The following is a 72089-nucleotide window of genomic DNA, read 5'->3' on the forward strand; positions in this document are numbered from 1 at the left end:
AGCCATTACAGTGACTAGTACAGATGATGGGAAGTCTCTTCATGAGGCTTGGCATAGGTCTAACAGGCTGTCACTAAACTTGATGCGCATGTCTATGGCAGAAAACGTAAAGCCTTCCATGCCCAAAACAGAAAGCGCAAAGGAATTCATGAGAATGATCAAGGAGTATTCACAATCAGACATAACTGACAAGTCTATTGTGGGAACCCTTATGAGTGAGCTGACTACCAAGAAGTTTGATTGGTCACAACCCATACATGAACATGTAACAGGAATGGCTAATATAGCAGCAAGGTTGAAGTCAATGGGAATGGAGGTGAATGATTCCTTTCTAGTACAATTCATCATGAACTCTCTTCCTCCTGAATTTGGCCAGATCCAAGTGAATTACAACACTATTAAGGACAAGTGGAACTTTCAAGAAATCAAAGCCATGTTGGTGCAAGAGGAAGGGAGATTAAAGAAAATGAGAGATCATTCTATCCATCTCACAACTCATGAAGGTCCTAGTTTCAGTAAAGTCAAACCAGGAAAGAAGAACAAGAAGGACAAAGCCCCAATGAAAGTGAATAAGGGCAATATCCAGAAGGACCAGAAATGTTTCTTTTGCAAGAAAGTAGGTCACTTCAAGAAAGATTGTCCGAAAAGAAAATCTTGGTTCGAAAAGAAAGGTACTTTTTATGTTTCTGTAAGTTTTGAAGCAAATATAATTGAAGTGCCTAATAATACCTGGTGGTTGGATTCTGGAGCTACCACTCATGTTTCTAATATTATGCAGGGATTCCTTTCGATCCAACCCATAAAAGGAACTGAAAAGTATTTATATATGGGGAACAGAATGAAGGCACGGATAGAAGGAATTGGGACTTACAAATTGATTCTAGACACTGGTTATTGTCTGAATCTTGAAAAGTGTCTCTATGTTCCTGGTTGTGCTAGGAATTTAATTTCTGTTGCAAAGTTGGATTGTTTAGGTTTTAACTTTAAGATTGAAAATGGTATTTTTCATTTGTATAAACTTTCGTACTATTATGGTTCTGGTACATTAATGGATGGTTTATATCGTTTAAATCTTGATGTTAATTTTTCTGAATCCCTGTTTAATGTTGAACATGTTGTTGATAGAAATTCTAGTGCAGGAAATGAATGTTCTGCTTTCTTATGGCATAAAAGATTAGGTCACATATCCAAAGAAGGGATGTTGAGGTTAGTGAAAAATGAAATTTTACCTCAATTGAATTTTGATGATTGGGATGTATGTATTGATTGTATTAAGGGTAAACAAACAAAACACATATCAAAAAATCCCGCCACAAGAAGCAATCAACTTCTTGAGTTGATACACACTGATATTTGTGGTCCTTTTGACACTAAATCTTGGAATGGTGAAAAATATTTTATCTCCTTTATTGATGATTTCTCACGTTATTGTTATATATATATATATATCTATTGCATAAAAAATATCAATCAGTGAAGGCCCTTGAGGTGTTCATAAATGAGGTGGAAAGACAATTAGATAGAAAAGTAAAAGTGGTGAGATCTGATAGAGGTGGTGAATATTATGGTAAAACTGATGAGAGTGGACAATGTCCAGGTCCATTTGCAAAGTATCTTGAAAGTCGGGGTATATGTGCACAGTATACAATGCCCGGTACACCACAACAAAATGGTGTAGCAGAAAGGCGGAATCGTACTCTTATAGATATGGTTAGAAGTATGTTAAGTCATAGTAATATTCCTTTATCTTTGTGGATGCATTCATTAAAGACTGCTGTATATCTGGTTAACAGGGTTCCTAGTAAAGCAGTTTCTAAAACTCCTTATGAACTATGGACCGGAAGGAAACCCAGTTTAAGACATCTTCATGTTTGGGGATGTCCAGCAGAAGTAAGGTTATATAATCCACATGAAAAGAAGCTCGATGCAAGAACCATTAGTGGTTACTTCATCGGTTATCCTGAAAACTCAAAGGGATATAGATTTTATTGCCCTAACCATAGTACAAGAATAGTTGAGTCTGGAAATGCTCGGTTCATTGAAAATGGTCAATTTAGTGGGAGTGAGGAATCACGAATAGTGGATATACAAAAGCATACTGATAGTGCTTCTACTTCTAATGTCTCTTCTGAAGTTGTTATCCCTCTTGTTGTATCACAGTCACACAACAAGTAGAGACAACAAGTTAATGTTCCAATCCCACAAAATGAACATATAAATGTTGAGCCAGTTGACAATGAGCAAGTCACAAATGAGCAACTCATAAATGAGGAATTGATAGAGGAACCACAAGAAGCAGCATTAAGAAGGTCTGTAAGGCAGAAAAGACCTGCTATTTCGAATGATTATGTGGTTTACTCTGTTGAACATGAATGTGACTTAAGCATTGATGTGGATCCAGTTTCTTTCAGACAAGCCATGGAAAGTAACAATTCAGAGAATTGGTTGAATGCTATGAAAGAAGAATTGAAATTAATGGACGACAATAAAGTATGGGATCTAGTTGAATTGCCTAAAGGTTTAAAAAGAGTCGGTTGTAATGGGTCTTTAAGACTAAACATGACTCAAAAGGCAATATTGAAAGGTATAAAGCTAGATTAGTCGCAAAAGGTTTCACTCAAAAGGATGGCATTGACTACAGAGAGACCTTCTCTCCTGTTTCTAAGAAGGACTCTTTGAGAATTGTTTTGGCTTTGGTGGCTCATTATGATTTAGAGCTTCACCAAATGGATGTAAAGACCGCCTTTCTGAATGGTGACTTAGAAGAGGAAGTTTATATGGACCAACCGGAAGGTTTCACAATGACAGGAAAAGAAAATCTGGTGTGTAAATTAAAGAAATCAATATATGAACTAAAACAAGCTTCCCGACAATGGTATCTAAAATTTAATGATACCATAACTTCGTATGGTTTTGTAGAGAACACCTTTGATCGGTGTATATACATAAAGGTCAGTGGGAGTAAGTTTGTTATTTTGGTCCTATATGTTGATGATATTCTTCTTGCTGCTAATGATATTGGTATGTTACATGATGTAAAGAAGTTTCTCTCTAACAACTTTGAAATGAAAGATATGAATGAGGCATCTTATGTGATAGGAATAGAAATATTCTGTGATAGATCACAAGGATTGTTAAGTTTGTCTTAGAAAGGTTATATTAACAAAGTGTTAGAGAGATTCAGAATGGAAAAATGTTCTCCTGGAATAGTTCCAATTCAAAAAGGGGACAAATTTAGTCAAATGCAATGTCCCAAGAATGATTTGGAACGAAAGGCCATGGAGTCCATTCCTTATGCGTCAGTGGTTGGAAGTTTGATGTATGCTCAAACCTGTACTCGGCCAAATATCAGTTTTGCTGTTGGAATGTTAGGCCGATATCAAAGTAATCCCGGAATGGATCACTGGAAAGTTGCAAAGAAAGTTCTTAGGTACTTACAAGGTACCAAAGAATACATGCTCACTTATAGAAAGTCAGATCATCTTGAAGTGATTGGCTACTCGGATTCAGACTATGCTGGATGTGTGGATTCAAGAAAATCCACATTTGGGTATGTCTATCTTTTGGCTGGAGGAGCAATTTCTTGGAAAAGTGCAAAACAATCAGTTATTGCTACTTCCACCATGGAGGCTGAATTTGTGGCATGCTTTGAGGCCACGGTTCATGCTTTGTGGTTGCGGAACTTTGTATCGAGGCTTGGCATTATTGACAGTATAGCTAGGCCGATAAGGATTTATTGTGATAATTCTGCAGCCGTCTTCTTCTCTAAAAATGACAAGTACTCAAAGGGTGCTAAACACATGGATTTGAAGCACTTGTCGGTCAAAGAAGAAGTGCAGAAACATAGAGTGTTGATTAAGCATATTGGTACGGATTTGATGATAGCAAATCCATTAACTAAAGGACTACCGCCCAAAACCTTTATTGGCCATGTTGAAAGTATGGGCATTATGGATAAGTCAATGTTAACATGATGATGTTATCTATCTGTATAGATTTGTATAGTTATATGCTTATACTGTCATGACACTTGTGAATTCAATTAAAGTTATGTTTCTTTTATTCTATTGTTATCCACATTAAGTTATATACATGTATTATTGATTGTGGTGACATGATAGATCTCTTTTAGAGATATGAAAGTTATAAGATTGATTAAAGTTATGTTGAGTTGTTTTGATTATGTGATACATGGAAGGAATCTTGTTAATCATGACTTTTGCCTGCCATGATCCGATCATTTCCATTCATATAAGGATGATGACTTGATAATTCTAATGAATGGTGCGCACTTAAAGTTTATTTTAGATCTTCAAGTCATCACATGAACCAAGTGGGAGAATGTTAAATTATATTAATAATTAACATTGGTTCATGTAATGTAAAGTATAACTTTGATGTAAAGATTCTAATGTGATGATTATTACAATACGAGGTATTAAAGTTATTGGGATTATTTTAGAGTTATTAAAATTAATCTCTCTCTTCTCACTTCAAAAGGACATTTTGGTATTTTTATTAAGATTAATTAAAATACCATAAAAGAGGGAAACAGTTTTACGACAGATGACAATGTTACGGTTCAAAAAAGTGTAAGAGAGAGAACGAACGTTCTCAGAAAAGATAATATATAGAAAGCGTAACTTTGACAGAGAAACTATCCTTACAACTTCTATATCATTAAGAAGGCATTAAAGAGGAGTAAGAGGAGAGAGAATAATTGACAGGAAGAAACAGGAAGAATTAGATCCAGATTAGTTCTCTTTTATTGTGAACGTGGAAATAGAGAGTATCATATTGTTTTCATTTAATTAAAAATCAAATATTTGCTTACAGGGTGATGAAGGATTTAAGAGAAAGAAAATTTGGACAAAAATATGGGGAAGAAATTGTTTGGGGTATTTAAAGAAAATGTGGAACAAGTGTTCCAAAACCATATTCGAAAATACCTTCTCGAACATTCATTTTGAAAATTCTTTTTTATTTTTAAAAATTGTCATTTTATAAGGTATTTCTCAAACTAAAACAAAATTTATTATTTATATAAATTTTACACTAATACTTTTATTAAAAATAAATTTTTAACATACATTATTGTATATTATTAAAAATAAAAAACTAATTTTCTTATTTGTATAAATAATATTAATTAATTTTTCATATAAAAGTACACATAAATTAATAATATATTAGTTTTAAATACTTGTTTTTTTTAAAATGGTTATACTTAATTAGTTTTAATCATATAAAAAATATATGAATTAACAAAACACAAATTAATAATATATAATAATATAATATATTAAAAAAATTTAATAAAAATATCAACATAACATTTATACAAATAATAAATTTTATCTTAATTTAAAAGAAACACTAATATAATAACTTATAAAATCATTTTTAATAAAAATATCAATATAATATTTACACAAATAATAATTTTTATTTTAATTTTGAAAAAACAATATTATTTCATTTTGAAAAAAATTATAATTAAATTAAATAATATATATATATATATATATATATATATAAATTAAAATAAAAAACAATAATTTTTGACACATCACATTGCTCTAACACGTGATCATGACAATATCAAAGCGTCACATTAGAAACCACGTAACAATAAAAATTTTACTCAAAAAGTTAAAAAAGTTTTCAAATAATTTTAAAAAATTACAAAAAAAACCACGTATTAACAAATGACATACCTTAAATGCATTAGTACTTTTTCAAAAAAAAGTAACCTAATTGAAACCTTTTTAAAATTGAAAACTAAAAGCAGGCCCATTTACCATATGACTAATTAAGTCTTTATAGCTATATATATAAATAATATACTGAACTACATTGTTCTAAAATATGTATTTGGAAAGATTATTTCCACAAAAAATAAGCTCAATAACATTATTTATTTCTATGCAATAATTAATACTGATTTTGTAAGCTCAAAAACTCTAGGTTGAACTTAATCCTTTATTTTTCTAAACTATAATTTCACAAAAAGGGCAAGCATCCAAAATAAAAGTATTATTCCACATAAATAAAAGTTAGCTAATTTATTACTTCTTTAACCAAATAATCAAATTTACTAATATCTTCTTCTCTTTTGAGAAGATGGCCCAAAAATTACAGTTATCCATCAATGACAATTAATCCACCCACCGAAAATTTTTGAGTAATTAAGAAATTCAACGTAGGTATCCTTCAAATTGTACATGCTTTGAACTCCATGGTCATGGGGTAGATGTCTTAGGAGCTGTGACATCCCAAAAATACAGTCAGCACTATAGATTCAGAAAAATCACATTTAATAATAATTCAGTACAGTTTTTCACTAAAAACAAAAGCCAAGCCGTACGCCTTACAACACGAATCACAATCTGAAGTCGAATGCACAAATAAAAACCTGATCGAACGGTTTACACAGTACAAATACCGAACGGTCGAACTTGAAAGAAAATGAGTGAGTAGGTCGAACGACCACTCATGCCAACCACTACTAGCCGAGCGCCTCACTGCTCGGTCTTCACTTCAACCTCAACCAGATTCTCTTCGTTCAGCGCCTCTTCCAAACGCTCGTCTCTCTCTGCTCACATCCACACGGATGATCATTGCAATGACAAGACGGACGTACAAATACAATGGACAACACAAGGAAACGAAAGGGTAAGCTTATGTAATTTAACTCATGCATCAACATACAATTTCAAGTAAATAATTCAACAAACATGCATATTTCAACGTTATTCATTCGTCACATATCAATACACTGTAAGGTAGGTACTAATTAAACTCAACACGACTGACTGTCCGAACTGTATAAATTCCCGTGTAGCTACGACGATCGTGCACCCGGGTGGTGTGGTGACTGGCATTCTCGGCAGCTGCCACCCGAGGTTAGTCCATTCCGTCCAAATTACAGTTATGTGACGGTTCCGTCCAAATTACAGTTATGTGACGGGGACCTCCTGCCATTCCCACGCATGACATACCCCCTCTATGTCAAGACGAGTAGTCACGGAATATCAGGATCGAATCGCCTGCTAAGTTTGGCCACGGTCATACTTTTACAACTTTCAACATTCATTCATGAGTCGTTCCTACCTGGAACGCTCGTTCAACATTCATAACTTTACTTTCATCTCATATACTGCTCATCATTCGCTTTTCATCATGTATTCATATTTTCATTTCATCTCATATACTGTTCATCACTCATTATTCATCATTCCATCATCATTTTCATCATTCATAAGAAAACCACCAAACCGAACGTTTTGTCCCCAAAGGCCGAGGACGAACGCTACAAGTGAGATAAAGAGACGCTCGTTCGTATTAGAGTACGAACGGCAGAGAAACAATTACATTCAGGATTGGCCGAATAAGGTACTGTTCATTGGACGAACGTTATTTACCTTGAGGATCAGTTTAAGGGACTGACGCTCGTAAATATTCCAGGAATAATTTAAGTGTAGAGGCCCTAGGCCGAATACATCAAACACGAACGTTTCAAGACTTCAAGGGAACGTTTATAAGACTTCTCAATCTGGAATTCTCTTCCAGTCAATGACCGAACGTACAAATACGAATTTGGATGTACGCTACTTCAATAAAACCGAACACCATTTTGAGCGAGCGCTCAGTCTAATACCGAGACCCATTTTAGGACGAGCGCTCAATATAACCGAGCACCATTACAGCGAACGCTCAATTTGAAACCGAGCATATTTAGGACGAACGCTCAGTTTAAAACCGAGCACCTTTAGACGAACGTTCGGTATGAGACCGAACACCAATTTTGAACGAACGTTCGGTGTAATACCGAACCCCAATTTGAACGAACGCTCATATTAAAGCCGAATACACGAAAGGACGAACGCTCATTTCAACGGAGCATCATTTGGACAAACGGTCAGATCAAAACCGAGCATCATTAGGACGAACGTTCAGCATAAGACTGAGCCTCATTTCCAACGTACGTTCAGCGTAAGACCGAACACATACCTGTACGAACGTCAGGTCTGAGACCGAACGTTCAATAACTTAAATTAACAGAACTAAGGAACTTTTGAAGAAGTGTTTACGAACGGTAAAAATACACTATTACACATATGCATATAATAGCAAGGAGTTTATCAAGAATACTAGTTACAACAGTGCTTGGCCGAACGCTCAAGCAAGGTGTCACAATACGAGGACGCTCGTCCTCAGCCAGAATTTCATTCAAATGGAAGATTTGAAATTTCAACCAAGTTACTAAGAAAAACCGAACGGTCAATGACCGTTCGTTCAGTACGAACGTACAATTTCATGGAGAATTCATTTTCAGTTACATTCCAGAATATTTCTCATCATAAACTTTTCATAGCTTCATTCGTTAATATCAAAATCAACTTCCACATTTCATACGGTCCAGATCATCAAATCTCATATATATTTCATACATCATACATACGCTTACTCACATGTCATTTTCATTCAACAAATAACGAACGTTCATATATCATACATCAAACCAGTTAAATTAAATAAGCTTCCCTTACCCGGAAATGAACGAACGTTCACAGGCGCGCACAGACGCTCTCTACTCAAATCCTTATCACCAACGCTCGTTAATCCACTATCTGAACGAACGCTCAGAAACCCACCTATATTTGGTCATATACTGTTAGGACGAACGTTCAGAATATTTAAGAACGAACGTCATTTTACGAAAAAGCCAAACACTGAGAATCGAAAACAACACTCGTTTGGACGAGCGCTCAAAGGAAGAACGAACGCTACGGGACGAACGCATGGGCGAACGCATGAGCGAACGCTCGTCAGGCTAAAGAAAACGAGTGTTCAAATCAACGTGGACGAACGTTCAATTCGTCTAGTTTTGGACGAACGTCCAATTTGAAACCAAATTGGACGAACGAGATTCTGCAGATTCTGCAGAATCGCAGGTTTTCCAGAAAACCAGAAAACCTCCATTTTTAACTCTAAAGCTTTTAGATTTCTTCAAAAACAGTAAGGTTAACTAATCAAAACGAAAAATCTGGCACCCCTTACCTCTAGAAGACTTCCTTTGTGAATTCTTTGAGTCTATCTCCTCCAAAACTTGCAGCTCCAAGCAATTCCACCAAGCTTTGAACTTCTCCTTCTCTTACAAAAATGGCAGCAAGGTAGCAAGGATTCTTCCCCTTCCAGTGCAGAAACTCTCCCAGTGCAGAACCCCTCAACTCCTTTTATCTTCCAAGCTTGCATGGTGCCAAACACATGAGGAAAATCACGGACGTTCTTTGCTCCCCACTTCCAAAAAAAAAACAAAACCCGTGACTTCCTAATTGCTTCCCCCACCCCTTCTAAAATAATATTAAAATAAAATTAAAAAAATAAAATACTAGGTCCTTACAGGAGCCAAACATGCCACTAGTGAAACCTTTTTGGGGGAACGAAAATATTAAGAACTGAAATGCTGGCAAATTACCCGCATTTACTGAAAATAATCTCAATATCTTCCTAAATTAAATTAATCCTTACTTACAAGTTACAGCAAAACTTAGAATGAAAGATAATACATATAGCAGAAATGGGGAAGGAGTAAAGGTAGGAGATCTAATACACAGAAAAAGAGAGGTGGGTAGAAAGATTCAATTGACATTATGTTGCAGGCTTGACCTTTGGGACATCATCAAGAATGAAAGGACCAAGCTTACCTGTCCTGAATAGAGCAAGTAACTTCTTGGATACCATTAACCGTGCTTCTGAAGCCTTGTGAGGTATCTTCATTGCCTTTTGGAGTGCACTAAATTGCAGGTCAATAAGGCACTCCAGGTCATTCTCGTCTTCCACATTCCCATTGAATTCTGTTAGAGTTGAATAGAGCGCATGCTGAACTCCCATTACAAGATCCTATTGTAGAATGAGAATAAATTAATTTCAAGAAACAAAAAAAAATATGGGAAACGTGGGTAATTTCCATCATCACAGATTGCAACATCAAATGCAAGAAACGTAGTTCAGAAACACCTTGGTAACTTCAGATGCAAGACAAAGTAGAACTACATATAGGAGAGAGTGAGTCCTTCCAAAAAAAAAGTGTGCTTGCAGAAAAATTCATGTGTCATCCAGGTTTTAACAAAACATCGTGAAAACATCCAAGGCAAAAAGATTTGTAATATAATGGGATTAAAACAACTGGGAAGTGTAATATAATTGGGACTTCGTCAGCCAAGGTGTGAAAATTTCCAGCATTGGTAGTTAAAAGCGTGATATTCCATTACACAGAAGAAAATCTACAGAAAATTGCTCCTTGTTACCTCAACATACACCAAATCAGATCTATTTGACGGATTTCTTCTCTTTGGCTTAAGATTTTTCAGACTATATTCATGATTCGTCTTCGCTTCGTATTCAATTTCATCCAGTCTCCTATTATTTAGATGCTTCCAGTGAACTGGAGTCTCTCAGATATCCAAAACTGCCAATAAGTACTAACAGTTTTCCAATTCAAGGACTTGCTAATAACTAACAGTTTTCCAAAATTACGTACCTGTAATAAATTCAAGGATTCTATTGAAAATAAAATTCAACCTAGTAAATACCAAGGTATCTACTTCAATTGATTAAATGCGATAAAATAATAAAGAGGCAATATAATTTCTAAGTAAAACATAAGAATATAAGAGACAACACGGACACAAATCATATAAAAGAAGACTACTGTTTATAAATTTAATAGCTCTCCTTATTTTACTTTAAAACAATTGGCTAACGATATCAGTAAAATAATAACAGCAATTACAGGTTTTGCAATCTTGCTTGTAGATACCATGAAAACTGACAGGAAAAAAGAAATCAAATTAAATCTTTTATTCATATTTCAGTAAACAAACATAGCTTCCTCTTTGAATAAATCCACAAAAATTATATTTTAGAAAAATAAAGGATTAAGTTCAAACTAGAGTTTTTGAGCTTACAAAATCAGTATTAATTATTGCATAGAAATAAATAATGTTATTGAGCTTATTTTGGTGGAAATAATCTTTCGAGATACATATTTTAGAACAATGTAGTTCAGTATATTATTTATATATAACTATTGTACTAACAGGTCCTCCCGGCATAAGACAGACGTTCAACCATTCAAGAAGTTGACGCCCGCCCAATAATCCGGACGTCCGCCAAATAGTCTGGACCGTCCGTCCTTAGGAACCGGACGATCGTCCAAGGACGTCCGCCCAGGAATCAGGGCCGAACGAGCGGTCAACCATCTGAGAGGTGGACGTCCGCCCAAGGTTGGCATGTCCGCCCAATAACCCGGACGTCCGACAGACAATCTTAAACGAGCGTTCTCAGGAACCAGACGTCCAAGGTATGTACTAATAAAACCTCCCGACATAGACCGAGCGCCATATGTACTAGGGAGTGTAGGACGCCATACGGAAGGACGCCCACATAGACGGCGCCTTGAGTAGAACAATCCGCCCAATGTGGAGCGTCCGCCCAATGTGGAACGTCCGCCCAAAGTGGAACGTCCGCCCAAAGTGGAACGTCCGCCCAGAGTGGAACGTCAGCCCAATGCGGAGCGTCCGTCCAATGTGGAACGTCCGCCCAAGGAGTGGATGTTCGCCCAAGAGCTGGACGTTCGCCCAAGAAGTAGGACGTTCGCCCGACTGGACGTCCGCCCAAGAGCTGGACGTCCGCCGCCCAAGGAGAGGACATCCGCCCAGAGGAGGACGTTCGCCCAAGAGCTGGACGTTCGCCCAAGGATTGGACGTCCGCCCAAGGATTTGACGTCCGCCCAAGAGTTGGACGCCCACCTAGGGTAACATCCCTGACCGACCATCATTCCCAACCGACGCACTTCGCTGATTACACGGTTAAATGTTAATGACACATTAAGTCCTTAATGAAGATTAATGTATTATTGGGCCGTTTCCAGGCCCCCAAAAGGTAAAAGCCCATTACGATCAGTGTAAATAAAGGTCTCAGGTATGATTTCAAGACAGATTGCTTAGAACGCAACACATGCATGCATTATTCAACGCCCTGTTATATTACTGACTTGAGCGTCGGAGTGCCTTTAGCAGGTACCCGGCCCCTCCCAACTGGGAGGGTGGAGCAGCGCTAAGGAAAGGGAAGACGCCCGCCCAGCTTGGAGCAGAAAGCGAAGGTTCATCCGCCAGGAGGGGAGGACGCCCGTCCAGCCGGATTCAGAGAGCGAGCGTCCGGATTGGAGGACGTCCGCCCGGTTTGGAGCACAGAGCGATCGTCCATCTTGGTGCCGCCCGCCAGTGAAGCTTGCTTCAGTTCGTGGGATTCAGCAGTGTTCGCCCGGCACTTGCATCTTCGTCGTCCGTCCGTCCGTCTTCGACAGTAAGTTTGTATGTTTTAACAGGGTCCGTCCGGATCCGGTCGAAACATTTGGCGCCCACCGTAGGGCCGTGTGACTTCGTTTACCCAAAGGTGACCACGAGAAATGAGCACGGACACCCCATCGACAGTACTTCACAGCCGCTCGACATATGTCCTCGGCCGTTCGGCCTTCACATTTTTAAGAACGTTCGACCTCAGCTTAGACTCAGCCGTTCGCCCTCAACCTATCCTCGGCCGTTCGGCCTCATCATGATTTCGGCCGTTCGGCCTCCACGTATTTAAGGTCGTTCGGTCTCAGCATTGCCTCGGTCGTTCGGCCTCAGCAGGATTTCGGCCATTCGACCTTCACGTTATTGGACCGTTCGGCCTCAGCATAGTCTCGGCCGTTCGGCCTCAACCTATTCTCGGCCATTTGGACACATATTTTCGACCTTAAAAGGTACGAACACACCCTTTAAGCCAGAAATACGATCATGTTTCCCTTATACTACAGGTGACCAACCTATCCGGACTTAAGCGTTCGTCCGCCCAGATTCAGAGAGCGCTCGTCCAATCCGGACTTAAGCGTTCGTCCGCCCGGATTTAGAGAGCGCTCGTCAATCCGGACTTAAGCGTTCGTCCCCCCGGATTCAGAGAGCGCTCGTCCAATCCGGACTTAAGCGCTCATCCGAGCATGATCAACCCACCAAACCGCCTTACAAGGTACGGACACATACTTTCTTTAAAATTCGCCATGTTCCCTTCATAATGCAGGTAACCCGCAACAATGGCACGAGCGCATATCCTCCCAGTAAGACCAAGCTGGTGAAAAAGAGTGTTCCAAAGAGAACAACTCTCAGCTTGGCCGGGCAAGAAAGCGAAGGACCGTCCCTCCCAGTAAGACCAAGCTGGTGAAAAAGAGTGTTCCAAAGAGAACAACTCTCAGCTTGGCCGGGCAAGAAAGCGAAGGACCGTCCCTCCCAGTAAGACCAAGCTGGTGAAAAAGAGTGTTCCAAAGAGAACAACTCTCAGCTTGGCCGGGCAAGAAAGCGAAGGACCGTCCCTCCCAGTAAGACCAAGCTGGTGAAAAAGAGTGTAACAACGAGAACAGCTCTCAGCTTGGCCGGGCAAAGAAGCGAAGGACCATCCGCCCTATCAAACCCAAGCTGGTGAAAAAGAGTGTTCCAACGAGAACAACTCTCAGCTTGGTTGGGCGACGAAGCGAAGAGCCGGCCATCCGTAACAGCCAAATCTGGCATTCAGCGATCAGCCGGCCATCCGTAACAGCCAAATCTGGCATTCAGCGATCAGCCGGCCATCTGTAACTTAGCCAAATCTGGCATTCAGCGATCAGCCGGCCATCCGTAACTTAGCCAAATCTGGCATTCAGCGATCAGCCGGCCATCCGTAACAGCCAAATCTAGCAGCGATCAGCCGGCCATCCGTAACAGCCAAATCTGGCCGTTTCCAGGCCCCCAAAAGGTAAAAGCCCATTACGATCAGTATAAATAAAGGTCTCAGGTATGATTTCAAGACAGATTGCTTAGAACGCAACACATGCATGCATTATTCAACGCCCTGTTATATTACTGACTTGAGCGTCGGAGTGCCTTTAGCAGGTACCCGGCCCCTCCCAACTGGGAGGGTGGAGCAGCGCTAAGGAAAGGGAAGACGCCCGCCCAGCTTGGAGCAGAAAGCGAAGGTTCATCCGCCAGGAGGGGAGGACGCCCGTCCAGCCGGATTCAGAGAGCGAGCGTCCGGATTGGAGGACGTCCGCCCGGTTTGGAGCACAGAGCGATCGTCCATCTTGGTGCCGCCCGCCAGTGAAGCTTGCTTCAGTTCGTGGGATTCAGCAGTGTTCGCCCGGCCCATGCATCTTCGCCGTCCGTCCGTCCGTCTTCGACAGTAAGTTTGTATATTTTAACAGGGTCCGTCCGGATCCGGTCGAAACAACTATAAAGACTTAATTAGTCACATGGTAAATGAGCCTGTTTTTACTTTTCGGTTTTAAAAGGTTTTCAAATAGTTTTTTTTTAAAAAGTACTAATGCATTTAAGGTATGTCATTTGTTAATACGTGGTTTTTTGTAATTTTTTAAAATTATTTGAAAACTTTTTTAACTTTTAGTGTAAAATTTTTATTGTTACATGTCAGGTTTCTAATGTGACACTTCATATTGTCATGACGACGATTTAGAGCAGTGTGATGTGTCCAAAATTATTGTTTTTTTTATTTGAATTTATATATATATATATATTATTTAATTTAATTATATTTTTTTCGAAATGAAATAATAGTTTTTTCAAAAAATTTAAATAAAATTTATTATTTGTATAAATATTATATAGATATTTTTATTAAAAATGATTTTATAAGTTATTATATTAGTGTTTCCTTTTAAATTAAGATAAAATTTATTATTTGTATAAATGTTATCTTGATATTTTTAATAAAAATGATTTTTTAATATATTATATTATTATATATTATTAATTTGTGTTTTGTTAATTTATATATTTTTTATATGATTCAAACTAATTAAGTATTACATTTTTTTAAAAAAACAAATATATAAAACTAATATATTTATTAATTTATGCGTACTTTTATATGAAAATTATTAATATTATTTATATAAATAATAAATTTTGTGACATCCCAAATATATTGCAGACATATATCCGAAGGCATCACCAATTTATAATATTAGAAAGCAGTTAAGAGATGTACTTGAAGTATTATAGTATTACAGTCTTCCAAAATTTACTAAGAAATTAAAACTTCAAGCACTAGACTATTCCAAAATATGTCCAGAATTTGAAACTTAAAACATAACAAGGTTTTTCAAAATGACATAAGAGAACAACATCATCTTCATTTCTCTCCAGTGTTGCCTCCAAAGAAACCTCATCTCCCTCTGTTCACATCCAAGTGGATGATTATTGTAAAAGAAAACACATACAACAAGCACACAACGAGCAAGGATGAGCTAATTATATAAAAGCATGCATCATATCAAGCACATAACATATAAGAGTTAACTTAAATCAGAGCAGTTTAAGGCATACATCCTAGCATGTTATCTTCTCGACTTGACTCGTCCGGACTTTAGAATGATAGTCGAGCTATGGCGGGTCCCGTACTCGTGGTGACTTATGAAACTTGGGTTCCCCACCCTGCCACACTCACGAGGTTAGCCTGTTCCGGGCCTTAAGGCATACTGGAAGCGTCCAAGACTAAGACTTCCTGCTACTCTTCACCACATGGATTAATCCCTTTACTTGAGTATGATTAGCCATTGGAGTTTCATAATGACCCCAAGACTGAGCTCCTACTTTCATTCTAAAACACTAAGGATCTCACCCAAGAGATCCTACTTTACAACTTAAATCATACTTTCATCACTTTGTAATCGTATACTTTCTGCCACAACCAACATATACACAATCTCAACAATATACATTACTCACCCCTCACAATTTATAAAAATAACATCTCCACAATTGAATCTAAGTTAATCAATTTCATAATCTTTTACAATTTATTTCCAATACCTAGACCCTGTACAGATATAAAACCATGTTTCCTTCAACTATATTATAATAGTTATATTAAACTATACTTCTATTATAAATTTTCTATTAAACCATTACAGAAACATTTTTAATTTATATATTAAACCACAATCATATTATAATATTATAAGATTTTATTATACAACCTGTTATTATATATATATATTACGTACATTAACTAAATTATATATATATATATATATATATATATATATATTACGTACATTAACTAAAATTACATATACATGTCTATTTAAACTAATTTGTTCATTTTAATTTTGTTCCTAGAGTAAAAATGAGTTGATCTAGTTGTGTTCTTGACTAGAATTTCCACATTCCTAAGGCTTAGGAAACTAAAGCCAGAATGGTCATTTTTAATGTGTTCTTGCTCAATTTTATGCCTCACGCAGGTTCCATTTCACTAATCTAAGTTAACTAAACAGCCCAAACACCCCCAATACCCCAGACATACAAATTCACTATGCTAGTTCCCTCTTCCCAAACTAAATAAAATCAAATTAAGCTACTTATCCTTTGCCTAAGAGTTCTACTCTCTCCGACCTTCTCATACCCCAATTGGTCAACGGAGTGGGAACAGAGGTCCACCGTAACGGACTCACCTTCATCACCAACACGTATGACTAGTCACAACGTACTGCATCAGGCCAGGGCTGCTTTATGATCAGTGACGTGCCAACTCTGGTTTTTAGGTTCCCTCTATCCTACCAGAGAAGGTATACTAACACTCTAAGTTTGGCTTTCTTAAGGTATTATGATTACTGTACTGTTTTCTAGACCTCCCTTCCCTTAAACCAGTACCTCACTTCCACTCACAGACTTAAATACTACATAGCCCAAGTCCCCTTCACCAAATCGACAACATAACTGGAATTCCCAGTAACACAAAATGTACCTCAGTATATCCAAAACCAATACTCGCCCATTAAATTTATATCACCAAATACAGGAAGTCAATTTTAAACCATTCCAAAACATACCATAATACTTAAGAGCACCACATATCCATATCAACACCCAATCCAAATCAAAACAAGTCCAAATATACATACTGTCATCTTCCCCAAATATGACCTTAACATTCGAAATCACGATACATCAGAATTTAGTATTTTCAGAATCTCATATCACCACTAATATATATATATATATATATATATATATATATATATATATATATATATATATATATATATATATATATATATATATATGCACCAAAAATTACTACAGTTACACCTCTCATGCGAAAGACAACAATAGATTCATTCATTCACAAAAATAGTTTAACATACCATAGTATAAACTCCAATCAAACCATAAAAATTCAAACAAACTATATTTATATAATTAAAGCTCCCCCTGGAAAGCTTAACAGTACCACTCCTAGGAACGCTCTAGCAGTACCTCCTCACAGAGGCGAGTTTGACAGCACCTATAAGCCACCAAAAAATTGGTGCAGAACACATTTCTTAGAGTTGGAAGGGACAGAGTAAAGGAAAAGCTACCAGTAACAGGAAACCAGTTGCATGGCTTAGGTTCAAAGAAAAGGAAAAAAAACACTTACTGGTCGGAATGGAAAAACGTTCGGTTCAAACTAAAGCCCTTGGTGCAGCAAACGCAGAAACACCTTCAAATCAAAATTTGATTGGTTCAGTGAAGAGAAAATCTAGAGAGAAGGCAGAGAGAATTTTAGGGCAAGGGTTTTAAGAGAGAAAGAAAGCTGGCAAAATGAAGGAATTCTGATTTTTAGAAAACCCCTTCCTAAGGTCATGGGTCCTTAGCTTATGGGCTGACTACCTCAACATAAGGCCCAATAGCTTTATTATTTTCGGCTCTTACAAATTTAGTATTTTTTTGATTAGAACCAAATTTATTTGTATAATTGTTATGTAAATATTTATATTAAAATCGTGACTAACAAAAAAAATGTTAATAATATATAATAATGTATGTTAAAAGTTTATTTTTTAAAAAAAATATCAGTATAAAATTTATATAAATAATAAAATTTGTTTTAATTTGAAGAAATATTTATCAAAATGAAAATTTAGAAAAAAAAATAGAATATTCAAAATGAGTGTTCGAGAGGTATTTTCGAATATGGTTTTGGAACACTTTTTCACATTTTGTTTTAAATACCCCAAACAACTTCTTCTTCATGTTCTTTTCCAAATTTTCTTTATTCTTCAATCCTTCACCACTCATCAAACAATTACCATTCATATTCTTCTTGTACCTCTTCTCTTGATATGGTTAGGTGGTTAAAGGTGAGGATTATGAAAAATGGTGTGTAATGGGAAAGGAGAAGAAATATGATGACTATAATTCATCCTTGCTTTTATTCTTTTACTTTTTTTTCTTTAAAATTGACGTTGGCACATGGAGTGTAATAATAGAGAAAAACGATGAAGGGATGTGCATGTTAGTTTTTAATGCTGAAAAGGAAAGGATGAAAAAATTTAGAATTTTTAATATATTTTTAATAAAGGGCTAAATATGTTTTTAGTCGCTGAACTTGAATGAAAAATTAGAATTCGTCTCTATATCAAATGTCTTGAGCTTTTATACACTTTGGTTCTCGAACTTTATAAATGAATTAATATAGTCTTTGTAATCCAACTACATTAACACTTTTTAACATTAAAAACGTGTTTTAGGATCATGTTTGAGTCGTTTATACTATTTTAACCAATGTAGTTTAAATGTGAGTTTGAAACATCGTTTAATAAATCCAAGAAAAATATCGTTATTAAATTAAAAAAGATTATATTCATTTATTTTTAAATTTTAAAGACTATAATATATCAAAATTTAAAATATAGATAAATTTTAATTTTGCCTCTAACTTCACTTACTAAAAATACAATTAAAGAATAAAATGAGAATATTGTAATATTTGAGAAATACAATTAAAGGATAAAATGAGAATATTGTAATATTTGGGATGTCGAAGAAAAAAAGAAGATGAAGAAAGAAGTAATACATATTCATTCCCATTTTCCAGATGAAACTTTGGGTTTAGTACAACATTACTGCACGATTCTAATCTCTAAAATTCTCGCTTAACTGAAAGAGCATATATCATACTTAAAGGAATTGTTAAGAAAGGATTAGGAGGACTCGACACAATTTACTTTAAAAAATTTAAACTAGTTTTACTAAAACCTGTGGAACATTTCAGTTTAAATAAACTCAATTTATTTTATTTGTACTACAGTTCGAGTTAACTACAACTGTGGTTTAGGTTTAGGTTTTTTTATTCCAGTTATATTCCTTTCTCATTGTGTCAAAGGCTCATTTCTTACTCGCCGCCTTTGAAGTCTTGTTGCCTTCGAAGCCGCCGTCGAAGGTTCACCGCCGTCGAAGGCTCGCTGCTGTCGTAGGTTTTGCCGCACTCGTCGCCAAACTATCGAAGGTTTTGTCGCACTCTGCCGTCGCCGAACTTTCGAAGGCTCTACCACCGTCAAATAGTGTAAGAACACTTCTTCTTTATCTAGAAGGTTGTAAGAACACTCCTTCTTTAGCTCCAAAGAGAATCAAAGGCATATATCATTCTCCAACTCAAAGGTACGAATGTTTTCCCGGATAAATAAAAGTGGAAAGCTATGCAATTCATCTGATGATCCAGTGGTGGTAACAGTTAATTTTCTTTTACATTTTGTGGGAGGATTAATTGTTTAAAAAAATATGATTTTATTTGCTTTTTTTGAATAATGGTAGATTCTGAATGGTGTATTTGGTTGAGATGCATTACATACCTTTCTACAGTTAACTAGAGAATATTACTAAAAGATATAGTTCCTCATATATTTCGCGAATCTGGATTTGTGAATGATGAGTTGGGTTTCAGACATAGTAGTATTCCACGTTTTATCTAAATTTTGGAGATATTTTGTGTGTGATTAATAACTGCTTCATCAATTGGTAAAGGAAGAGCAGAGTGGTATGCTACAGTTCAGTGGTAATAAAGAAAGGAGGAGAAAGATGGAATGGAATGGGAGTGAGTAGAAGTGATATTAAATAGCCAAAGGGAGAGCAAAATTTTTTGTTTTTTTTGGTAAAGGGAGAGTAGCATTGGCAGCATATTTTGGCCAATGGAGAGCAGTATACACAACATTTTTTATTTATAGAAGAGAGGCAGTCATGACTCCACAGTTTTTAGGCATTGATTTGTATGGGGTTACTGATGGTTTTTAGGCAATGGAGTGAGCTAGGCTAAGTAATTGGGCTTTGAAGGAAAAAAATGGGCTTAAATTCTGGGATTATATTGTGACTGCCAAGCTTTTAAATTGGTATAAAACAAGTTCAATTAAATCTTATAGGATAAAAGTTTCTTAACTTAACTGTTGCATTGACTTTGTTTAAAAACAATAAAGTTACATTAGTACTTCAATGCTTTTCTCTCTGTTTTTCTTATATTTGCAGAGATTTTCATTTATGAAGTAATATTTAGACTGAAAATAGTGGAAGCACAAGATTTGAATGTGCATTTGGTTTGGGTTTTGTTGAAAGTTGAATTGAATAATGAAGGTAGAAGAGTTTGTTTAGAGTTATCTCATATATAATAGAGCAAATTATAATTAGTGTAGCTCTCTGCAGAATTAAATGAAGTCAAAGGGGAGTAATGAGATGAAACAATGATAATATGAAAAGTTCTGGTTTTGTTCTTTCTTCAATCAAAAAATAAAGGATGGGAGGTTGTCACGTTTTCATATGTTTTACTAGTCTTAATAATGATTTATAATATGCTTCTTTTATATTTTCTTCGAACCAATTTCAGTTTGCAGTTCAATTAGTGGAATGAACGAAAGAGGGGTTCTTTCCTTTTTACTATATTATTATTATAATTAGAATTACTACATAATTTAAAACAGCTTTTTGTTCCCCTGAATTTTCCTTCTTTGACTTGAACGTGATATAAAAATACTTCCATCAATTTATTCTTATTATTAGCTGAAGCCATTATTGACGAGAACAGGGCCTAAATTTATGAGACCTCTATGTCAACATGCAAATATGGGAGACTGTAACATAAATGACAAACTGTGCAACATTTCAACTAGGGCTGGGCAAAAGTAATTGTACTGTACTGAATTATAGTTAATTGTACTTTATTATACTTAAAATTCCCTGCTGCAACACTTTTGACCAAAATTGGAAAGTATTCTTCTTCACACAGTTCTTAACAGTCCTTAGATACTTCCAATTAACTTATTTATTCTTCCTTCCTAGCACTGAAAAGCTTTAAAGAAATATTTTATAGAAAAAAGAAGTCTCAAGATCAATATATGGGAAATTTTAATTATATCTAACAACTCTCTTAATTTCCAGGTGACTTTTGATGATGATAAATCAAAAGCAGTGGATTTCAATATTATCCACCATCTAATCCTGATTTCCAAGCTATTGAAGAAGAAAATCCTCCACTGTTATTGAAGAGCCACGGTAATTCTGGATCCTGAATAAGAAATTATCACTTTCTATTTGATATTCTTATTTGTTTGTTTGATCAATTAGATGCTGAAAAGGTGGTCTTCCCTTTGCATTCAACCTTTTTATGTAGCTTAATTTCCAGTGATCTACTTGATAATTTATAATGGACTGCCTTTAAAAATTATAAGTGTATGCTAATATTGCTTGGGTTGTGAGACCATTGTAATGACAGTGACAATACTTTTGTGAAAGTTGTCGTGTGCATGCAGCAGAAACTCCTATAAACATAGAGGTGTTATATACTTGTTTTTCTTCTCTGGTTTGTTTATATGTTTGTTTTAATTAATACATGTAATTGTTAACCAGTGTTGTTAACCGGTCTCCTATTAATTTGGATGATTGAAGATCAAGAAAGAAGCACTGATGTAAGTTCTCTATTTAATATCTTGTCCTTGATTCTCCTGCGTAGTCTTCATAATTATTTTTTCACTGTGTGGTTCACATCCATTATTGATATATATACCTCTTCATCTTCTTCATTGGTTCACCAAGTGAGTCTTCAATACTTATAGACTACACCTTCGGTAACCTTGAATACTTATAATACTTATACGATCAGCAACTTTCTGATGCTCGACTTGTCAAAGGAGTAAGCTATGATAAAAGTTATCTTGATGGGAAAATGTATGCTTCATATTCTTTTATAAACATTTCAAAGGGTAAAGAACAGTCTAACAGTGATCATAGTTTGATCAACAAAATTGAGGTTGCAGCTATCTCTGAGATTATTAGAAATCTTAAAAAAGGTTACTTTCTCTCTTACTGCTTCTCTTCTGTCATTGATATGTCATTCGAAAAGATTATTGTCAAAGTAAAATATCTACAATCATTAGAATACAAGAAAAGAAAATTTTACGTGATTAATTCATTTTTCTATTTACAGAGTTTTTGAAGACTTTTGATTGTCCTGCCTTTTTCTGTTGATCCTTTGCTTGTAGTGATGGTTCATGTTTAGATACGGGGTGTGTTTTTATCTGGGTTTCGGTTTTTACATGCTGGTATTACTTGTTTAGGATCCATCTCATTAGGATGTTTTTGAACCCTTGCCTACGTATGGCCGAGGCCTTGAAGTTCCCAAGGGGAAGATATCATAGCTTGATAAATGGATACATGTTACATGATGTAATTGCGTGTAATTGCTTTAACTTTAATTCTAAACTGTTTTCACAATGCAGAAGCAAGTATATTTACTGAACTTTGAACTGCACAATAAATAGTTAACTGAACTATGAATTAAAAAACAGTTTATTGAACTGTATTGCAGTGTAACTGAACTAAAGAATAGTTCAACTCAGTTTCGTTTAAGGAGCTATCAACTGTTTCCCTAGCTACATGGCCGCTACCAGACGCGCAATCCGCCAACGTCTCTGTTAGAATTATTGTTAGTGTGTTCCAACTAAGAGTAAGTTGGAGATGAGTGTTAGTGTTGTGTGAGCTGTGAGTGTGCTGTATGTGAGGTGTTCCACTCACTTAATCCTATAAGTATAGGATTAAGGAGAAGGGTGTATTACATTCAAGAGAACCATTTCATTTAATAGAATTACAATTTCACATGGTATCAGAGCAGGTTCTCTGATCTTCTAAGGGTTGTCTTCACTGTTCACCGGCGGCCGGTCACCATGGCCGCTGGCTCGGCCGCCGGTGACCCCTCCTAAAAGTCTCTACTTCAAGAATTTAGCCTCTTCCAGAATTTGTCTCAGAATGGGGTTTGAACCCATTCCCTTTCCTTTTTGGACCAGTAACTGAAACTGGAACTTTACATGAAGTCAAATAATTTTGGCATTCCCTTCCTCCATTTGCTGCTTCACATTGAATCTAAGAGACCGGAAGTTTCTTCTTCGAAGAACCCAAGAAAGGCCACTTTCGCTGCTTACTTCGCCGTGCACCGCTGCTACTGCCGCCGGTTTCCGTACGCCGCCGGCGACCGTCCGCCGCCGGTGACCGTCGCAGTTTCGTCCGATGAACAGCGGATCTGGACCGTCTTCTTGAGCGACGGCCAACCCTGCCGGATACAGGACCAGAATCCTCCGAACGCGCCGCCACGAGCGCCAAATAAGTCCGCCGTCAACCACCGTCCGCCGCCGGCCACCGTCGCAGATTCGACCGGTGACCAGCGGATCTGGATCGCCTCTTCGAGCGCAACCTAACCCCGGTGGTCGCCGTCTCTTTATCCGCCCAACGCGCCGCCTGTCTCCAGCTGAGCTCGGACGCGTACTGTTCACGCGCCGCCGTCCCGCTGTCGGAATCACACTGCGCCGATGCCGGTCGTCTCGCCAGAGCTTCCTCTCTCCGGTATGACCCTCCAAAGCAGCCATTGCTACCGTCTTCATCATCTCCAGCTTCCATCATATTCTTGTACATCTTCCGCTTCCGCTATTTTCTTCTACAAAAGAACCTCTTTCTTGTACGGCACGGATGGGTGCTTCTTGCTAACGTCAGCCGCCGTCACAGTCAGTTAAGACCTGTTCAAGGTTGGGATCTCAAATCTCAACTGTAATATTCAGCAGATGCCTTATGACGCCACTGCGTCACCTCTTTCTTGGATCGCTGGTCACTTTCTTCTTGGGCTAGATTTGGCCCGTATTTCTTGAGATACAGTACTAAGTATCACCGTTTGGGAGTAGTCTAATAAAGAACTTTGGACCTCCAACATGTCTTTGGTCTTTTCATGCAATCTTTGTGTGCTCCTGCTGCTGGACCGTGACACAGTGCAGCTCTCTCTCCCGTGCACTCTTTATTCTTTGTGGGCCGTGACAGCACACCACTTCCTTCTCAATTTCTATGTGCTAGTCACTTCTTCCAAGACACAACTGAATCAGCAAAGTCACAACTGAATCAGCCCCTTGTTGCTGGAAACGTGAAAATGTGCAGGCCTTTGGTCTCTTCCATGTGCTGCTATCCCTCCAATGCTGGACAGCGTGTATGTAGACCGTGGCAGCAATTTGTTGGACGTCACCACCTTCTTTGTTGCTGGACAACTATTTCTGTCTCAAATCGTTGTTCAAGCACCGTATGTCCAGCCACTGTTTGCCGCTGTCCAGCCACGATTTGCCGCTTTCTGCACGATTTGCTGCTGTCCAGGCGCCGTTTTGCTGCTGTCCAGGCGCCGTTTTGCGCTGTCCAGGTGCTGTTGCCGCTGTCCAGGCGCCGTTGCCGCTGTCCAGGCGCCGTTTTGCCGCTGTCCAGGCATCGTTTTGCCGCTGTCCGGCACCGTTTTGCTGTTGTTTTTGCCTTGTTGTAACAGCTCATGTGGAGTTGTTCTTTGAGACCGCCCGCTGAATTGAATCTTCCGAAGTTATGGGTTTCAGATTTGTCCAAACCCTCGTACGGATCGGTTCTCACCCATTCCTCCACCTTCACGTTCATGTTGTTCAGTCGTGAGGGGGAGTATGCTTCCAACCAATGTAGGCCCTCATCACCTCATCAGTCAAGTGATGGCATACAGGCCCCATCAGTCAGGGCTAGATGGCCGTCCCTGTAAGTCCCCATCACCTCAGTTAGTGATGGCATGCAGGCCCCATCAGTCAGTGCTAGATGGCCGTCCCTGTAAGTCCCCATCATCTCGTCAGTTAGTGATGGCAGTCCCTGTAGATTTGTCGCTTCCAGCCACTACAGGCCCCATCAAAAAGTGATGACAATTTAGTCCCTACAGTGAGGGGGAGTATCGTTCCAAGACAACACTGCAAAGGAAATCTCTTGTGTTTGAAGACTTTCCAAGTTGAAGTTTCTTAGTGCTTGTATTTTTCTTAGTGCTTGTATTTGCAATTTGGTTGATTGATGTTATTTTCATTTGAGTATGTTTATTCCAAGCTTGGCTCATACAATATGTATGATCCAGCTTGAGGGGGAGTGTTAGAATTATTGTTAGTGTGTTCCAACTAAGAGTAAGTTGGAGATGAGTGTTAGTGTTGTGTGAGCTGTGAGTGTGCTGTATGTGAGGTGTTCCACTCACTTAATCCTATAAGTATAGGATTAAGGAGAAGGGTGTATTACATTCAAGAGAACCATTTCATTTAATAGAATTACAATTTCACAGTCTCAAACTCTCTGACCTCGTCATTGAAGTCCGAAATGCTCGACTTCCTCTCTCCTCCGCCAACAGCGATCTCTAGCCACACCTCTCTGCAAAATGACGCTTCGTAGCACTCAATAAAAAAGACCTTGCCATCCCTAACATCATGCAATATAAAAAAGACCTTGTCATCCCTAACATCATGCATGTAAAATCATACGCAAGACTAGATGCACTAATGATTTGAATCAGTTTCAAAACACAATTAATTATTTTCTCTCTCACATGTAAAACGAAGCTTGCCATTTTAGTAGGAAATTCTTTAAAAAATACAAGTGTAAAGAAATGTAAGAATTTCACGAGTATATATGATTTGAACCTTTTTGTTTGAGGAAAAGAAATTTATATTAGCAAGCTATACTTATCATAATATCATACCTACAAAGTATACCCTTATGTACTACATATAGTTGTGTATTGTAGTACTACATGCTAGTTAGTTACCCTTTCTTGAAAATATTGGAAACCTACTAACTGTTTCAGAAATAGGTTTTAATTTTTGTTTTGTCGAGATATTTTTCAGAAATTATTATTCTTTTGCATTCTTAATTCCTGAAAGTTTTTATTATTGGCTTGATTATTTATGATTTGGCATATAAATGAAAAAAGTATTTGCAAACGACAAGGTAGAATGAAATCAGTGCATATTCTATTTTTCTCCTTCATTTTGTTTTATAATCTGTCTGTCAACTGATTTTATTTTTAGTTGGTGGTTCCATAATTAAACAATGACTTTGACCTGATGTTTCATATAGCACATAAACCAAGTATATATGTTCTGGATTCCCTTGGGCTGGGGTACTGGTTCCAAGTATCTCGGACATAGACACAAGATTAAAGCTGGCTCTGGCAGGTACCACGTCTTTTAAAATTTATCGTAAATATTTCTGTCATTCGTAAAATTTGACATTGTTATCGTGGTAATATTTGACATATTATTATCGGAGCATGGCTATGTTGACTAAAACTATGTTCTGAAATTACATTTATTTATCCCCAACATGTTTGATTCCTGTGTATTTATTCAAAGACTTTTCTGGGAGCTATGTTTGTTTACTGGAATATGAATAAAAGATTTAATTTGATGTTTTTCTTCCTGCCAGTTTTCATTGTGTCTACAAGCTAGATTGCAACTGTAATTGCTGCTGTTATTTCTATACATAGAATACAAACAAGACTTCTTACTGATGTCTTGGCTAGCCAATTGTTTTAAAGTAAAATAAGGAGAGTGTTTAAATTTATAAACAACAGTCTTCTTTTATATGATATGATTCAGTGTCTGCGTTGTCTCTTATATTCTTATGTTTTACTTGCAAACCACATTGCTTGATTATTATTTTATTGCATTTAATCAATTGAAGTGGATGCCTTGGTGGGACAGTAGGAGAGGACAAATTAGTGAATTGTTTTGTCTATTTACTAGGTTGAATTTAATTTTCAGTAGAATCCTTTACTTTATTACAGGCCTGTAATTTTGAATCTTCTTGTCCCTTCAATGGTCAAGAATCTTATCTCTTATTATCTCATTCCTTAGTTATTAGCAATTCTTGAAATTGGAAAGCTGTCAGTGTTCGATTAAGCCAATCATTTGCGTTAGTTTGAGAACGTGCTCTGTGAAGGATTGGTATGCTTCTCCTGATTCACTATGGGTTACAAGGAGGATTCTTACTATTCCTGTGATTAGGTCTCACATTAATGAACGTAAGATAACCTTGCTAGGTTTTAATTTGAATTTGGCGTTAAATTTGATTAATTTGATTCCATTACTTTTTACAGTGATGATCTATTCCCATTTATGTGGAATTGATTTTGAAGTTGTGGTTGATGTTTTCAAGTAGATACTTTAGGCTGGATATAAAAGTCAGTTGATTGCTCAACTTTTGTTGTAGTCCCATTTTTTTTATTGATTGTGTTTAAACTACCTTTGCATCAAACAATCAATTTCCTTGTTATGTATTTTCTGTTTTCTTTAGTGGACAAAGTAATAGAAGGTGATTTTTGTCTTATTTCACAGCTGGTGGTTTATATACTCTAAATATGGAATAGTGAACATTTATTTCATACTCTAATAACTTTTGAGGATCTAATCAATTTTATCGTGATAGCATAAGCAAAAGGGCTGGTTTTAGTCTGTGAATAGGCATTATGGGGCACCCAAGGGCAATGAAAATGTGGAGGTGGCATTTTTCAGTGGGTGGAAAACTTTGTTAGAAAAAACAAAATTATGTAGTTTGAAATCGCTACGAGTAATTTAAAGACTTTCGTGATTGTTTCCTTTTCCATACTAATGTTCATGGGCTAACTAAATTAGGTATCTTTTCATGTGGCATATTTTTGTCATTTTTAAGCTAACTTTCTCTGTTTTCAAGCCGTCATTGTAGATAGAAGTTCTTTTTTTTTGCCCTACATCTTACACATTCTTTAGTTATTTTCCCAGATCAGTTTTGTCAATTGAATATCTCATTTTCTTACGAGTTCACTTTGAGTATGGAGAAAAATGGGACTAGGTAGTGCATCTACAGCGGTTGGGTTTCTGAATATGTATCCTTTGTAGCACGTGTCAGTCAAAGATTCAGTAGTGGGTGAGGAGCGTATTGTTCAGTACTTATTGGCAGTTTTGGATACTCGGGGGACTCCACCTCACTGGAAGCACCTAAATAATAGGAGACTGGATGACACTGAATACGAAGTGGAGGCGAGTCATGAATATAGACTGAAAAATCTTAAGCCAAAGAAAAGAAATCCGTCAAATAGATCTAATTCAGTTAAGTTTTCCTAAATTGTTTTGTAGTTAACTAAAATTTTTTATAATGGGTGAGGAACGTATTGCTCAGTACTTATTGACAGTTTTGGATACCTGGGAGACTCCACTTCACTGGAAGCACCTATATAATAGGAGACTGGATGGGACTGAATACGAAGCGGAGACGAATCATGAATATAGTCTGAAAAATCTTAAGCCAAAGAGAAGAAATTCGCCAAATAGATCTGATTTGGTGTATGTTGAGGTAACAAGCAGGGGTAGGCAAAGTGCACTATACTGCACTGCAGTATACAAATTTTTAGTTAACTATAAAACAATTTAGGAAAGCTGAACTGAATTAAAAAATAGCTCGAAAAAAGTGCGTCCACGTGGCGTTCGGTTCGTGAATAAATCAAGCATAACAGCCTCATACAATCAAAATAACGAACGTTCATACCATCATTCATACATCATGCATTACTTTCATGCAGCCAACTAACGAACGTTCACGTAGCAGACATCAAACCAGTTAAATTAAATAAGCTTCCCTTACCTGGAAAATGAACGAACGTTCACAGACGCATACAGACGCTCTCCACAGAAACTCAACTCGCCAACGCTCGTTAATTCACTATACGAACGAACGCCAAAAACTAACATCAGAACTACCCATTTTGAGGAAAAGACGAACGTATGACATGCATGCATGAAAACGAACGTCAGAGAGGAAGGAAAGGACTTACCGGTTCAGTATTCACGAACCGAACGTCCTTCTGGAGTACCACGTCGAGCGTCCTTCAGCTGCCCCGGAGATACTGATCGGAGGAGGTGCAGTGGTGGTTCCTTAGAGAGGGAAGGGTGCAGAGAGTGTAGAGAGAAGGAGGAGAGAACTTAGGTTTCTCAGAAAAATGCAGAAGAGAGGTGCGTGCAGGGTGAGTGGAGAATATGTTCAGAGTTCCCACTTGCTGCCGGACGCACGTTCACTCTGGCAGTTGCGCTGGCATCGCACTCCGCCGCTTCTCTGACAGCCCATAACGGACGGTCGACCACTGCACTGTTGCCACGCGTCTTCCACCACCGCGGACGCACGTTCTTCCTGACTGACACACTGTTCTCCACTACGCCGGACGCACGTTCCCATTGTGCTCTGATTCAGTTGGGCGTGCGACAGCTGGCGTTCGGCAGTGGTGTCGGGCACTGTTTGTCGGCCATGTGCACGGCTGATGTGGTGCGCTCTCCTGCTGCCACGTGGATGCCACGTGGACGCACTTTTTTCGAGGCCTGACAATATGTATTATCTTTCATTCTAAATTTTGCTCTAACTTGTAAGGAAGGATTAATTTAATTTAGGAAGATATTAAGCTTATTTTCTGTGAATGCGGGTAATTTATCTCTACTCTTTCATACTTAAAAAAATTTAAACTATTTTTACTAAAACCTGTTTATACTGAGTAACACTGAATTTATTTTATTTGTACTACAATTAAGTAGTTAACTGTGGTTTAGGTTTAGGTTTCTTATTCCCGTTACATTCCTTGCTCATAGTGTCAAAGGCTCGTTACTTTTGAAGACTCGCCGCCCTTGAAGTCTTGTTGCCGTACAAGGCTCTCGTCGTCGAAGACTCACCGCGGTAGAAGGCTCGCTGCTGTCGGAGGCTTTGCCGCACTCGTCGCCAAACTACGAAAGGCTTTGCCGCACTCTGCCGTCGCTGAACTGTTACCACCATCGGAAGTTGTGAGAACACTTCTCCTGGACAGAGAAGCAAAGGCAAATCATTCTCCAAAGGTACGAATGTTTTCCTCTCTCTTTCGAAAGGATAAATAAAAGTGAAAACCGATGCACTTGAGTGTATTCATCTGGGCCCAGTGGTGGTAACAGTATTTGGTTGAGATGCATGACATACCTTTGTACAATTAACTAGAGAATATTACTAAAATGTAGTTCCTCATATATTTCGCGAATCTGGATTTGTGAATGATGAGTTGGGTTTCAGACATAGTAGTATTCCACGTTTTATCTAAACTTTGGAGATATTTTGTGTGTGATTAATAACTGCTTCATCAACTGGTAAAGTGAAACACTTTGGAAAGCGATGCACTTTGGTGTGAATAATAATTTGCTGCGAGATGCAATTTGGTTCATTGTAAAGGAAGAGCAGAGGGGTATGCTACAGTTCAGTGGTAATAAACAAAGAGGGAGAAAGATGGAATGGAATGGGAGTGAGTAGAAGTGATATTAAATAGCCAAAAGGAGAGCAAAATTATTTGTTTTTTGGTAAAGGGAGAGTAGCATTGGCAGCATATTTTGGCCAATGGAGAGCAGTATACACAACATTTTATATTTATAGAAGAGAGGCAGTCATGACTCAGCAGTTTTTAGGCATTGATTTGTATGGGGTTACTTGATGGTTTTTAGGCAATGGAGTGAGCTAGGTTAAGTAGTTGGGCTTTGAAGGAAAAAAATGGGCTTAAATTCTGGGATTATATTGTGATTGCCAAGCTTTTAAATTGGTATAAAACAAGTTCAAATAAATCTTATAGGATAAAAGTTTCTTAACTTTAACTGTTGCATTGACTTTGTTTAAAAACCATAAAGTTACATTAATGCTTTTCTCTCTGTTTTTCTTATATTTGCAGACATTTTCATTTATGAAGTAATATTTAGAAGTATTATAATTAACTGAAAATAGTAGAAGCACAGAGATTTGAATGTGCATTTGGTTGTTTGCTGAGAGTTATTTCATATATAATAGAGCATATTACAATTAGTGCAGCTCTCTGCAGAATTAAATGAAGTCAAAGGGGAGTAATGAGATGAAACAATGATAATATGAAAAGTTCTGGCTTTGTTCTTTCTTCAGCCAAAAAATAAAGGATGAGAGGTTGTCACGTTTTCATATGTTTTACTAGTCTTAACAATGATCTATAATATGCTTCTTTTATATTTTCTTCGAACCAATTTCAGTTTGCAGTTCAATCAGTGGAATGAACGAAAGAGGGGTTCTTTCCTTTTTACTATATTATTATTATAATTAGAATTACTACATAATTTAAAACAGCTTTTTGTTCCCCTGAATTTTCCTTCTTTGCTTTGAACGTGATATAAAAATACTTCCATCAATTTATTCTTATTATTAGCTGAAGCCATTATTGACGAGAACAGGGCCTAAATTTATGAAACCTCCTTAGTCAACATGCAAATATGGGAGACTGCAACATAAATTACAAACTGTGCAACATTTCAACTAGGGCTGGGCAAAAGTAATTGTACTGTACTGAATTATAGTTAACTGTACTGAATTATACTTAAAATTCCCTGCTGCAACACTTTTGACCAAAATTGGAAAGTATTCTTCTTCACACAGTTCTTAATAGTCCTTAGATACTTCCAATTAACTTATTTATTCTTCCTTCCTAGCACTGAAAAGCTTTATAGAAATATTTTATAGAAAAAAGAAGTCTCAAGATCAATATGGGAAATTTTAATTATATCTAACAACTCTCTTAATTTCCAGGTGACTTTTGATGATGATAAATCAAAAACAGTGGATTTCAATATTATCCACCATCTAATCCTGATTTCCAAGTTATTGAAGAAGAAAATCCTCCACTGTTATTGAAGAGCCACGGTAATTCTGGGTCCTGAATAAGAAATTATCACTTTCTATTTGATATTCTTATTTGTTTGTTTGATCAATTAGATGCTGAAAAGGTGGTCTTCCCTTTGCATTCAACCTTTTTATGTAGCTTAATTTCCAGTGATCTACTTGATAATTTATAATGGACTGCCTTTAAACATTATAAGTGTATGCTAATATTGCTTGGGTTGTGAGACCATTGTAATGACAGTGACAATACTTTTGTGAAAGTTGTCGTGTGCATGCAACAGAAACTCCTATAAACATGGAGGTGTTATATACTTGTTTTTCTTCACTGGTTTATTTATATGTTTGTTTTAATTAACACATGTAATTGTTAACCAATGTTGTTAACCGGTCTCCTATTAATTTGGATGATTGAAGATCAAGAAAGAAGCACTGATGTAAGTTCTCTAATTAATATCTTGTCCTTGATTCTCCTGCGTAGTTTTAATTATTTTTTCATTGTGTGGTTCACATCCATTATTGTCAGAGGAGTAAGCTATGATAAAAGTTATCTTGATGGGAAAATGTATGCTTCATATTCTTTTATAAACATTTCTAAGGGTAAAGAACAGTCTAACAGTGGTCATAGTTTGATCAACAAAATTGAGGTTGCAGCTATCTCTGAGATTATTAGAAATCTTAAAAAAGGTTACTTTATTAGAAATCTTAAAAAAGGTTACTTTATTAGAAATCTTAAAAAAGGTTACTTTCTCTCTTACTGCTTCTCTTCTGTCATTGATATGTCATTCGAAAAGATTATTGTCAAAGTAAAATCTCTATAATCATAAGAATACAAGAAAAGAAAATTTTACGTGATTAATTCATTTTTCTATTTATAAGAGTTTTTGAAGACTTTTGATTGGTCCTGCCTTTTTCTGCTGATCCTTTGCGTGTAGTGATGGTTCATGTTCTGATACGGGGTGTGTTTTTATCTGGGTTTCGGTTTTTACATGCTGTTATTACTTGTTTAGAATCCATCTCATCGGGATGTTGTTGAACCCTTGCCTTCGTATGGCCGAGGCCTTGAAGTTCCCAGGGGAAGATATCATAGCTTGATACATGTTACATGATGTAATTGCCTGTAATTGAGAACTGTTTTCATCTTGCTATATATCCTTTAGGCTCTAGGCTTTAGCTTTAATTCTGATCTGTTTTCACAATGCAGAAGCATGTATATTTACTGAACTTTGAACTGCACAATAAATAGTTTACTGAACTGTGTTGCAGTGTAACTGAACTAAAATATAGTTCAGTTTATTTGAACTATTTTATAGTTAACTCTATTTGGTTTATAGTACAGTGCAGATAGTGCAGTTTGCCCACCCCTTTAAGTTTAGGAGACATGGCGTTCAACGTCGGCGGAGGAGCTATCAACTGGTTCCCTGGCCACATGGCCGCCGCCAGACGCGCCATCCGTCAACGTCTCAAACTCTCCGACCTAGTCATCGAAGTCCGAGATGCTCGACTTCCTCTCTCCTCTGCCAACGTCGATCTCCAGCCCCACCTCTCCACTAAACGACGCGTCGTGGCACTCAATAAAAAAGACCTTGCCAACCCTAACATCATGCATGTAAAATCATCACCATCATCAGTATCCTTGTCATTGTTGTTTACCTGTTAAGTTATTCACGCGACGTGTTGTTGCTACAGAAATGGACGCATTATTTCGAAACGTGCAAGCAGGATTGCATTGCAATAAACGCTCACAGTCAGAGTTCTGTGAGGAAGCTTCTAGAGCTGGTGGAGTTCAAGCTGAAAGAAGTCATTTGCCGGGAACCGACACTACTTGTGATGGTGGTCGGTGTTCCCAATGTTGGCAAGTCTGCTTTGATTAACTCCATTCATCAGATTGCAAAGTCTCGCTTTACAGGTAATAGTTTCGCGAATTCGCGAAACCATTGACTTGAATGAATTTTATTTTATTTTATTTTATTTTATTTTGTTTTGGAATTGAAGTGGTGTTCTTTGATAGCGCAAGAGAAGATGAAGCGTGCTGCTGTGGGTCCGTTACCTGGTGTTACTCAAGACATAGCAGGATTTAAGGTCTGGTTGACAAACATGAACATAAAATTAAACCAGATGTTCAAGTTATAATGGTGAAAAAATATACTAATTATGTCCTGTTTAGATAAATTTATTCAATAAGAAAATAAGATACAACAAACTTCTCGTGTAAGCTAAAATGAACATATGTAATTAACTTTTATATTGCCTTTCTCATTAAACTTTCTCAAAAACTGAGACAAATAAGTAGATTGTGCCTTGGTTTTTTCTTTTCTTATTCCTTACATATTAATACTTAGGGAGAATTTTATGTAATGAGGACCTTAAGGTTGTTGTTTTGATATAGGCTGCCTAGGTTCAGCCACTTTAAATGAAATTAAAGATAGCTGATCTATATTTCTCAAGTGACTAAGTATTAATATTATGCGTACTCTGTATTTCTCTAGTTGGTGGTTTAGGTTTAAAAGTTAATTTCTGCAAATGATATAAATGATTACTGTTTTTCTTGTCTCTAGTTTCTAGTTCTGTTGCCTCCACGTGCAAACACATTATTTTATTTGCTGCAGAACTACAATTCTTGTTTATTCCATTGTGATTCATTGGAATTAGGGCATAAGTTTATGCTAGAGACAAGGCTTCCTTTGTTCTGTTTAATGTATCGATGCTCTTCCTTGAGTGTGTGTTTTTGAATAGCATATTTTAGGGGTTTTACTTTTTGTGTTTTTTGGAAGCTCCTTGGGAAAAGCAGCTGATTATCTTCAAAATAAATTGAAACAACATCATTGAGTTACATGAATCAAATTTAGATTCATGTGTCTAATAAAAATGTTTTCATTCATTTTGTTAGAATTATTACATCTATGTATCATCATTAAGCCTAAGTATGATGTAGTGTGGTAGATAATTTATTAGTTGTACCTATAGTCAGTACCTAGTTTTGCACTGTAGTGTCTAGTATAGTCTCTTAATTTTTCATGTACTCGTGTATCAGTTTTTCATTATAAATAGAAGATTAGGAGAGGGATCTCTCAAGCCCTCCAAAATATATTTCTCTGTTTTTAATCTTAAGTCATTTGAATCATGGGTTCTTGTTGTACTGGTTGGTATTTTAGTACACATTCATATTTTGGAGTGAAGTACTGGTTTTGTTCTCACCTATAGCGTCTGATGTTCCAACTATTATCTAATTGTGTACTTTTGCAATCTAGATCAATAGGGTAAACATTCCTAATTGTTGCAAGGGGCAACATGCTCCCTGTTAGATAAGTGAACAGGGATCATGGAAGAAAATAGCATGAAAGGCAAGCAATACGTTATTGCCTTAGCTGAAGCTTTTGGAATAGTCAACAAAAACGTGCTGGGGAGAAAAGGGGATGGATGATAAACAACTTTATGAAATATTGTTTTAACCTTTGGTTGATAAAATGAAAGAAAATGTGACATTTTCCATGTTTTTCGTGATGGAAGTAGTAAGAGTCCCAAGATTAAATGCACTAATGATTTGAATCAGTTTTAAAACACAATTAATTATTTTCTCTCTCACACACAAAACATGAAAGCTTAACGAAGCTTGCCATTTTAGTAGGAAATTCTTTAAAAAATACAAGTGTAAATAAATGTAAGAATTTCATGAGTATATATGATTTAGACCATTTTGTTTGAGGAAAAGAAATTTATATTAGTGAGCCATACGATCAAAATATCGTACCTACAAAGTATACCCTTATGTACTGCATATATAGTTGTGTATTGTACTACATACCGGTTAGTTACCCTTCCTTGAAAATATTGGAAACCTGCTAACTGTTTCAGAAATAGGTTTTATTTTTTGTTTTGTCAAGATATTTTTGAGAGATTATTATTCTCTTCCATTCCTAATTCCTGAAAGTTTTTAATGTTGGCTTGATTATTTATGATTTGGCATATAAACGAAGAAAGTATTTGCAAACGAAAAGGTAGAAGGAAATCAATGCATATTCTATTTTTTTCCTGCATTTTGTTTTATAATCCGTGTGTCAATTGATTCTATTTTTAGTTGGTGGTTCCATAATTAAACAATGACTTTGACCTGATGTTTCAGATAGCACATAAACCAAGTATATATGTCCTGGATTCCCCTGGGGTATTGGTTCCGAGTATCTCGGACATAGAGACAGGGTTAAAGCTGGCTCTGGCAGGTACTACGTCTTTTAAAATTTATCGTAAATATTTCTGTCATTCGTAAAATTTGACATTGTTATCGTGGTAATATTTGACATATTATTATCGGAGCATGACTATGTTGACTAAAACTATGTTCTGAAATTACATTTATTTATCCCCAACATGTTTGATTCCTGTGTATTTATTCAAAGCCTTTTCTGGGAGCTATGTTTGTTTACTGGAATATGAATAAAAGATTTAATTTGATTTTTTTCTTCCTGCCAGTTTTCATTGTGTCTACAAGCTAGATTGCAAACCTATAATTGCTGCTGTTATTTCTATACATAGAATACAAACAAGACTTCTTACTGATGTCTTGGCTAGCCAATTGTTTTAAAGTAAAATAAGGAGAGTGTTTAAATTTATAAACAACAGTCTTCTTTTATATGATATGATTCAGTGTCTGCGTTGTCTCTTATATTCTTATGTTTTACTTGCAAACCACATTGCTTGTTTATTATTTTATTTCATTTAATCAATTGAAGTGGATGCCTTGGTGGGACAGTAGGAGAGGACAAATTAGTGAATTGTTTTGTCTATTTACTAGGTTGAATTTAATTTTCAGTAGAATCCTTTAACTTTATTACGGGCCTGTAATTTTGAATCTTCTTGTCCCTTCAATGGTCGAGAATCCTATCTCTTATTATCTCATTCCTTAGTTATTAGCAATTCTTGAAATTGGAAAGCTGTCAGTGTTCCATTAGGCCAATCATTTGCGTTAGTTTGAGAACGTGCTCTGTGAAGGATTGGTATGCTTCTCCTGATTCACTATGGGTTACAAGGAGGATTCTTACTATTCTTGTGATTAGGTCTCACATTAATGAACGTAAGATAACCTTGCTAGGTTTTAATTTGAATTTGGCGTTAAATTTGATTAATTTGATTCCATTACTTTTTACAGTGATGATCTATTCCCATTTATGTGGAATTGATTTTGAAGTTGTGGTTGATGTTTTCAAGTAGATACTTTAGGCGGGATATAAAAGTCAGTTGATTGCTCAACTTTTGTTGTAGTCCCATTTTTTTTATTGATTGTGTTTAAACTACCTTTGCATCAAACAATCAATTTCCTTGTTATGTATTTTCTGTTTTCTTTAGTGGACAAAGTAATAGAAGGTGATTTTTGTCTTATTTCACAGCTGGTGGTTTATATACTCTAAATATGGAATAATGAACATTTATTTTATACTCTAATAACTTTTGAGGATCTAATCAATTTTATCGTGATAGCATAAGCAAAAGGGCTGGTTTTAGTCTGTGAATAGGCATTATGGGGCACCCAAGGGCAATGAAAATGTGGAGGTGGCATTTTTCAGTGGGTGGAAAACTTTGTTAGAAAAAACAAAATTATGTAGTTTGAAATCGCTACGAGTAATTTAAAGACTTTCGTGATTGTTTCCTTTTCCGTACTAATGTTCATGGGTAACTGAATTAAGTATCTTTTCAATGTGGCATATTTTTGTCATTTTTAAGCTAACTATCTTTGTTTTCAAGCCGTCATTGTAGATAGAAGTTCTTATTTTTTGCCCTACATCTTACACATTCTTTAGTTATTTTCCCAGACCAGTTTTGACAATTGAATATCTCATTTTCTTACGAGTTCCACTTAGTATGGGAAAAAATGGGACTAGGTAGTGCATCTACAGCGGTTGGGTTTCTGAATATGTATCCTTTGTAGCACGTGTCCTGATATATTATGTCATGCAAACATGGTTGATGAATTGACAGGGTCAGTCAAAGATTCAATAGTGGGTGAGGAGCGTATTGCGCAGTACTTATTGGCAGTTTTGGATACTCGGGGGACTCCATTTCACTGGAAGCACCTAAATAATAGGAGACTGGATGGGATTGAATACGAAGCGGAGGTGAATCATGAATATAGTCTGAAAAATCTTAAGCCAAAGAGAAGAAATCCGCCAAATAGATCTGATTTGGTGTATGTTGAGGTAACAAGCAGCAGTTTTCTGTAGATTTTCTTCTGTGTAATGGAATATCACGCTTTTAACTACCAATGCTGGAAATTTTCACACCTTGGCTGACGAAGTCCCAATTATATTACACTTCCCAGTTGTTTTAATCCCATTATATTACAAATCTTTTTGCCTTGGATTTTTTGACGATGTTTTGTTAAAACCTAGACGATACATGAATTTGTCTGCAAGCACACTTTTTTTGGGAAGGACTTACTGTCTCCTATATTTAGTTCTACTTTGTCTTGCATCTGAAGTTACCAAGGTGTTTCTGAACTACGTTTCTTGCATTTGATGTTGCAATCTGTGATGATGGAAATTACCCACGTTTCCCATATTTTTTTTTGTTTCTTGAAATTAATTTATTCTCATTCTACAATAGGATCTTGTAATGGGAGTTCAGCATGCGCTCTATTCAACTCTAACAGAATTCAATGGGAATGTGGAAGACGAGAATGACCTGGAGTGCCTTATTGACCTGCAATTTAGTGCACTCCAAAAGGCAATGAAGATACCTCACAAGGCTTCAGAAGCACGGTTAATGGTATCCAAGAAGTTACTTGCTCTATTCAGGACAGGTAAGCTTGGTCCTTTCATTCTTGATGATGTCCCAAAGGTCAAGCCTGCAACATAATGTCAATTGAATCTTTCTACCCACCTCTCTTTTTCTGTGTATTAGATCTCCTACCTTTACTCCTTCCCCATTTCTGCTATATGTATTATCTTTCATTCTAAGTTTTGCTGTAACTTGTAAGTAAGGATTAATTTAATTTAGGAAGATATTGAGATTATTTTCAGTAAATGCGGGTAATTTGCCAGCATTTCAGTTCTTAATATTTTCGTTCCCCCAAAAAGGTTTCACTAGTGGCATGTTTGGCTCCTAAGACATCTACCCCATGACCATGGAGTTCAAAGCATGTACAATTTGAAGGATACCTACGTTGAATTTCTTAATTACTCAAAAATTTTCGGTGGGTGGATTAATTGTCATTGATGGATAACTGTAATTGTTGGGCCATCTTCTCAAAAGAGAAGATATTAGTAAATTTGATTATTTGGTTAAACAAGTAATAAATTAGCTAACTTTTATTTATGTGGAATAATACTTTTATTTTGGATGCTTGCCCTTTTTGTGAAATTATATTTTATAAAAATAAAGGATTAAATTCAAGCTAGAGTTTTTGAGCTTACAAAATCAGTATTAATTATTGTATAGAAATAAATAATTTTATTGACCTTTTTTTTTTGGAAATAATCTTTCCAAATACATATTTTAAAAGAATGTAGTTGAGTATATTATTTATATATAACTATAAAGACTTAATTAGTCACATGGTAAATGGGCCTGTTTTTAGTTTTCGTTTTTAAAAAGGTTTCAATTAGGTTATTTTTTTGAAATTGTATCAATGCATTTAAGGTATGTCATTTGTTAATTCGTGGTTTTTTGTAATTTTTTAAAATTATTTGAAAACTTTTTTAACTTTTTTTGTAAAATTTTTATTGTTACATGTCATCACTATTGTAATCCTCATTAATGTCATGCTCTACAACTTCTTCATTCATTACAAATGAATCTTCCTCAACATTGTTTCTTCTAGTCACGTTTTTTTTTCATTGCATTCCACCTATCCAAAACTGGATTAATGTTTCTACGAACATGGTCAACTTTATCATTCTCAACACTAAACTCATCATCATCATTAGCCATTCTATCTTCTTCACTCTCATCTAGACAATGTTCAGTTGAAGCTTCTACTTTCCCCTCAACCACATTTCCCCCTTCCTCTTCTTCATGAAGATAATGATGTTCATCATCACCATCACAGTCAACCTCTTCCTCATCAATTTCAACCTCTTGTTGTTCCTCACTACCATCACAATCAACCTCTTCCTCACCAATTTCAACCTCTTCTTGTTCCTCACCAACATCACAGTCAACCTCTTCCTCACCAATTTCAACCTCTTCTTGTTCCTCACCAACATCACAGTTAACCTCTTCCTCACCACCATAACCTTCTTGTTGGTCTTCCTCACCCATTTCAACCTCTTCATGTTCCTCAGCAGCATCACCCTCTTCCAGACCCATTCCACCGTCTTCTACAATCTCAGCCACTTCCTCCATGTCCTCTATGTTTCATTCATCTGCCTCTTCACCACAACTAAGAAAGTGAACTTCCACTGCCTCACTGGAAACATGTTCAACATAGATTTCTATCTCATCCTTATTCTCCTCTGCATAGTTAGCCAAGTTCAGTGTTTCCCTGTCATCACTAAGTAATCTCAGATTATTCATCAGCCTTTCCTTGGACCCCTTCCATCTTAATTTGAAGACCCCTTCCACCATAGTTTGAAGTCTGCATCATACTTAAATTCTTTACTATTGCAACTGCTTCAAAATAAGACCAACGATCTGGATCAGGTCCTTTGATCACGTGTACCTCTCCTCCAACATATTTTAGCCCCTTATTACTAACAAACTTTCCCATGTTATGCAAACAAACTTCGAAAATCATTTCTAGACCTACATTCAGACATTAACACTTTACTCACAAATTTTGACCAACCAATGATAACCGATAAACAAAAACTTACCTTGATACAATGCGCTTGTCTTTCACACCACCGTTTCTTTCACGACCACTGCAAGGAGCATTGCAAAGACCACCACAATGACCGCTTCGAGTGGAAGGTTTCCAGTACAATGTTTCTAGAAAGTAGTTTTCCCCAATTCGAAGGTTTCGAGTCCTAATTCGTAATCTGATTTCAATCACCCACACACGTGCCAATCACTTAATCTCATTCTATTTATTAAACAAGCAACGCGACAGATACTTAAGACAGAAGCTGACAGAAGACATGGCCTCGCCGTTTGCCAGATCAACAAAAACTTGACGCCGTCCATTTTTAAGGACTAATATTACATGTTTCAATACTAAGAAGACTAAAAGCCATCAAAGTTTTGAGTAGGGACTAAAACCAAAAATCAGTGATACTTAAAGGACGAAAAACATATTTAACCCTAATATTTTACATTAACACATGATAGTTATCTTATTACATGACATTGACAATATCACATATTACCAACCTCACGATTGATATGTGATAACCACAAATTGATACGTGGTATGCCTTAACGTCGTTAGTAATTAAAAAAAATTGATTTACACACTCTTTTAAAAAAAAGTTCGGATGCAATTAAAACTTTAAAAAAATTATATTACCTTGATACATGCACACTAAATTAGTAACCATTCGTCTATTAAGCAAAGTATAAACTAGGCAATTGGCATGTAATGAAATCTTGGCCTAAAAGTTACCTTGATTAGGTTTTATGGGAAGATGAACACCTATGTTTTGGAAATTAGACCAGATCAGTTAGTTTGATAAGTGATACTATCTTGTATGTCAAAGCATTAAGGAATCTTACAATTACTTCAAAGCATTAAAAGAAGAATGTGATTGCAAAACATTAAAAAATATGAGAAAGAAAAAAAAATTACTTTGGGATTTTCTAGCTGAAGATAAGGATAACATCAGATTTTGGCTAAATGAAGGATATGAAAGCATTCAATGCATGTGGAAAGAAGAAAAAAATAATCTAATAATGCAATTAATGGTCTGTTGTGAAGAATGCTATTAAAAGGAGTATGAGGCAGCCGTGAAAACAAAGGGAGAAACCAAAATTAGAGTAACTCAAAAACAAAAGAGAGAAGAAAACAAAGAGAGAGAAGAGGAAACTCACCTCGCTTTACACTTCTTATCCTTTTAAGATAAAAGGAAGGATACATTTACCGTTATTCTTTTTCTTATTTTATGCTATTTTTGTCTATAAGTATCTCTAATAATATCTTATTTCTTTTACTTATTATTTTTATGCTATTTTATTATTCTTAATTCTATTTTTTTAAATTATCATATACTATCCTTAAATATTGTTATTTTAATATATATATATATATATACCTTTATATATATTGTTGTTAATTAACGTAATTTATTATTATAATTCATTTCTATTCCATTTAAGAGGTTGTTTAATATTCTAGTTTTAGGTTCACATACATGGATCCTGTTTTACACACTTTTTCTTCTTTTTCTGCATTTTAGGTGCATATCCTTATTAACTACGTCAACTAGATTAGTTGCATGCATTGGAAGCATCTTTCATATCATTACATGTTATATTATAATATGATATATTATAAATTATATAATTTGTTATAACTACATAGCCGGTTGTGTTGTAGATTTTGCACATTTTATGATCCTACGTTAAATGTAAGCAAATGATAACAATTTCTTTGACATAATACAAATTACCATGACAAATGTAATCGATTTTTGTATGAATCGATCGCTTTGAATTTTCTTCTTAATACTATCCTAAACCAAGTTAAGAGAATTCTTCATGATTCCAAATTGCTCCTTTGAGAGTATGATCAAAGATCGAAAAGGTAATAAAATTTAATTGCAATAATAAATCATGTTATGTATTTGTTGAGTTTATCAAAGAGAAGGTTTACCTAAAGATACAAACACCAATAAGATATGAGTCAATTCATATAAAAGATTAACACCACTCTCTATCCAAAATTTTAAGACAATAGATCTTTAATCTTTATATAGTGTTCTACTTTCTCATTTCTATATAATGTGAGATTTAGACTCACACTTACATTTTGCAAACAGTATTTATAGTATATTTAATGTTAAATTTATATTTTATAGGAAAAGAATAGCACGAAGAAGAGGACAAAGTGGAGCACTTTAGGTCGAGAAGATGCTACTAACGTTTTAAAAATCGTACAAAATTCAAAATAATGTTAATGAGAAATCTGGTACAGCTAGACTAATATAGGTAGTCAATCTGGTATAACTAGACTGAAAAGTAAGGGCGACAAAATCATTATGTTATATCAGCTCAGCTAATGACCCAAAAACAACAAAATGTCCAGGTGTAGAAAAAAATAACTATAGGTATGGTTTAATTTTCTATAATACTAACTTCTAGGTAAGTAAGTAAACTAGGTATACTAGTATTAGTATAACATATTATTATTGGACATCATGTTCCTATGCAACATATGATTTCAAGCTACAAGTAAAAACTGTCAGTGACATCTTCCTTGACCTCTCACTCCACTTCGTCCTCTTCCTACTATTTTTGTGCTATAAAAATAAATTTAAAATTAAATATACTATAAATATTGTAATTAAATTCTATTACCTTTTCGATCTTTGAGCATGCTCTCAAGGGAATTTAGAATCACGAAAAATTCTCTTAAATTGTTTAAGGATTTCATTTAGAAGAAAATTCAAATTGATTCGGGTTGATAGAAGGAAATCGACTACATTCCTCAATGTCATTTGTTCTTTGATAAAGAAGTTGTTAATTTATTTTTTTCAGACTTTAAAAAATTACTTGAGGAAATCGGTCCCTTGACCAAAGACAATTATACATAGCGAGACCATAATAGTAAATTGCAACGAGATAATAATAAATTGCAAGAACAGATCTTGAAATTACAGAAAGAGGACAAACTTTTGAAAAGAGAAGTAAAAAATTTGAAAAAACGGTTTATAGTCCAAGATCTTCTTAGCAAAATGCTTAGAGGGGTTAAAAATAATATATATATATATATATATATATATATATATATATATATATATATATATATATATATATATATATATATATCATAATATAATATATTATAAATTATATGATTTGTTATATTACATTGTTGGTTGCATTCACATTCTATGATCATATATGTTAAAATGTAAGCAAAGGATAGTGCAAGTGGGAAAATTGTGAATTAGTAGGACATTTAATGGTCTTCTTATAAGAGAGTATAGTTGTTGTTTAGGGATATAAATTTTGTATGGTATAAATTTTCCTAGTTAATAAAGGATTAAATTATATTTGAAAGTTTAACTTGAATTTTTTCATGGAAGACTATAAATACATATTATATACTTATGTTTGTTTATGTCTTTTATCAAATATATAAGTTTTAAAGGTAATCACAATAAATTGGGGTGTAATGTAATATTTTTGAAAGTCATAATTGAACAGTGACAATTGGGTTGCTTAAATACAACCAATTTTTGATCTAGTGCTAAGTACTTGATTTAACTAATTTAAATACATATTTATTCTTTAATCCTTTGAGGTTTCTTTTAATGATAAAACTATATGAAACTTAAACTCCAAAACGGAGAATAACTTAGATGTAATAGAAGTTGAAGGTTAAGGGAGTTTTTGTCTTGACAAAAGCTGTTGGATTATTACTCTTTTAAATGAAAAAAAAGTTGTGTCCTGCTTGTCAACTATATTTTTGACCTAGTGATAAGCGTTCAATCCAACCAATTTAGATACACATTTCTTCCTTAATCTTTTCAGACGTTTTTTTAAGGATAAAATTATAATAGAGTTTTAAACTTCAAAAAAATCAATGTTCCAAATTTAATAGCTGATTTTGAAAGTTAAGAACTAAGAGAGTTTTTGTCCTCATAAACAATATCATTTTTTTAATCTCAAATTTGTTGAAATAAATGTTCAATTACCTCATCTAAGATATTATTACTTTAGAACATGAAACTCAGGTTAGAATTGTGTTATTAAAAAGACAATAAATTAAAAGATAAATATGTATGTAAACTTTTTTTTCCCTAAACTCATTAACTATATAAGATTATTAAATGCACTTAAACCATCAACGTACTTTATATTGGAAAGGTAATCAATGTTAACCTACTTATCATTTTAAAAACGAAGATAATCATTTTAGTTTGTTATAGCATTGGTAGGCTATCTTAATTACAAGTATGTGAATATATAAGAATTTGTATATGTATTAGTTGGTTCATGAAGTACATTCTCATAAATCTTATACCTACTTTTTCTTCAACCAACGGGAATTTGGTCTCCATGAGACGCCCATACCCAGGTTTTGAAAAATTAAACTTAATATGAAACAGACAATAACATATATTAAGTATTTTTTTAAAAGATTAATGAAAAATAAATAAAATATTATAATATGAAAATGGAAAACAGATATAATAGAATGACTAATATAAAAAAGGACAGTGTTTTTTACGGAAACTAAAAATCGAGAAACTTCTATAGACCAAAAGGTAAAATATATATTTTCTCAATAGAAAATATATTTAATTTATTATCAAAAATAAATTTAAATGTATAAATAATATATAATAAATTTTATATTAAAAAATATATTTTGAATGGATAAATGATATATTTTATATTCACAATAAATAATATATAGCTTAATACAAGATTGTTTTAATTATTAAGATGGGTAAACAAAATTAACATTTAAAATTAAAAGTACATTAAAGAGATTAAAAAAAAATGCTTTGTATATGAGATTAAGATAAATCATGTAATTCTTGATAAGTATAATACCTTCTAAAATTGCTCTCATTTAATGAAAAAAGTCATAAAATAATTCATATATATATATATATATATATATATATATATATATATAATCGTTGTGAATGATAAAAAAAAGTGAGTTTACAATTTAATATAATTAAAACTCTAAAAAAAAAGCATACATATTTAAAAGACTATTCTTGGTTTCTTCTTCCAAATTATTAAATCATCAAAACTGAATCAAAAGTAAAATTTTAAGAAATGTGATTATTATAAAAGAAATATATAATGAATATAAGTTACACTTAAAAATTAGTTATACAAAATGTAATAAGATTCAGTTTTATATTCCTAAAAAGAATTTTCATACAAAAACTTAAATAAAAATAAAAATAAATTAGTTAGAATGTAAGAACTTAAAAAGAAGACAAAATATAACCATTCAAAATTTTATATTACAAAAATTATCATACAAAAATACTTTTGCAAAAGAAATAAAAAAAACCACGTGTAAGAAATATTATATTATCAAATTAATATAATATTTCACTAGTTGGTCAAATTTTAAAAATGAAATAGAATAGATAAGAAATAGATAATACATTTGTATTTTACTTCTTTTTATTCAATGATATGCCATACCTACAAAATTAATAAGAAGCAGTAACCTTTGCAATCTTTAAAGCAACACCTATCAACAAGAGCCCGAATAAGTGTTAGTAATTTATCTTAGTAATAATGGATTAAAGTAAAAACTCAGTCACTGTATGATTCTAATAATTGAGCTATGTTGTTATATTTGAATGATTTTAATAGTGTAGAAATGGATGGAAAAAGAAAAGAAAAAACAGAAAAATGATTGCTCTGAATTGCTTCTATTCCCTTTTAGGGTTTCACTTGTCGATTATGTGTGCTATAATTTATAATTTAGCACTGGTCTATATAAAAGATTATGTGCTATAATTTATAATTTGATAGTGAGAGATTTCATATTGATCAGACGAATTTAAAGTTATGGATAGAAATATTATTTTGAGTTAATTTTATAAGATTAAATTACATATATTTTAGATATATATATTTCAATGTATTAAATTTTACTACTTTAATATATTTTTGTCGATATTAGTTGGATGAATCATGTTTTTCATCATTGGACTCTTTCGATCTCATACTTGATGTTCTAGATCTGAATCTAGATGTGAATGTCAATGTTCTTGGCATAAGGAAATAGGTTGGATATCTTGACTAGAGATATAATTAAATTATAATATATAAATGTAAACTTTACGTTAGTACTAGAAATTTAAATAATGTTTAAATCTTACACAGAATAGAAACTTTATATTAAGTAAAAATAAGAAAATTAAATATCTATAAATAAGATACAGATCTATAATTTTTTTTGAAAGGTTTATCACTTTAATCAATATCGTTCATGTGATTAGAGGATGGATTAGAGAGGATATCATTATTCAAATTTCATTTGTAACTTGTTTATGTTACTAATACAAAAATCACGTACAATGTCGAATATTTTGGGCTTTTAATGGCGAATTCACGAACAACGTTATATCAAGAGATGTTAAATTGACGTCGAATTTTGTCAATATACGACGTTAATCAATTTTTTTTAATTAATTGTGATCCTTTTTTACAACTCTATGAGACGTGAAAAACAGAAAAATAACAAATTTGAGTTTTTGGTATTTTATAAAGCATGAACTATGAACGTGTACTGTAGTATCAATAACAAACAACAATAACCAACAACAAACAAGTTCAATCAAACAACAACAACAAACAAGTTCAACCAAACAACAATAACAAACAAGTTCAACAAAAAGCAACAAACAAGTTCAACAAATAAGTTCTTCAAAACGAAAACGGAAACTAACCTTCAAAAGGTGAGTTCGTCGGAATAAAGTGTTGTCACCAATGAGAGAGAAAGCAGAATACGCCTATGAAGGATAAGAGCACGAAAATAATCGGTCAAAACAAACGAAAATCATACATAAAGTAGTTAATTAACATGCATTTGCATCAAATGAAAGAAATATTACATGTGATGGTTGTGAAACATCGTTCGAGAAAAGTTTGAGAAGAGAAGAGAGTTTCGCGTGAATAAATTTTCAATTTTCTGCTCAATTTTTTATTGAATTCACTAACCTTTTGATGTCTAACGCTGGGTATTCGATGTTTTATATTATTTTGAGGAGCCGCTTGTACATCCAGACTACTCAAATGGTGTACTAGGATAAGATACTTTGATATTAAAGTTAAATTAACTTAGATAAAAAATAATAGTATATGCTATATTTAATAGGTAACATATCTTTTTACCTCAAACACCTCCTTATACATTTTGTGATAGACTTTTGATTAAAATTGACTTAATTATCATCAAAACATGACTATTCATATTTTAACTCTAAATAAAACTCTTTTGGAGTTTATCTGCTTTGGTTCTATGGATAGTCTATTTTGGTGATCCGAAGTTTGATTTGTTGTCTCAATGTCGTCGGATTATTGATTAGTTGATGATCCAACTTGATATTTGGTTATCCGATCTATTACTTGTCCGTCCAAGTTTATGACTTACAGTCTAGTTTGTTACTTGACTGTCGAGGCTAATGACTATCGTCTAATTTGTTAGTTAATCGTTGGAATTGATGATTTATCATCCGATTTGTTAAATGATTGTTTGAATTAATGGCTAGTCATTTGATATGATAATTGACCATCCAGACTGATGACCGTCGTTCTTGTTAAATGACCTTTGTTCGATATGTTAGATGACCTTCTAAACTTTTCATAACAGTACAAATTAATGATTTTTCGTCGTATCTATATCTATTAATTGACCTCTATATTGTAACTACTACGTACTTTGTAATTGACTGGCTAGTCATAGGTGGTTGACGGGAAGGTGATAGCTAGAAAATAATTGCACCCTGCATGGTAGAGAGACGCTCTTAAATAACCTGACAACCAATAAAGACGAACCATTTTGGCAATTGGACATGTACGTTCTGACCCACACTCATTTATTAATCATAAATTATATCTTATATTATAATAAATATTCTAAACCAGATACTATTTCAATAATTATAAAAATATTAATATGACCAATCCAATAATGACAATGTTAAAATATTATACAAAAATGTTTTCAAATATTGTTATTCTAAAAGTAAAAGACTTATTGTTTATAATATATAGAATATCAGATAGAGTGCGGACTAAAGACAGTGGTAGCAGAGAAGTGAGATAAGAGAAGAGGGAGAGAGATAAGAACAGATCAAAAGTATGGTGATGATGATGTGGGAAGATGTAACTGTTGAACGACCTTCAAGTTTTGGAGCACAGAGAAAGAAGTTGTTGCTTAGTGGAATAACTGGCTTTGCCGAACCAGCTAGGGTTATGGCTGTCATGGGTCCTTCTGGCTGCGGAAAAACCACCTTTCTTGACTCTTTGACTGGTCTCTCTCTTTCTCTCTTTCTCTATATATGCTATTAGAAGTTACTTTCATAACATCTCCATTCTCAAACTCAACACCTTTTTATCTGTTGTCTTATATTTATGACCTATGATGCCTGTTGCACCAAGGATATTTGCATACTTTATACTAAATATGTGTAAGTTGAGAGGGTGAATATACCACTAGATATATTTAGTCACTGTTCTTATTTTTTTTGTCAGAGATAATATGTGTGTATATATATATATATATATATATATATATATATATATATATATATATATATATCATATTATAATTTAAAGTATGTTAAATTTTATTATTAAATAAAATTTATACAAATTTAAATTATATTATGTGAAGTTTGGTAGACGTGATCATTAAAATAAACCTAAGTAATTATATCTTAATTGAATAGGTAAAGTATATAAGTTTATAATATGATGTCATCCCTAAATAACTTTCAGTTCTATTTTATTTATAATTAATTGTATGATCAGAGTTAGAAAAATCTCATACTCTTAATATATGACAACTATTATAGATTGACACACCCACTATATATATATTGATGGTAATTATGATTATTCGTCACTTTCATCTGTTTATTAAATTTAATGATTAAAGGTAAGTTATATATTAACACAGTTAGATTCAAAGAAAAACAATGAAGATGAAGATTAAATTTTTGAACAATGACTCTTGAAATAACTTGATGTCTTATTGTATGCGTTTATACACACATACATAAAGGTTACATAAAAAACGGCTTTAAAATAATGCTCCTCGTCTCACATTCTTTTTTAAATCTAATGATTCTAATATTAATTAATAATTATATATATCTATAAAAGTTAATTGTGAGAACAAAATTTAATCTTTTATTTCTTACGAGTAATTTGATATCTCTCTTTATATATACAAAATAGAATGAAAATAGTAAAAATGAGTATTAATTCATCTAACACAACACCCAAAATAAACACGAGTCTAACCATAAATGAAATTAGAATCACATCTTAACCAAAACTTCAACAAAATGAGTTTATAAATATGTTTTCATAGATGTTATTTAATTTTTTTATTTCTATTTAATATAGAATTTAGATTTATACTTGGATTCTCAATCATCTCTTATGTGTGACTTCTTTCGCAGAGATAAAAAAAAGTTGAGAAACATATATAAACAAAAAGACTCATAAATTTGTTGTTTTCAGATTTTGAGTTAGAGATTATGTTAATTCCTTATGTGACTTGAATTTATGTTTCATTTGGTGTTGTGTTTTCATAACGATCTTCTCTCAAAAAAACATATCATTGGTATCAAAATCTGGCTTAATATTGAAAGTCTGCAGAGGTTTAGACAAGTATACTTGTTATAATGAACGACAGAATAAATAAGAGATAATCGTTGTTAGTTTAACTAGACTTACACTCTTGAATATTCCAACAAATGTGATATATATATATATATATATATATATATATATATATATATATTAATCCCTATAAAATGTTGTTCATTTTGAGATTAGTTTATTCAAAATATATTTGATAAAATTAAAAGACAACATTTGGTGAGAACAAGTGTTGACATTTTTGTACAGGAAAACTTGCTCCAAATGTTGTAATGACCGGGAACATTCTAATCAATGGGAAGAAAAACTTGAATTCCAGAGATGTGGTAAGATAATCAGATCCTGCATAGCTTTATCTTTTCACTTGGTCTGCTCTAAAATATGCACATGACATGAGTGGCCATCTATATTTCTTCAATTTTCAGTCCTATGTAGCTCAAGAGGAACTTTTCTTGGGAACTTTGACTGTAAAAGAGACTCTCACATTCTCTGCGAACATGAGACTTCCTTCCAAAATGAGCAAAGAAGAGATAAACAAAGTGGTGGAAGAAACCATAATGGAAATGGGTCTGGAAGATTGTGCAGATACAAGGATTGGGAATTGGCATTGTAGGGGTATTAGTAATGGTGAAAAGAAGAGACTTAGCATTGGCCTTGAAATTTTAACACAACCCCATGTCTTACTTCTTGATGAACCTACAACTGGCCTTGATAGTGCCTCAGCTTTCTATGTCATTCAAGCACTATGCCACATTGCTCACAAAGGAAAGATAGTTATCTGCTCCATTCACCAACCCAGTAGTGAGATTTTTTATCTATTTGATGACTTGCTTTTGCTTTCAAGTGGGGAAACTGTTTATTTTGGACAAGCAAAGAATGCTCTAAAGGTAAACATTTTTATTGCACAGGAAAGTTGGAGTCTAATACGAGTAATTGAACATTTTGTGTCTCTAATTAGAATTTGGGAATAGTTTTTTGCCGATGCAGGGTTTCCCTGTCCTACTAGAAGAAATCCTTCAGATCATTTCCTGATGTGTACTAATTTGGACTTTGATTTGATTACTGAAGTACTAGAGAGGACTCAATTATGTTTGGTATGCATTAGATTTTGCAGTCTTGGTTTTTCAGTTTTTCTCTTTAATCAATTAACAATGCTTTTGAATGTGAATTTTAATTCCCTCATTAATAGGCATCATCGAAGTCAACAATGGAAATGAGAAAATCAGAGATCAGAAGGACACTGATTGAGACTTACAAAAGTTCAAAGCTAATGCTCAATGCAAGAAGTAAAGTTCAACAACTGAAACACAATGTAATTATCTGTTAGTCAGTGTTCATCACTAATACCCTTAGTTTCTCTATTAGTACATATCCTATCTCTGTTATCTAGTATTTACCTGCATCTGAAAACCAGTTTAGTGTTTGCCGATTACTCACACTTAAGATTAATCACAGATAAATTATGTTTCTTTCTGAATCCTGAGTTAGACACCCTTTTGGAGAAGATTTAAAGAATGAATACAATCAAAAAATTCATCAATCTATTTTGATCAACGATTCATTTTAAAAGAAAGCACTGAATTTCCCATTTTCTTTTCTTGCTTCTATTAAACAAATTGTTTTATTCCTTAGTGAGAGATGCAAAAATTGATGGGTCTATTTCATATAAGGGTTCATTACGGAAGAGATTATATATATGATTTCATTCTAATCCATTGACACTACTTTTAACTCAAAATCTCAAAACATTGAAAGACATTAGATTTATGAGACTTTTTTTTCTTATATAGTATTTAACTTAGACTTATCTCTATTGTTTTCAACACTGTAGGAAGAACAAGGAATTAAGCACTACACAGGTAGCACTACCACGTGGAGGAAACAATTGTGTACATTGACCAAGCGATCTTTCTTAAACATGACTAGGGACATTGGTTACTACTGGCTGAGGATAATATTCTACATAATGGTAGGAATCAGTATTGGAACCCTCTTTTTTCACATTGGCACAGGAAACAGCTCAATCTTGGCTAGAGCAAAGTGTGTATCATTCATCTATGGATTCATGATTTGTTTGTCATGCGGAGGATTACCATTTTTCATTGAAGAATTGAAGGTAAAATTTATAAATGATTCTTTCTTATTTTCCCAAAGATACAAGATTTATACTTAACATTCTGCTTTGTATCTAATCACAATAAAAAGCAGGTGTTCTATGGTGAAAGGTCCAAAAGGCATTATGGAGAGGCTGTGTTTGTAGTATCAAACATCATATCATCATTCCCTTTCCTTGTTCTAACATCTTTTTCCTCCGGAACAATCATTTACTTCATGGTGCAATTTCATCCGGGTTTAACTAATTATGCATTTTTCTGTATCAACTTATTCTGCTGCCTATCTGTTGTTGAGTGTTGCATCATGGCTGTAGCTTCACTGGTCCCCAATGTGCTGATGGGCATAGGAATAGGAACTGGTGTAATTGTAAGCATACCATTTTCTCAGTTTCTGAGATAATAACATTTTGGTTAAACTTGATGATGGAGTTGTTTCATGGTGGTTGCAGATCTTCATGATGATGCCCTCCCAAATATTCAGATCATTACCTGAGCTTCCAAAGTTCTTTTGGCGCTATCCTATGTCCTACCTTAGTTTTGCTTCCTGGGCAGTGCAGGTACTATGTAAAGTGTTTTGGATCAAATAAAAAACTAGATAAAAACAAAGACTATACTAGGACACATACAGCATATATAACATTATGCTTTCTGTAATACCTTGTGATGTTTTGTACTACAGGGAGAATACAAGAATGACATGTTGGGGGTAGAGTTCGATCCTTTTCTACCTGGTGATGCAAAGGTTAGTGGAGAAAAAGTTCTATCATCGATACTTGGGGTTCCATTGGATCATAACAAATGGTGGGACTTAACAGCATTGGCTACCTTATTATTAGTTCACAGAGTGGTTCTTTTCTTGGTGCTTCGGTTTGTCAAAAGAGCAAAATCACCTAAGTTGTGGTTCTATGCCAAGAAAAGTCTACACTTTGGAAAGAGATGTTTGTTCAATGACAAGCCATCTATCTCTTCCAGGAAACTAGCTCAGCATCCATTATCATCTCAAGAGGGTCTTATGTCCCCAAACCTTGCAATGTAACACTTTAATATTTATTTCACATCACTACTTAAAAAATAAGCATTTTAGCCACCGAAGAAATCGATCACTAAAAAGGTAAGAACGATCTCAAACACTCTTAGTCACCGAAGTTACCTTAAATTTTCCAAACCATCTATCTCGAAGTTTAATACGAACCTCCTTCAATTGGGACTAGATTTATCAAATTGTTCCTTCCAATAGTAGAGGAACCACTTGCTAGTATAAAATTGTGTACAAATACATTGTTAAAATAATCACATATTGAAGAATACCAAATAAATTAAATTTGATTTACTCTCCTTTGGTAACATGAAGTCGTGACCATTGATCAACGACATTAGCAGACTCGTACTCAAGTGTAAGTATCTCTTGTATCGGTGAAGGTTGATTCATAGTGGGCTCTTTGAAAAAGGCAGTAGAAGATGATTCTCCTACAAAATGATCACGATGTTGCTCTTGAACTGAAGGAAGTGAGGATATGATGTGTAGACTGGATGGTCGTTGGCTGAATGGAAAAAATGGGATGGTTGGTATTAGGTGAAGCACTCTCACCATTATTTTATATATCCATTTTCTATCTTTCGAGAAGGATCAATTTTCAAATTCTCTAGTGAAGTTGAACATACTAAATATTTAATTAAATTCATTTTTTAATAATATAATGAATCTAACTAGAACAATTAACATATATTAAGACTATAAAACTTAATTTTAATTAATTATTTTAGTAAAATCTTAATTTATTTCAATTGAACAACTTATAGTTAGAATGTAACATTCCAATTTTCATAGTATTCCACCACCATAGGATTCAATAATACAAAGCAGTTAAGTAAAAAAAAATATATATATAAGATATTATTACATATATTCAGATATAACTTATAATAGCAAAATATGTAGAATATCATGATTTCTAAGAGATATTACACTGAGCCAAAAGTGTAATAGGGTCTTCCAAAAATGAATGAAATCAAAACCAAACGTGTCTTACTTTACGTCTCAGCTCCATTTCCTCCTAGAATCTACTCACCAGAGACATCCTCCTCTGCTCTCACTATTAAGAAGATCATCGCATACAAGAAGAAAGAAAACAGACAAACCAACACAAAGAAGAAATGGTAAGTTAATGTACAAAAATATCTTTCATACAATAAAATATAAAAGCTAACATATATACAAGTTATATAAATCTATCATAAGACATACAACCATGTATTCTAATTACATCCTCAATTCAACTCAAAACATAAACAAATTCATAACACTTAGACTTACCATCCGGTTATGTGTAGTGATGTTAGACTATGACAAGTTTTGCACTTGTTGTGGTGAAACAACTTGTCCATCCAAGCTACTACACGAGGTTAGTTTGTCTACCACCTATGGCCAAAGAATCAAATCATAGACTAGAATTTCCTGCTACTCCTCAATACATAAGCTCCTTCTCTACTTGAGATGAAATGATTATTGGAGCGTCAGGATAACTTCCAAGATTGAGTTTTTACTTCACTACATCACACTATTGAATGCCACCATAAAGTCTCACCATGAGGTCCACAGAATTATGCCAAACACAATATCATGCACTTGATCAATAGCATACTCATTATCATCATAATATCGTACATGAACGAGCATCATACATGTTTACCATATATTTTAACCACACTTTCATTCATATTTAAAATTAACAAAGCATCAACATTCCCCTTTAGTTATACACATTCAATCAATATTACTAGAATTAAATCATATCAGAATATGGAAAGCATAGAAAACCAAAAACACAAAATCGTAGCAGCACTTAGTGGTACACGATTACCGCTCAACGCCTTACGTCCAGAGACCAAACCAAGGCCACTACAAGATCACCGCTCAGTGGTACAAAATCATCGCTCATCATCACACATCCAGATAGCAAAAACCATGCCATTGAGAAGCCAACAATTAGTGTTATATTAGTGGCCCTCAGCACAACATTAGAAACTAGAAAAATAGTAGCTCAGATTCTTGATCTGTTTGTATCAAGCCATTCCCAAATGCCTATATTGATATCTTAATACTTGTAATTTTTTGGAAAACATGTTTAAACAGCTGTTGGAATATCGTTTTTCTTAAATGGTCAATGACTCAATCCATTAAATTACTAACTTGGCATATTTACACATCATATTTCAACAAGATAAGAAACTAACTAAGTCTTAAATGACCCAAACTTAACTTCCTAACTCCAAACTGACTTAAGAACCAACTCCCTTTATACTTGTCAAAACCCCCTTACGAGACCCTTCCTTTTTAACCAATATCATGACCTTTTACTTATTCATATACTCAACAACAAAATCACCAATTATTTACTTAATCTTATCAAATAAGATCAAGAAAACCCTTTAAATTTAACAAGCAACTCCCTCCTAACTTGTTTATACCAAACCACGAAATTCTAAACTCGAAAATTCAAGTATTTTACCATATCATAGTAGAATTTCAGCAAAATTTCAAATCAATTAGACGACCATTCCAAATCAATAAATCATCAAAAGATTGGCACATTCAATAAATAATTCATCACACCAAACACCAATTTCACAACATTTCAAACATACAACACAAATTATAAACCTCAAAACAAATTTAAAAGATAGTGGGTAGTTGCCCTTACTTGACAGATGACTAAACCGCTCTAGAAAGCCTACAATAGATCCAACATATCAGAATTTCTATTAGCTCTTGCGAACCACAGAAACACGATCAGGTACACTATTAGGATCACTAATCAACAAAGAATCTTATAAAAGACTTAAACTTAACATGCAAAACAAAGAGAGCTAGCCTGCAAGAAAACAAACTGACCAAAGAAATGAGCATAAAAGTAATTTACTCTACATGAAAAATTGATAAGTTAGACTTGAAGATTTCGTCACAAGAATTACTCAAATGGCCTCTAATATTCAAACAAATAAACAGAGAACGAAAATCCTTAAAAAGAAATAATAGAACTCTAGAAAAGTGGATTCCAAAGAAATTGTGTGCTTTAAAATAATAAAAAAATTCTTGAAACACCAAAATAAAATAATACAAAATATTTTTTACAAATTAGTTTAATAAAATTTCATTTTAATTGATAGGAAATTTGATTTACTTGTGTAGAAAAAAGACATTCCAAAAATACTCATAATTAGATCTTAGATATCTTTCATAAAATATTTAGACTTACTTTAATTTGTGCGCAATAAAAAAAAATAAAGTCATTAAATATTGTTATAAATTTAGCATTGAAGGCTAAGTACTAGAATTACCTTGAAGTGTAACATCATTAAATTGTTTTTCAAATTCTAAATTAATCCATTATTTCAAAGCTACTTTAATTTTTATTCTTTTAAAGCCACTTTAAATTTTCTAATTTTATTGTATATTTATGTATTGTTACATTTTTTCCCTTTATTATCATAATTAACTTTTTTCTTTTGATATTAACTAAATTAAGCGTACAATTAAAAAGTAAATAAAAGATTAAAAAATAAAAATAAAAACAAAACAGTACGAGGTCAAGAACATGACAGCATAAGCTTCTTCTCTAGGTCTTGAATCATTCTAGAAATTTTGTAAATATGTTAAGAGTGAGAAAAATATTGAAAAATAAATAAATTCCCAAAGTTAAAATTAACATGAATTAAAAGTTAGATTCTAGAACACTTAAATAAATTTAAATGTTCTAATATATAGTCGACATGTTATTTCTCATCAGTAAATTTATTCTTTGAATTAAGTATACAATAAATAATAAAATTTTGATCATTATTTTTTTTAAGTTAGTCTAAACTAATCTATTATTTCAAAGCTACTTGAAATTCTATTCTTTTAAAACTACTTTAAATTTTCTAAATTTAATATTTATTTATGTATCGTTATATTTTTTCCCCTTTATTATCATAATTAACTTTTTATTTTGATATTAATTAAATTAAGCCTACAATTAATATTAATATCAATTTAAAAAAAATAAATTAAAAATATATTTTTCTTTTACAGAAAACAGACATTTAAAAATAATATGAATAAAAGATTACAAAAGCATAAAAAACAAGAAATAAACCTAGGAGGTCAAGAACATGGCAGAAGAAAGCTCCTTCTTTCTAATGATAAATTTAAAGAAAAGTGAGTTAATGAATTTGAAAAAAAAAAGAAGAAGATGAAGTTGTTTGTTTTAAGGGATGAAGAGATGAAAATGAAAAAAAAAATTAAAGGTAAAGTTTTAGAATAATTTGATGGATGTGATGAGTAAAAAATATGTTTTAATATATAAACTTGTTAGATTATAGTTTTACCTTTATGATTATAGTTAATATAAAATAAAATATAATTATTATTAGTTTTAGTATTATTTATATTAATATTATTATAATAACTATTATTATCAATAACGTTATTATTAATATAATTAACATCACTTATTATTATTATTATTATTATTAATTATCCACAAGCTAAATTGGAATTTAAAGAAAAATGATGACATTTAAGTAAAAGCAAAAGTGATTGGTTGAAATTTATAGAAAACTGATGAACATTTAAATAAGTGTTGAGCTGATGAAAATATTTCATTCCCCTTAAATTTATTTGCCAAATCAGCAGTGACCTTGTCAAAATTTTCTAAATTTTAAAACTACGAGGTCAACCAGTTTGTAATTATTCAAGAAATTTCATAAATATTTAAAAGAGTGAGAAAAATATGAAAACAAAAACCAATTTCCAAGTTAATATTAACGTAAACTAAAAGTTAGACCTTAAAACCCTAAAATAAATTTTTATTTTCTAATACGTAGTCGATATGTTTTTCTAGGTATTCAATATTTGCTTTTTAAAAATAAAGTATATATAATAAACAATAAATTTTTTACTTGAAAAAAGTAATATATTTATATTTTATTCTTACAGTCATATTCATTCCTTTTCTATACACTACGAATAATCAGTTTATTTTCAAAACAACTTTGAAAAATTTATTTCTTATATTCATTTTATGTGTTTTGAAATATAATAGTAAAAGATTAATTAATTATCAAAATCATAAAAAATAAATATATTAAAAGTATTCAAAATTTCTTAAAATAACTTAATTCCTCGAATTAATTTTCTACACACGTGTTGTAAATATTGACTTCCAAAATTTCATTAAAATACATATCATGACAACAAAAAAATAATATTAATTAAGAGGTTGTAAGTCTTGGTCAAGCTAACGTGTAGGTCATCATGATAAAAAAAAACTATATGGAGTGATGTAAATAGAATTACGAGTGCCATGTTTTTCAAAGTTACTCTGAATTTGACTGTTTTGTCTTTTTATAAGTTCCTAATTCTAATAAGGTGTTATGATAGAATATTGAATAATTCTAATGAAAAGGACGAGTGATGGGATATTAACAACATACGAAGAGTTGTCTCACTGAGTCACATAAGCTTTGTACAACCAAATCAAAATATATAGAATATCTTGGTTATTAAAAAATATTACATTAAACAAAAAGTTTATAGAATCTTTAAAAATGAATAAAATCAAATGTCTTACTTTACACCTCAGTTCCATCTCCTCCTAATATTTACTCACTAGGGATATTTTTCTCTACCCTCACCATTAAGGTAATCATCGCAAATAAAAAGAAACAAATCAGACAAACCAACATAGAGAAGAAATGGTAAGTTAACGTACCAAATATATTTCATACAATAAAATACAAAAGTTAACATATATACAAGTTATATAAATTCATCCTAAGGCATACAATCATGTATTCTAATTACATCCTTAATTCAACCCAAAATATAAACAAATTCATAACAATTAGACTTGACTATCATATATATAGTGATGTCAAACTATAGCAAGCTTTGCACTTGTAGTAGTGAAAAAAATTTGTCCATCAAAGCTATCACATAAGGTTAATCCGCCTACTACCTATGGCCAAAGAATCAAACCATAGAATATGACCTCCTACTACAACTTACCATATAACCTCCTTCTCTATTTGAGATGGAATGATTATTAGAGTATCAGGATAACTTTTAAGATTGAGTCCCTACATCACACTATTGAACGTCAATGTAAAGTCTCACCACGAGATCCATGGAATTACACTAAACACAATACCATCCACGTAATCAACAACATACTCATCATCATCATAATATCATACATGAACGAGCATCATACATGTTTACCATATACTTTAACCATACTTACATTCATATTTAAAATTAATAAAGCATCAACATTCCCCTTCAGACTTACACATTCAATCAATATTACTAGAATTAAAACATATTAGTATATGGAAAGAATAAAAAACCAAAAACACAAAATCACAGTAGGGAGCGCTTAGTGGTACAAAATCACTGCTCAGCGCCATACATTTAGAGACATAAACCCATGTCACTAGAAGGATAGCACTCAGTGTTATATCAATGGCCCTCAGCGCCACATCAAAAACCAGAAAACTAGCAACTCTAATTCTTTATATGTGTGTATCAAGCCATTCCCAAATGACTATAATGATATCTTAATACTTGTAATTGTTTGAAAAACATGTTTAAATCTTGGTTGAAATATCAATTTGCTCAAACGGTTAATGACTCAATCCATTAGATCATGCTCACACTCACAACAGCCCCAACTACTAACTTAGCATATTTACACATCAGATTTGAACAAGATAAGAAACTTACTAAGTCTTAAATAACACAAACTTATTCTAACACCTATATAAGCTAATTCTCATCCCCCAAACAAGTTACAAATGACCAAATTAACTGCTTTGAATCACAAATTCTCACTTTAGACTAGTATTTCAGAAAATCACCTCTCAAACTTCCATTTTAGACCAAATTGACATATAACTCTACTTCCACCTTTATTCTTAACATTTCCACCAAAATTAACATCAACACGATCATACCAACTACATTCACAAAGTTACTCTAAGTTCACACAAAATTTGCACAAAGTATAAAGCATCATACCATTCATTATTCTTAATCAAACACAATTGACATTAAAACAATCATTTTAGACATAGCCAACAGTATATAATAACATACATATCAACAATCACAATTTCACACATTATTATCAAATTTAAAGATAAACACTAGATTCTCTTACCTTACACTGAAGCTACCAAGCTCTATACACATCAAACTCTTGCTTAGAGCTTAAGGAACTCTAGAAACACCTACAAAACATCGAACATATATCAGAGAGAGTTTGATCAATAAGAAACTAAGAAAAGACATTACAACTCACATGCGACACAGATCATTAAGCATGATCTCAATTAACAACAAAAAGAGAAAAGGAGCAAAAACTTTCTTGCTCTATTAAAGAAACTGATCGGGTAGAAATGTACACCTCGTTGCCATGGTCGATTAGGTACCTCCTGATCGTCAAAAAGATGACTCAAAAGTTAGAACTCTTAGAAAAAAGATAAAGAATTATAGAAAAGTGATTTCTAAAGAGATGTTACTTTTTAAAATAACGTAACTCGTTTATAACAAACCTATTTATAAATAAACAATATTAAAATAATCGAGTTTCACTATTTTTAAATGACTACTTCTTCTAAAATACTATTTTTTGAAATTTTACATAAAACATTTAAACTCGATTATAATTTAAGAAAACTAAGCTTTCAATTGTGATTGAGAATGTACTCATTAATAAGTTATTTTATTGAATTAAAATATTTGATGGAAAAAATTAATAAAACAGTTGGTAAATGTAGAATGATTTAGAAAAACCATAATTTCTTATGTTTTATATTATATAATTTTTTTTAAAATAATACATTGTTATATACTTATAATTCTATATATTTTTAAAATAATTAAATTCTTGTTAAAGTTTTTAAGTTTTTTTTTTCCTAATTTGAATGTATTTTATTTAGATAAATCATTTTATTTAAACTAATCAAGGATCCTGTATTTTTAATAAATTTTTAAGTGAATTATCTATTATACTTCTTTCATTTTTTATTTATTGTCAATTTATATGTTGTTACATTATTTCCTCTATATTAGCATTATTATTTGTTATCTTCATATTAATTAAAGTAGGAGTATAAAGGTAAAGAATATTATATTGAAATTTGAAAACAAAATTAATTTTTTTATAAAACACAGACGATTAAAAAGGGTGGGAGTAAGTAAAAAGAAAATAGATAAAATAAAATTGCGAGGTCAAACACACACAGACACGCAGAAAAGTCTTTATCTAATTCAACAAATTTGTCATTATTTAGGATCAAGAAATTCATAATATTATAAGATTGAGAAAAGTATAACAAATAACTCCGTTTCCAAGTTAAGATTGACGTGAACTAAAATTTAAATTAAAAAAAAAACACAAATAAATTTTAATTTCATGACCCATTTTTGTTATGAATAGTCAATATTTTTAAAAATTTACATGATAAATAAAATCTTGACTTAAGTCTTCGAAAAAAATATTTATATTATGTTGATTATTTTAAGTGATCTTGAAATATATATTTTTTAATTTATTAGATTATTTTTTAGCATTATAAAATAATAAATATAATTTTTACCAAATGAAAAAATATATTATCAAATGGAAGAGATTCCATGGATACTATTCATCAACTTTTAACTTAATAATAAATCAAAATTTTTAATTTATTATATACTTAATTCATAGAAAACATATTAAATACTCAAAACAGAAAATAAATCGTATATTACAGATTAAAAAGTTATTTAAATATGAATATAAATAATACAGAATAGTTTTTTCAAATTAATTTTAGTTTATAGGAAATTTGACTTAAATATTTATAACTTTCTTGTTTAGAAAAAAATTATTAAAAAATTTTATTTGTTATGAATCACACTCACCAATTTATTGAATCAGCAACCATAAGTTACATCAAAGGTAAAACTTAAATTATAACAAATTATAACAAGTGTGTGTGTGTGTTTTTTCACTCAATTACACAAGAGAAATAAAAAAAGTCTTTTCTTCGGCTCTTTCTTCCTTTCTGAGCAAACAATACTAAAATAAAAAATTATTTAACTGCTACTTTGTCTGATTTAAAATTATATAAACTTGATTTAGTAGAAATTATTTTAAGTTGTAAAATCTAAAGTTATATATGGAATAAGAGATCAAGTTTTCCCCTACTATACTAAGATTTCTCACTTATTTTAATTTTTTATCTCTCACTGCCGATATCAGTTTATTTTCAGAAAGTCATTTCTTGTTAATAGGGTTAGACCCGTCCGGTTGCACGCTGAGCCAAATGATCAAACGGTTGGATTACGTACAAGGACTTCATATTCGTTCGGTAACAACGTCAGTTAGGCAGAATTAAAACGTAATCAATACAATAATGATTATTGATAGCTGGTTAAAGTTGACATTAATGATAATTAAAAGATAAATTAATTAGTCAAATTTTTGTAAACTTTATAAATAGAGATTTAATTTAGAGATAAATTTTACTTTTTTTTTTTATAATCTTATTACTTTAGATCTCAAAAAAAAAAATTCTGACTTGAGCGTATATTCTACATATCATCTCCCTTAGACTGATTAGTCACCAGGAACACGGAGGAGAGCTTCGTACAAGTAGGAGAGTTGAGCAGAAATTATCTGGTCCCAATCCACAGAAACATTTATTTTCTGTGTTTTTAATATTTAAATATTTTAAAATAGAATTAAGTACACAGTATACTATAATTAAAAAGGAATTATTAAAGGGTAAATTTTGTTGATAACAGTGAACAACTATTGATATAAAATTGATCAATAATACGGAAATTTATCTGTAAAATGTTTATTTGTAAATTTTATCAATAGAATAATATGTCAGTAATTAACAACGATAAAAATTTATCATTGGTAATTATTATAATTTGATTTTTCTTTGACTTCGTCACTGTGGTTGTCCATTCTTCTCTTACACTTCCTCTTTCGATTTTTTTTTCTTTTTTCTAGCTCCTCAGCTTTTTTTTTTTCTCACCCACACTCATTTATAACCGACGTGTCTTTGAATTTGGTGGAAAATTTAGCACCTCTGACCAAAATTTAAAAAATACAATTATCAATGTATTATTTTTTGAAAAATAACTATCAACAAATTTACCATAAATTATAAAAAATAAAATAGTTTACCAAGAGTTTTAAAAAAATCATTTATTGATAGCTTTAAAAAAACTATTCAATTACTATAGATTTATTAATAAATTTTATGATTATGATTAAAATGAAAACTTTGACCGATAAATTTACTACAATTAATAATAAAAGTCTAAATTACCAATGAATTTGTTAATGAAAAATATTTATTAATGATAAAATTTTAAAAATTCATCAATAAAATCTATTATCTATTTAAAATAAATCACTTAAAAATAATCATTATAAAAAATTACCGATGATCATGAAATTTTGAAATTTCTTTTTTTAGTTTATCCTTTTATCAATAGAAAATAATCAATATGTTTTTCACCATATAAAAAATATATATTGTTATATAGAAGATATTTTATGCCCATCATTACTCATCAACTTTTATATTGTATTTATATTGGTTAATAAAAATGAAATATGCACCACAATTTTTTAATTTATTAATATTTGGTTTAAAGAAAGAATTCTTGAAACACCAAAATAAAATAATACAAAACATTTTCTACAAATTAGTTTAATAAAATTTCATTTTAATTGATAGGAAATTTGATTTAATTGTGCAGAAAAAAAGACATTCCAAAAATATCTATAATTAGATCTTAGATATCTTTGACTTACTTCAATTTATGCGCAATAAAAATAGAATAAAGCTATTAAATATTGTTATAAGTCTTAGCATTGAACGCTAAGTGCTAGAATTACATCGAAGTATAACATCATTAAATTGTTTTTTAAATTCTAAATTAATCCATTATTTCAAAACTACTTTAAATTTTATTCTTTTAAGGCCACTTTAAATTTTCTAATTTTTTGTCTATTTATGTATTGTTACATTTTTCCCTTTATTATCATAATTAAATTTTTTTCTTTTGATATTAATTAAATTAAGTGTACAATTAAAAATAATATTATTTTCAACTTTGAAAATAATAAATTAATTATTTTTTTATAAAGAACAGACGTTTAAAAATGATGGAAGATAGTAAATAAAAGATTAAAAAAATAAAAAACATAAAACTACGAGGTCAAGAACATGGCAGCAGAAGCTTCTTCATCAAGTTTGTAAGCCTAGAAATTTCGTAAGAGTGAGAAAAATATGATAAAAAAAAATCAATTCCCAAAAATTAACATGAATTAAAAGTTAGATTCTAAAACACTGAAATAAATTTAAATGTTCTAATATATAGTCGACATGTTATTTCTCATCAGTAAATTTATTCTTTGAATTAAGTATACAATAAATAATAAAATTTTATTCTAATTCTTTGAAAAATTAATATATTTATATTTTGTTCTTATTATTAGTACTCATTGATTCCTTCTCTCTATCTCTCACTCTACGAATATTAATTAAATGGTTTTAAGTCTTGGTCGTGCTAACATGTAGCTGATGTATGACTATAACGTGTGAATAAACGGAAGTGTAACATCGGTCATTATTATTGTTATTATTATTTTAAGCTAGTCTAGTTTAATATATTATTTCAAAGTTACTTTAAATTGTTTTCTTTTAAAGCTACTTTAAATTTTCTAATTTTAATATTTATTTATGTATTGTTATAATTTGTATCCTTTATTATCATGATTAACTTTTTATTTTTATATTAATTAAATTAAGCTTACAATTAATATTAATTTCAATTTTAAAAGTAATAAATTTAAAAGTATCTTTTACAGAAAACAAACGTTTAAAAATGATATGAGAGATACTAAATAAAAGATTACAAAAACATAAAAAGAAAAAAAAACCTTCGAGGTCAAGAACATGCCAGAAAAAAGCTCATTTTTTCAAATGATAAATTAAGAAAAATGAATTTGAAAAAAAAAAAAGATATGTTGTTTGTTATAAGGAATCCAAAGGTGAGAATAAAGGAATTTGAAGATAAAGTTTTAAAATAATTTAATAAATATGACGGATAAAAAATGTTTTAATATATAAACTTGTTAAATTATAATTTTATTTATAAATTTAAAATTATTATAAAATAAAATGCATTTATTATTATTACTATTATTATTAGTTTTAATAATACCATTATTATAATAATAATTATTATGAATAATGTTATCATTATAATAATTATTATTATTAATAATGTTATTATTATAATAATTATTATTATTAATAATGTTATTATTAATATAATTAACATTATTATTATTATTATTTATCCATAAGGTAAATTGGAATTAAAAAAATGATGACATTTAAATAAAAACATAAGTTTTAAGTTGAAATTAATAGAAAACTAATAGGCATTTAAGTAAAACATTCGTATTGAGCTGTCTTTTGCAGATTTCTTCATTTATGTGAGATGAAAATATTTTATTTTCCTTAAATTTATTTGCGCAAATTAGTTGTCATCTTGAAAATTTTTTATAAATTTTAAAAGTACGAGGTCTACCAGTTTGTAATCATTCAAGAAATTTCATAAATATTCAAAAGAGTGAGAAAAATATGAAAAAAAAAATCAATTTCCAAGTTAAAATTAACATAAACTAAAAGTTATACCTTAAAACACTAAAATAAATTTTTATTTTCTAATACATAGTTGATATGTTTTTCTAGGTGTTCAATAATTTTTTTAAATAAAGTATCTATAATAAATGATAAAATTTTGACTTAAGTCTTTGAAAAAAAAAGTATATTTATATTTTGTTCTTGTTATTACCAGTCATATTTATTCCTTTTCTGTACACTACGAATAATCAGTTGATTTTCAAAAACAACTTTGAAAAAGCTGTTTCTTATGTGTTTTTGAAATATAATAGTAAAAGATTAATTAATTATCAAAATCATAAAAAATAAATATTTTAAAAGTATTCAAAATTTCTTAAAATATCTTAATTCCTCGTATTTATTTTCTACACACATGTGTGTAAATATTGACTTCCAAAATTTCATTAAAATACATATAATGACAAAAAGTACGAGTGATATAGAACTGTATGAAGTGATGTAAACAGAATTACGTGTGATTAGGGGTGAGCAAACTGCTGCACTGTTTGAATTACGTGTGACTAGTACTGGGCAAAAGTTAACTTAAAATACGGTGTGACATGTTTTTCAAAGTTACTGTGAATTTGACTGTTGTTTTTTTTTTTTTGAAGTTCCTAATTCTAATATGAGCATGAAAAGTACGAGTGATGTGATAATAACAACGTATGAAGACTTGTCTGACTGAGTCACATAAACTTTGTACGACCAAACAATGCTTCAATCCAAACTGAACCGTTGTTGAAAACCGCGGCATTTTAGTTAGTATAAAGATGAGAAGAAGAAGAGGAAGGAGCAAACACTTTAGCTTATAGCTTATTATACAATGGAATTGAAGGTGGTGACAGAGATGCAAGTGAGCCTCCTGCTGCTGCTGCTGATGATTGCGTTAGCAAGAACAGCAACCGCAGAAGATGATCAAGCCCTGCCCGGCTGCCCCAACAAGTGTGGAGATGTTTCAATTCCATACCCCTTTGGCGTAGGTGTGTCAAGTACCACCGGAAAAAACTGTTCCTTTGAGAGAGACATGAATCTCACCTGCGCAGACTCCATTCTATACGTAGGTAACGTCCAAGTTCTGAACATAACCCTCCTAGGTCAATTGGAGATGAATTTCTTCGTCTCCTCTATCTGCAAAAACAACATTTCTGTTGGAGTAACAGAATCCAACGAACCCACACTCCAAATTCAATCCTTCACCATTTCCAGCACGGAAAACAAGTTCATGAGTTTAGGATGCGACACGTACGGGTTTGTCAGAAGTTACGTCAACCAAACTACATACTCAACAACAGGGTGCTTGACATTATGTGGCGACAATCTAGAAAATTTGGAAAACATGCAGATGAATGATGGGAAATGTGCAGGCAGAGGCTGTTGCCAGGTGGATATACCGCCTGGAATGACGAACATCAGTATACAAGCAAACACCTTTTATAATTTCACCAAGTCTTCCGATTCCAACAGCTGCAGCGTTTCGTTTGTGGTGAAAAATGGCGGCTACAACTTCTCCATGGATCATTTGAACCGCATCCCATTCGATATGGCTCCCATGATTGTTGATTGGAGAGTTGGACATGCTGGCTGTAACGTTTCCAAGGATAAAGCCAACTATGCGTGCAAAAGTGATAATAGCGTTTGCGAGGACCCACCCTCTGCCGGTGGAAATGGCTACCTATGCAAATGTAAACCAGGTTTTGAGGGCAACCCTTACCTTCCCCAAGGTTGCACAGGTAAATTATTTAATTATGCTGCCAAAACATTAACATTGTTTTTTCCACTTCTCAAAATTTACTATTTATGTTTTTTGCTGTAATTCTCTCTCATTACATTTAAAAGAACGGAAAACTGGTAGGTAGGATAAAACTGTGTGTTAATATATTATATTTCAGTTTTTTCATTTTGCGAAATGATTATTTCTGTTTGGCCTTTGTGTAGACTTTCCAGATTGTAAAAGGGGCAAACACAACTGCGCAAGAGCAGAGTATTGTCATGAAACTCCTGGCTCTTTCGAATGTTTATGTCCTGATGGAATGATCGGAAATGCAACAAACGAAGGTGGAGGATGCCAGCCAAAGCAGCGGGCTGATGCATTTACAAAGATCGTCATCGGTGAGCATATCATTACGACCATTAGAGTTTTGTTTTTCTTCCCTTTTGGCAAGACACTAAATTTGAGTTTATTTTGATAACAGGAGCAGGTGTAGGATTAATTGCTCTCTTTGTGGGAGTTTCTTGGCTGTACTTGATGCTCCAGAAAAGGAGAGTCCTCAAACTAAAGGAAAAGTTCTTTCAGCAAAATGGGGGCATAATTCTAACACAGAAACTCTCTACTAGAAGAGACTCGTCTCAATCCACCATAATTTTCAGTGCCGAGCAACTCAATAAAGCCACCAACAATTTTGATGAGAATTTGATCATCGGCAAAGGAGGTTATGGAACAGTTTTCAAAGGAGTTCTCTCAAATAATCAAGTTGTCGCTATCAAGAAGTCCAAAATAGTGGACGTAAGCCAGGTGGAGCAATTCATCAACGAGGTCATTATACTGTCACAGATTAATCACAGGAACGTGGTCAAACTCCTAGGTTGTTGTCTAGATACAGAAGTTCCTTTATTGGTGTATGAATTTGTTAAAAATGGCACCCTTTTTGATTATTTGCATAAACAAAGCCAAGTGGGTAATGTATCTTGGAAAACTCGTCTAAGGATTGGCGCTGAAGCAGCTGGAGCTTTGTCATATCTACACTCAGCAGCTAGCATACCCATCATCCACAGGGATGTGAAAACTGCCAACATACTCTTGGATGACAATCACACTGCCAAAGTTTCTGACTTTGGAGCTTCGCGATTGGTTCCACAAGACCAAACTGAAATAGCCACAATTGTGCAAGGAACCTTTGGGTATTTAGACCCAGAGTACATGCAAACAGGCCAATTGACTGAAAAGAGTGATGTTTATAGCTTTGGAGTAGTGCTTGTAGAACTGCTAACTGGGGAGGAGCCTTTCTCTTTTCAAAGGGCAGAAGATAAACGAAGTCTCACATTTCACTTTGTATGTAGCTTGGAAGAGGATCATCTATTTGATTTTCTTCAGATTGGTGTTGAGGATGAAGAAAATAAACAGGAGATCATGCAGGTTGCTATTCTTGCAGCCAGGTGCTTGAAACTTAGAGGGGAGGAACGGCCTAGCATGAAGGAAGTGGCAATGGAATTGGAGGGAATAAGGCTTATGGACAAACATCCTTGGACCAATAATACAAGCCAAAATTTTGAGGAGAGACAATACTTGCTTTCTGAAGCACAAAGCATTCATGAACCTGGTGACAGTAGTGGCCAACAGAATGCTGGATATGATAGCGTGAGGGAACTTCAATTAATTGACTTTGGAGATGGAAGATGATCAACCACACGGCACAAAAAATATATGCAGTCCCACTTCAGTATTTTTGTTTCCTTTATTTCTTCTTCATTACTCTCATTGTATTATAATTTTATTCTAATTTATACTTTATTCACTTACGGACGATATACTTTATAATTTTTACTTTTATATGATTTTTGCATTACTTGACTATAAAAAGAAGAAAAAACGAATAAAAGAGTCTTGTCCAACGAGTATTGCTCGCTTACTTAGTAACGTTTGCCATGAAAAAATAACTTTGAAAGTTCAAATTGGTGTTGAGGAGGATGCTGGAGCATCCAATGTAACCATTTACCCATTCATATGTGGTTGAATTAAGTTCTGGGAGGCAAAGTGATGAAGTGAGTAGTTCTAAGCAGTCAACATCATAGGGAAAGAGCAATCCAAGGAAGAAAGTAGGCTTTACACGAGTGGCGTGACACTTAGCGAGATGTTTCAAAATTGAAGAAACCGTTGCAAGTTGACTGGAAGTAGGTTCGAGTATATTTTTAGAACAACTCTCCAATTCATGTAGAAAGTCGAGATCAAGTCAAAAATATCTTCACAAGATATAATGTTTTTCAACAATGACAAGTAGGATGAAGAATGAAACAAACATTCAAGTTCATGTGAAAGTTTTATTGACTAAACTTAAATGAAAGTTAGTATTTTGAATAATGTTAATTAAGAGTTGATATGTTTTAGAATGAAAAGCTCAGGAGTTAGTTGTTATTGTTGTCCCTTGATTTCTAATAATTAGTTGAGTTTAATTAATGCACTAACACAAAAACTTTGTACTTTCATATTATAGGCTTTTTAAGCCTGACCTAGATCACACGTAATTGTGGGTAGAAAACGTAAATTTTCATATGGTGCATATATATAACAGACATAGGTCTATTGTAGAGGCAAACAAACATAAATTTGGTCTTTTTAAAAAAAAATTAAGCCAAATTTTACCTCCAATTTAAAATTGTAGAATCTCATTTCCAACAACTTTTATTGGAAGTTTTTATCCCAAATCCATAACAAAAATTATCATCATTTACTATTTTTTATCACTAAATCGTGACAAGTCTAAATTTGTAATTTTATGTCAGATGTTTACGCTTCGCATTTAAATACAATTAAAACTACACAAACATTTGAGTCAAAAATAATTTTCTATCTATTTTTAATAAATTTTACAAAATCAAGATTATATAGATTAAACAATCACTATATATGGCTAAGCAAAAACAATCACACATAGGTCCATTAGTTAAAAGAGAAAAGGAGAAAAATCAATCTTATTCCTCACACACAACAATGACAAAAAAACAACCTTTAGGCACACAACAATCTCCGTAACGTAAACAATGTTGTCGATGTCAAGGGTTCTATTTGCACAATTAAGAGTTTTCATCGTGTAGTAAAAAAGGTGAAGGAAAAGGAGTGTTAGGGTTTTTTTAGAGCTGTCAAAACGGGTAACCCAGCCCGACCCTACCCGACCCACCACGGGTTGACCACTTAGTGAGTCAACCCAACCCGGCTCATTTATTAGCGAGCCAAAAAAATTCAAACTCGACCCAACCCACCACGGGTTGGTGGGTTAAACGGGTTGACTCATTGACTCACTTAATTAACTTTTTTTTCAACTTCTTCTTCTTAGATTCTTATAACATGTTACTTTGATCGATCAAATTGAAACAGTAATAATTGAACCAATTGATATAAAAGAAAATGAAACAAAAGAAATATATTGTTATATATATTCTAAGCTATCAAGCGTAAAATTTTGTCAATTTAATTTAGTGAGACATACAAGAAACTACATATAGACGTTAACAAAAATATATAGCACAAGATAAAATTGTCATGCTTGTAGATAGGTCTAAAAAAAAGATAAAACAAATGATATATTCCTGAAATTATCCAATCTATAATATTATCCATCTATTAAATTGGAGTCCTGAATGGATAAATCCACAGTATTATGCTCTCTTGAAACATCTTCTTCTTTATCTCCATCTATAATATTATCCAATCTATAATCTTAGGGTTTTATTTGTGAAGGGGAACTTTTGGAAAGACAGCAACGCGAAATGCTCTATTACTAAGTAAAGGTTGTGCATTTTGAATAATTAATTTAATTAATTTAATTTCAATAAAAAAATAGGATTTAAATAATTAATTTAATTTAATTAAAAAAATAGCTGGGTTCTTAGTGAGCCGGGTCAAATTGGCTCGCATAAAAAATTTTGCATTTTTTTCCAACCCAACCCGACTTAAACCCGTGGTGAGCCGGATTGGCTCACGGGTTTCAATCCATTTTGACGGCACTAGTTTTTTTAAAACAAATTTACATATAACCCATATTAGTCAAACTTAAATTTTAACAATTTAATTATAAGTGTTATTATGCATTTTTCCCAACTAATTTTTACAGGTAAAATATAAATGGAGTGACATAATAATCATATTTTATGTTAGTGAGATTTGAAATTAAAAGGTCAAATTTAAGTA

General features: G+C 32.9%; 4 protein-coding genes across 17 annotated transcripts; 3 read left to right on the plus strand and 1 right to left on the minus strand.

Annotated features, from left to right (window-relative positions):
- Positions 1 to 9434: 9434 nt before the first annotated feature.
- LOC108321491 (short integuments 2, mitochondrial-like) lies at positions 9435 to 10414 on the minus strand. Its single transcript, XM_052873004.1, has 2 exons — positions 10314 to 10414; positions 9435 to 9906 (listed from the first exon to the last, which is right to left on the minus strand). Exon 2 carries the CDS (start codon positions 9895 to 9897, stop codon positions 9655 to 9657), a length of 243 nt encoding a protein of 80 aa, XP_052728964.1. The 5' UTR covers positions 9898 to 9906; positions 10314 to 10414; the 3' UTR covers positions 9435 to 9654.
- Positions 10415 to 19213: 8799 nt separating this feature from the next.
- On the plus strand, positions 19214 to 38928 carry LOC108321489 (short integuments 2, mitochondrial). Of its 14 annotated transcripts, none has more exons than XM_052872999.1 (13): positions 19214 to 19419; positions 21279 to 21392; positions 21613 to 21672; positions 21747 to 21805; positions 26268 to 26365; positions 29801 to 30040; positions 31770 to 31883; positions 33194 to 33468; positions 33549 to 33768; positions 33871 to 33941; positions 35983 to 36079; positions 37833 to 38050; positions 38457 to 38928. In XM_052872999.1, the coding sequence occupies exons 8-13, from the start codon at positions 33241 to 33243 to the stop codon at positions 38706 to 38708; spliced, it is 1086 nt and encodes a 361-aa protein (XP_052728959.1). In that variant the 5' UTR covers positions 19214 to 19419; positions 21279 to 21392; positions 21613 to 21672; positions 21747 to 21805; positions 26268 to 26365; positions 29801 to 30040; positions 31770 to 31883; positions 33194 to 33240; the 3' UTR covers positions 38709 to 38928. The 14 variants fall into 14 exon arrangements, with proteins under 14 accessions (XP_052728959.1, XP_052728952.1, XP_052728951.1 ...); XM_052872996.1 differs by lacking the exon at positions 19214 to 19419 and adding an exon at positions 20901 to 21022; XM_052872998.1 differs by lacking the exons at positions 19214 to 19419; positions 21613 to 21672 and adding exons at positions 20901 to 21022; positions 32238 to 32296.
- A 9801-nt stretch (positions 38929 to 48729) lies between these two features.
- On the plus strand, positions 48730 to 53771 carry LOC108327026 (ABC transporter G family member 15). Its single transcript, XM_017560690.2, has 9 exons — positions 48730 to 48969; positions 50577 to 50653; positions 50753 to 51214; positions 51299 to 51421; positions 51517 to 51639; positions 52159 to 52443; positions 52536 to 52808; positions 52891 to 52998; positions 53121 to 53771. The coding sequence occupies exons 1-9, from the start codon at positions 48798 to 48800 to the stop codon at positions 53475 to 53477; spliced, it is 1980 nt and encodes a 659-aa protein (XP_017416179.1). The 5' UTR covers positions 48730 to 48797; the 3' UTR covers positions 53478 to 53771.
- Positions 53772 to 66997: 13226 nt separating this feature from the next.
- Positions 66998 to 69695, plus strand: LOC108327548 (putative wall-associated receptor kinase-like 16). The gene is made up of 3 exons (XM_017561238.2): positions 66998 to 67917; positions 68123 to 68296; positions 68380 to 69695. Exons 1-3 carry the CDS (start codon positions 67011 to 67013, stop codon positions 69582 to 69584), a joined length of 2286 nt encoding a protein of 761 aa, XP_017416727.1. The 5' UTR covers positions 66998 to 67010; the 3' UTR covers positions 69585 to 69695.
- Positions 69696 to 72089: the final 2394 nt, after the last annotated feature.

The sequence above is a fragment of the Vigna angularis genome, chromosome 2 (assembly GCF_016808095.1).
Source record: "Vigna angularis cultivar LongXiaoDou No.4 chromosome 2, ASM1680809v1, whole genome shotgun sequence".
NCBI classification, from domain to species: Eukaryota; Viridiplantae; Streptophyta; class Magnoliopsida; order Fabales; family Fabaceae; genus Vigna; species Vigna angularis.

Bases quoted from the DNA above. Each gene is read 5' to 3' on its own strand.
- LOC108327548 (XM_017561238.2), top strand. From the start codon at position 67,011: ATGGAATTGAAGGTGGTGACAGAGATGCAAGTGAGCCTCCTGCTGCTG. The intron at 67,918-68,122 runs GTAAATTATTTA...GCCTTTGTGTAG, and splicing joins CCTTCCCCAAGGTTGCACAG to ACTTTCCAGATTGTAAAAGG. The intron at 68,297-68,379 runs GTGAGCATATCA...TTTTGATAACAG, and splicing joins ATTTACAAAGATCGTCATCG to GAGCAGGTGTAGGATTAATT.
- LOC108321491 (XM_052873004.1), bottom strand. From the start codon at position 9,897: ATGGGAGTTCAGCATGCGCTCTATTCAACTCTAACAGAATTCAATGGG.
- LOC108327026 (XM_017560690.2), top strand. From the start codon at position 48,798: ATGGTGATGATGATGTGGGAAGATGTAACTGTTGAACGACCTTCAAGT. The intron at 51,215-51,298 runs GTAAACATTTTT...ATTTGGGAATAG, and splicing joins AAGCAAAGAATGCTCTAAAG to TTTTTTGCCGATGCAGGGTT. The intron at 52,444-52,535 runs GTAAAATTTATA...AATAAAAAGCAG, and splicing joins TTTTCATTGAAGAATTGAAG to GTGTTCTATGGTGAAAGGTC.
- LOC108321489 (XM_052872992.1), top strand. From the start codon at position 33,241: ATGGCGTTCAACGTCGGCGGAGGAGCTATCAACTGGTTCCCTGGCCAC. The intron at 33,769-33,870 runs GTAATAGTTTCG...GTTCTTTGATAG, and splicing joins TGCAAAGTCTCGCTTTACAG to CGCAAGAGAAGATGAAGCGT. The intron at 33,942-35,982 runs GTCTGGTTGACA...CTGATGTTTCAG, and splicing joins AAGACATAGCAGGATTTAAG to ATAGCACATAAACCAAGTAT.